Genomic DNA, 72,089 nt, shown 5'->3' on the forward strand with positions numbered 1-72,089 from the left:
TCAAGCGTCAGGGCAAAACCTTGGGACAAAACATGTTTAAAATGGTGCCAGTAAAATGTAGACTATTGTGACCCGAGTGGTACACAGACCACACATTAGTTCATCAGTCCCAGATAAAAGAAAACCATGAGTTGAAATACTGGCCAATGCATACTCAAGTTAGGACAACTTCTTTCTGATCCTTACGAAAACAAGACGGCCAAAATCCAATAGCGGATTTTATCTGGGAAAACTTGTTATCAAGTTGCTTACTCCAAGTCAACTGCCAACAGGCACGGAGCTGAGAACTGAATGCAGGACCATAGTCTATGTATGGAACAGGCACAGCAGTGACAGCGCCATAGCAGACAGACTTAGCTACGGTGTCAGAGAGCTCGTTCCCGTGAATTCCAACGTGACATGGTATCCGGAAGAACTTGATAGAAGTGATGTTAAAGAGAAATGAGTCAGTCAGTTTTGAATATCGGTGAGAACTATCGTAAAGTAATTCCAGGGTCACTAAAGAACTAAGCGAGTCAGTATAAAAAGTACAATTCGAGTACTGCTCAGCTTCTATGTGATCCAGGACAAGAGAAATGGCGTACAGTTCAGCAGTGAACACAGATGTTGTAGAGGGGATTCTTTGCGCAACCATCGTTCCAGAACAAACCATGGCAAAGCTTACAGAGTCATCTGATTTCGAACCATCTGTATAAATGGGAATGAAAGGATGATTCGAAAGATGTTTAACAAATAAAAGATGATACTTCCAGTCGGAGTTATCGGCTTTTCTCGCATGACTTAAAAATAGGTCATAAGTGAGGATGGTAATAAACGATGATGGGATGGGTTGACCAGTGGATAGAGCAATGCCATCCAAGGACAGACCCAATTCATCTAACTGTGCCTGGATACGAAGGCCAAAAGGAACAATGGCAGATCATCTGTTCTGAAAAAACATGGCCCACTGATGAAGAAAAATACAACCCCAGGTAAGGATGCTGTGGTAAGGATTGAAGTTTTGAAGAATACAGTAAAGACAGTTGCAAACGGGAGAGGTATAGAGGAGGTTCATGAGACTCTGTGTACAAACTCTGGATTGGAGAAGTGCAGAGCAGAAACCCCTGATGATGAACATGGTCCAACATCTTCAAGGCCGAGGTCCTGGCAGAGCTACAGACCAGAGATCCATGGTCCAGTTTCGAGCAACTAAGAGCACGATATATCTTTAGCATAGAACATTGATCCACTCCCCAAGTGGTGGAAGAGAGGGCATAGAAGATGTTCAGTGCTCTTGTACATTTGACTCATAGCTGTTTAATGTGTGGTATAAAAGTCAGCTTACAGTCAAAGATAAACCCCATGAACTTTGCCTCAGGGATCACAAGAAGCATAACTTCACCAACAGAGAGTTCAGGATCGGGGTAAATGCCCCATTGGGGCAAAAGTGCATGCAAACGGTTTTAGAGAAAAAAAATGTTAAGACCGTTTGTTGTGATTCACTTCAGTAAATTACTGAGAGCAGTCTGAAACTGCCGCTAAATAAACCTCATATTCGACGATTGACAAGAGATGTGGAAGTCGTTGACATAGAGACTGTTTGCAACAGTAAAAGGAATGGCAGTTATCTTTATATTGAAAAGTGTTACACTCAAGACACAGCCCTTATGGACTCCAAGTTCCTTTAGTAAAGAACGAGAAAGTGTCGAACCCACACAAACTTGAAATCACTCGCCGTAGGGATATAGATTTGGACTATTCCAAGCTGTTCCGTGCAGCGAGCGTCTCTAGTCTGATCGAGTCGCTCGATCCCAGGACTGCCATCAGGGTTCCGCTGTGCAAGGCACGGGAGATGGCTAAGACGAGACACATCTCCAGTCTGGTGTTGGAGAATGGTCGTTCGTCATCTGACATCTCCGACATTCTAGACACGCACCTCGGCTACTATCGCCGTTTATTTTCGGCTTTGCCCGTAGACGAGGGGTTGTGGGACGACATTACTCGGTTTCTGCCCTCCCTCAACTCTTCCTTTCACGAACAGCTGGTGAAACCAGTCTCCTTGGGTGAGTGTTGGTCGACCATTCGGTCCATGCCGTTTGGTAAGTGTCCTGGGCCGGACGGGCTGCCGGTGGAATTTTACAGCCACGTTTGGCATGTTATCGAGCCCTCCTTCGTTTGACTTTTTAACGACTGTCTGGCTGCGGGGTCTCTGCCGCCGGGAACGCTGGATTGGTTAATTACTTATCTGTAAGGATCCCAGCCAGTCTGAAGATCTTTTCTCGTGGCAACGCATTTCTCTCCTGAACGTGGATACAAAGATTATTTCTAAGGTCCTGTGTGCTCGTTTTGAGATCATGCCTTCCTTAGTCCGCTGCACTCAGACTAGTGGCTTGCAGGGCAGAAGTATCCAACAAAATCTGGTGCTTCTCAGGGACCTGTTCCATTACATCATGGATTAGGATATCCCTGCTATCTTTGTGTCCTTCTATAAGAACAAAGCTTTCGATCGAGTTCACCATGGATTTATGTGGTTCATTCTGGAGAAGTGTAGCCTCCCTCCAGTTTTTGTCCGGTATGTGCAAGCATTGTTCACGATCGCTTCGAGCAGGCTCTCTTAGTTAACGGGTACCTGACGTCTTTCTTTCCCATCTTGCAATGGGTTCGTCAGGGCTGCCCGTTGTCCCCAACACTTTACATGTTGGTCAGCGAGTGTCTGCTCTCTCATTTGTACCACTCGGTCTCGGTGCGTGGCCTCCAGATGCCGGGGATTCGTGCGTGACGTATGTCGCGCATGCGGACGATGTGAACCTGTTCCTTGAGAACTTCACATCCTTAGGTTTAGCGCTGGTCATCGTCCATCGTTACTCTCGGGCCAGCGCCCCCCAGCTGAATGTCCCCAAGTCTCGGGCTTTGGCAAATGGGCCTCGTCTGCCGACCCACTGTTTTGTCTAAATTGGACCCTCCCGGATCACCTGCTCCCGTGCTTGGGAGGGGGTGGTTCAGCGTGTTCGTTCGGCGGTGCACGATTACCACCTCTGCGGAGGTGATGCAGAGGAGGGTCCTCCCCTTGGTCTGGTACACTGGAAGCTGTCCTTCCTCTGGATGACTGCACTACACGAGCTATCGATCGCCATGTCTTTGCCTTTCTGTGGGGCGGCAAGCCAGAGGCGGTGTCTCAGCATTCCTTGACGCTGCCGCCTCGCAGGGGTGGTCTGGGCATTCCATGTGTCAGGACCCAGTGTCTTTCCCTTCTTCTGTCTGTTTCCTTTTGCTATCTGTCTTTGAAGGGTCACCCCTGTTGCCACCTCATGAGATTCTTGGTCGGCATGGGGCGCAGGTCCCTTTGGTGTTCCTTTGGGCCTGCAGACACCTGTGTGTTTTGACCCTCCTCCATGGTACGTCGACGCTGCTGCTGCGTTGCGGCGGTGTCGTTCCCTGTCTGCCGATGTACCGACGGACTCCCGTTCTCTCTACCTCCTGCTGGTTCCCGCATGTACCCATAGGATCGAGCAATGCCGCCCTGCTCTTCCGTGGGACGTGGTTTGGAGCCGCGTTGCACTGCACCATGTTGATCGCTACCTCCAGACTTTCAACTGGCGTGTGGTGCACAGCATCCTGCCAGTGAGGGAGCGTATACACCTGTGGAACTCGTGTACGTCATAGTTGTGTCTTGTGTGTCATACCCAGGTGAAGTCTGTCTTCACAGGTTGGTTCTCTGTCCGACGTCGGCAAAGATCTGGAAAAGGGTTGCGGGCCTTTACCGTGCCTAGTCGCTCTAGGCGGAGACCATCCTGTTTCACGTACCGGTCCCTGTTCCCAGCCACCTGGCCTTTTTCTTTCTGCATACACTTACCATCTTTAAGTACATCATTTGGCTTGCTCGAAACAAATTGGTCTTCGAGCAGGCTCCGGTGTCGTACTTTTCGATACTGGGTAAGGCCAGATATCAGCGTCTGGGTTCCGGGACGTTTCACCATCTCTGGTGGTCGGACGTCTCCCTTTTCTTGCGTTGGTGGGGGGTCGGGTGAAGATCTGCTTCTGAGCTGCTCTACTTTTACTCTCGCTTCTTGTGTTATTGTGCATTTTTTGTTTGTTTGTATATATTTCATGTTCTTTTCCATTTCTAAATATTCATGTTTGTATATATTTCATGTTTTTTCCATTTATAGATATTCATGTTTGTATATATTTCATGTTTTTTTGTTTTTTCATTTGTAAATACTCATGTTTGTATATATTTCATTTTTTCCATTTCTAAATATTCATGTTTGTATATATTTCATGTTTTTTCCATTTGTAAATATTCATGTTTGTATATATTTTTGTCTTTTTTCCATTTGTAAATATTCATGTTTGTATAAATTTCATGTTGTTTTTCATATGTGAATTTTCATGTTTGTGTATATTTCATGTTTTTCCATTTGTAAATATTCATGTTTCTATATATTAGGTTGAGAAATAATTCGTGAGCGTTTTTAAATAATTTCATTCAAGCATTACATGCAAGACTAAACAATACTTCAATGCATGAACACATGACACCCAAAACATTTATTATGATACTTTATTTCATGTAATACCTAGGTATATAGTATGCATTGTTTTAAACGAAATTGCAAGAAATTAAATGCGAAAAGCAGATGGTGTCGAAAATTCTCGATTTTGTCCACTTGACATTCCATTTAATGAGCTGAAAATGAAAGCAAAAATTAAAGACATATGAAAATCAAACACACCATCTATTAGAGCAAAAAATTATCTACCAAATGACATGAAATATTTTGCGAAAGCGTTTCATTTATGAATATATTTTTTTAACTTGAAAAAACGCTCACGAATTATTCCTCAATCCAATATTTCATGGTTTTTTTGCATTTGTAAATATTAGTGTTTGTACATATTTTTGTCTTTCTTCCATTTCTAAATATTAATGTTTGTATATATTTTTGTCTTTTTTCCATTTGTAAAGGCCCAGCATGGCCAAGCGTGTTAAGGCGTGCGTAATCTGAGAGTCGCGGGTTCGCATCCCGGTCGCGCCAAACATGCTCGCCCTTTAAGCCGTGAGGGCGTTATAATGTGACGGTCAATCCCACTATTCGTTGGTAAAAGAGTAGCCCAAGAGTTGCCGGTGGGTGGTAATGACTAGCTGCCTTCCCTCTAGTCTTACACTGCTAAATTAAGGATGGCTAGCAAAGATAACCCTCGAGTAGCTTTGTGCGAAATTCCAAAACAAACAAACAAACCATTTGTAAATATTCATGTTTGTATATATTTCATGGTTTTTTCCATTTGTAAATATTCATGCTTGTATATATTTCATGGTTTTTTCCAGTTGTAAATATTCGTGCTTGTATATATTTCATGGTTTTTCATATGTAAATGCCCCCGCTAGTATAGCGGTATGTTTCCGGATTTATAACGCTAAAATCAGGGGTTCGATTCCCCTTGGTGGGCTGAGCAGATAGCCCTTTGTGGCTTTGCTATACGAAAAAAAAAACATACACACATATGTAAATATTCATGTTTGTATATATTTCATGTTTTTCTATTTGTAAATATTCATGTTTGTATATATTTCATAGGTTTTTTCATTTGTAAATATTCATGTTTTTTGCTTGTTTACATTTCACGTCTTGCGTTTTTGTCCTGTTTTCTTTGTTGTAAATAAATTCAAAATGTGAGCAAAAGACCTGTCTGAGGCCTTCAGAAAGAAAATCGTAGCAGCTTATTAGTCTGGTAAGGGATTTAAAAAGATCCCAAAGGATTTTGAAATCAGCCATTCCACTGTCCGGAAAATAGTCAACAAGGGCTTTCAAAACAACTGCCAACATGCCCAGGTCTGATTGGTCAAGCAAGTTCATCTCGAGAGCAGACCGTAAGATGCTGAAAGAGGTCTCCAAACACCCTAACATGTCATCAAGGGACCTACTGTAGGCTCTGGCTACTGTTGATTTGAAAGTGCATGTCTCTACATCAGAAAGAGTCTGCACAAGTTTAACTTGCATGGGAGGTGTACAAGGAGGAAACCATTGCTCTCTAAGAGAAACATCATGTCCAGTCTGAAGTTTGCCAGAGTGAATGTAGACAAAGACCAGGACTTCTGAAATAATGTTATTTAGACAGATGAGTATAAATTTGAATTATTTGGACACCAGAACAGAGGACATGTTTGGCGTAAACCAAATAGAGCATTCCAGGAAAAGAACCACATACCAACTGTGAAGCATGGAGGTGGAAGTATCATGGTTTGGGGCTGCTTTGCTGCAGCAGGACCTGGACAGCTCACAATCATAGAATCCACCATACATTCTACTGTGTATCAGAGGGTGCTTGAGGAATATGTGAGTCGATCTGTAAGAAAATTAAAGCTGAAGCAGAACTGGACCCTGCAACACGACAATGACCCGAAACATACCAGTAAATCCACCAAGAGCTGGCTGAAAACTAAGAAATGGAGAGTCCTGGAATGGCCGAGTCAAAGCCCAGATCTTAATCCCATTGAGATGCTGTATGGTGACTTGAAACGGGCTGTACATGCAAGAAACCCCTCAAACATCTCACAGCTGACAGAATTCTGCATTGAGGAGTGGGGCAAACTTTCTTCAGACTGATGTCAGAGACTGGTAGATGGCTACAAAAGCGTCTCACTGCAGTTATTTCAGCCAAAGGGAGTAACACTAGCTGTCAGGGGGTAGAGTGTCCTATCTTTTTCCTCAGTTAGAATATGCATTTTTGTAAAATTACATTTACAGAAGATCTTGAAAAGTCTTTTCTTCAGTATTAATTGTTCAGTTGTATTCCTATAATATCTCAGTATTGTTAAAATTGAGATTAAATATCTATATATCCAAAAATGTTACAAAAATACACGGGCTTTCATAGGGTGTCCTAACTTTTGACATGACTGTAAATCACCCTTCACTGCCTGCAGACAATTGTGAGATGGTAACTCCCAAGTTAGAATAAGAATAAAATAAACGTAAAAAGATGAAAAATATATATGTATAAAAAAGTAAAATAAAAATAAGGTACTGCCCTTTCGAGTAAGTAAGATAAAAACTTACCTCTTGAAGTTAGCATTTCTGGCCCCTTATGGTAGAGGCACTATTAATTTATTGAACAAGATATCAGCACAAAAAAGACACTAAATATATACAAATATGTACAACAATGAGATTGAACATGGTAGGTCACTAAATTTCAAAAACAAATAAAGGTACAATATATATAAAATATTCAACTATGTGAATGAACATTATAAATTGAAAATACAACAAAAATAGAAACTGACAATACAAAAAGTATATTAAAGAGCTAGATTTGTCATAGACACGGTAAATAAACAAATTTTAAATTTACAAAAGCAAAAAGACAGAATAAATGAATCTTTACGTAATATCATATACAGATATGTACAAATAATTAAATTCAAAAATATACAAAATAACATACAAACGACAAAATATGAAAATATAAAATTACAAATAAAGAAATATAATCACAAAAATAAAACATACAAAGTTTACAAAATACAAAAACAAAAATTAAAAATATTTTTTAATTTTATCTTATTAAAACAAAACAATTGTACAAATGAACATTACAAGTAATATATAATATCTACCGCCTCCCAGTGGCACAGTGGTATGTATACGGGCTTACACACTAAAAACCGGGTTTCGATACCCGTGGTGGGCAGAGCACAGATAGCTCATTGTGTAGATTTGGGCTTAATTCAAAACAGACAAACAAACAATGTGTATCAATAATGAAAGTAAAATAAATACAAATATTACAGGATACAAAGAAAATAAAAATTACAAAAAATATAACTTATAGGACACAAAAATATATAAAATACAAGTAAACAACAATAATACAAAACATGGAAAATCCAAAAAACCAACCTTACCCCGCTATCTTCAATCGTGCACACTGGCTATACGTTTGGGCGCCAACGGTGATGAAATTCCCTCGGACTCGTTAAACGATAAGTTTGTTCCTGGCCTTAGCGAGTATCGTAAAGTGCGTCACTGGGAGCCGCTCAAAAATGAATTACGAAATCATTACGAGTAAGCCAGATGACGTACTTAGTGAAATGTAAAGGCCACGTGACTGGGAACAGGGGCAGGCACGTGATACAATATGGTCCTAGCCGAGGTCGAAGGGACATGGAAAAGGTGAACCACCTTTTTCCGTATTTCGTCGGACAACATGTGTGGGATAGATTCTACCCCAGTATGACACATTGGACAGGACTGTGACACTGATATTTTGGAGATATAAACGTTCTCTCACCAGTAAGATGTTATGAATGATGCGCCAGTCGAAAGCTTGAAAATAACTAGCAACATGGCGCATCACTAACCGACCCCGTCAAGTATCCATTTACTAAGAACCTGCTCGAAGAAGACGTATAGAAAGTGTGTAAATACTGCACAACAACTGGGAGAAAATCCATACCTCTCCAGAACGTACCACAAAAATTTGGAGCGATAGTGACGTCACGAGGAAAAATCTTTAAACTGAGTGGGATCCTTACAGATTAACCTAATTATCCCATCCAACATACCCGGAGGCATAGACCCACGGGTCAGACGGTCGTTAAAAGTCTAACAAAGATGGATCTGATAGCATGCCATACGTGACAATAGAATTCTCCTGGTAGGCCATCCAGTCCCGGACACTTGCCAAGTAACATGGACCGAATAGCTGTCCAACATTCATCCAGTGTAATGGGTTTCAAAAGGTCGTCCGATTGTGACGGATCGAGAGTTGACAAGAACTGCGTGATGTCTCGCCAAATATTCTTGTCCACGAGCGAAGCCGAATATAGTTAGCTATAATAGGTATGGCACGTGTTGAGGATGTCAGTAATGTCTGAAGACACCTGACCATCTTACCAACAGACTGGAGATGTGCTTGTTTTTAGACATATCCCGTTACTTACACAGTGGAAATCCAGCAACATTTCTGGGGTATATTAGCTCCATTAGACTGGAAATGCTCGCTGCTCAAAATAATTTGGCATATTCCAAGTCTATGTCCTTTTTGAGCCAGTCAATGTCCACAAGTGTCCACTGGTCCATTAATCTGCCCCTAAACAAGGCAATTAAGGTGTCTTGCTTACTACGCAGGGCAAGAAGGCGAGTTCGCGAATGCTTCATGCCTGCCTGCTTCAGCAAGGAGGTACAGGCTTCCTTAACACCTATCCACCAGGTTTTATTAATGGCGTCAATGGAACAGAGACCTCGGCTATCAATTCATCCCCCATCTCATTCTCAGAGAGGAGAGAGACATTGCGTCTTCACACTTCAAGACTCTGAAAAACAGGGTAAAATCCTGGAATGCAGTAAAAAAGGCTGGATGTCAGACACGTGAAACGAAACATCACCAACCCGATAGACTTCAGCTCTAGCTAGGTACTGCAAATAGAAATGGTTCAAACGACAAGCACTGATCAGTCCAAGTGGCAACAAAAACAGCCCTGTATAAGTGCAAACCAGTCATCGTGGAAATCGAAGTCCGACAACACTGAATGTGAAGTTTGCACATGCTGATCACCAGAAAGGGATCTCTCCCAGTATTGTCGAGGTGGGGATCCATCACACAGTTGAAGACTCCACCAAGGACAATATCGGCTTGCGCTATCAAGAACCTATCCAAGAAAGAAAAGAACATCTTCAGTTCCCTCCCCTCGACAGACACATAGACATTAACAAGCAGTATTTTACGACCTTGAGTGATGACATCAATGTACACAATCCATCCTTCAGCATAACTATGTGATGCGAGAATACTTCCTGAGAAGTTGGAGTTGAGGAGAACTACCACATCTCGTGCATGTGTCGAACCAAAAGACCAGAAAGCTTTAACAAGAAAACGATTTATAAATGAAAAGTGATCGCTCCTAGAGAAGAAATGAGTTTCCTGAAGAAATATCACTTCAACTCAAAAGCAGTTGAAGAGAGAGAATGCATAGAACTGTTTTTCATGGCTATGCATTCCCTGAATGTTAACTGTAAGGCAGGATAAACCCATTAACGTCTCTGGAGCGGTCGATTTACTTCCGCTGCCGCTTTGGTGTTACGTCAGACAACAAAGGGTCATGGACTCTTCTCAGACTGGTTGGTTCGGTCACGAGATCATCTGAGTGGTCATCCGATAGGGATAACCACTGCATGACCTCAGTATCCCCCAGACTTAAGTTTGTAAGATTGTAGGCGTGCCCCAGTTCAGGCTCCTCCGCCTACTCCGACGAACTCAGCAAACTCGGGAGATGGAGAAGTGATCGAGGTATTGTTGAGGGGCATACCACCTAAAACAAAGGACGGCGAAAGTAGCACCAGAGTAGAGCTCTCCACTCCAACCAATGTTTATCTTTGTCTTATTCTTATTTTAACTTGGGAGAGCAGTCACCTTCCCACAACTGTCACAAGATGTGGAACGTTGTGGGTTTGAGCACCCACATCTCGCTTTCCTAATTTCTAATCTTATGTAAGAATTGCAAATTGGGGGTTAAGTTGGTTTGGTTTGGTTTGAATTTCGCCCAAAGCTACACAAGTGCTACTGTGTTCGCCGTCCATAGTTTAGCAGTGTTAGACTAGAGGAAAGGCAGCTAGTCATCACCACCCACTGACAACTTTTAGGCTACACTTCTACCAATGAATAGTGGGATTGACCGTCGCATTATAATGACCCCATGGGGTACCTGAACCATCTGACCATGCTTGGGCCTATTCGGAATTACTGAACAAGTTACAAATATAACTAGTAATAAAGAGTAATCTTCTTGAGAGAAATTAATACAAAAGATACAGATAACTTCAAAACACTTAATTCGATTAAATTGAATAAAGAATATCGCATGGTAATTTGCATGCGAGAAGTACGTATTAGAAATAGTCAATTCCAGTGTGGTGAAAGTTTTAAATCTTTTGACGTGCGTAAAACATTTTGTGTAGAGGGCAGCACTAAACGATAACAGCTATTTATGTGAAAACAGGGTATGTACCATATTGGATTTAGTGTATCTGATAATTTTAAGTACGTTAAGTTTATGCTGTATATTAAACTGTATCTACAGTTTAATTTTAGCATAATCTCCAAAACTTTGTTTGATTGAAAAGCACCATTTACTATCCCTGAAGACTCATAAAGTTATTTTAATTAAATATTTGTTTTACCTTTTCTAATCTATGTAAATACGATTGTATTGCAGTTTTTGCACGTCCATGTAATTATTTCGCAGGGTGAAAACAGATATACACAAAATTAGTATAGAAATTCATTAGGTCCGTGAATAAGGTATGTACAAATTTTTAGTTTTGCGTTTTCAATAATTTATGGCCTTTTTGCGTTTTTTTTAATTACATAAAAGGGAAACAACTTTATCCCAAAATAACCTTTCATTTATCATGAAGTTACATACATTTTACCCAAGGAAAAAGTACTCCAGATAGCATTTTTAGGATAGTTGTTTTTCTTTCATTTACTATCAAATTTAAATATTACTTGTCAAAACAAAAATTCACGTCACTGAATCGAAAAATAAAATTAAAGAAAAAGTTTAATATATTCAAATTACGCCTTTTTAATTATTTAAATTTACATGTAATTGCACATATAACTTAAGTGGATTAAAATAACCTACTCAAAATTGTGAAACTGAAGTAAACAATAGATATGCTCCTTTTCAAACAAATTTTATATATAATTTTATGTCACTTGCACTCAAAGTAGGGAGCTGTAGGAATGACAACTGAAACCACCATTTTTTTTTTAAGTGTAAAAATAACAACAGAACACACTTTGCATCTTATAATAAATGTAGAACAGTAAAACTTACCATACAAAATTATGTGACCAACATAAAACAAGTCCATTCATTACTTTTATTTCAAACATATATAAAAACAATAAATTAGGTGTTGTATAAAAGATGTTGACAGCTTAAATGTTTTAAAACAGAAGTGCAAGTACATGCCTGAAGACAAATTGCCTGAGCTAAAAGAAACTTCAAAATAGCTTTTACTAATAAAGAAGGAATGTACTTTGTGATAAATTTGTTTAAAGTATTAACTTCTTCAATGTTACCTATACAAAAGTTCTTTGCAAGTTATTTCCCTAGCTTATTATTATTTTAATAGGCCATTGTTTTATTGTTTTGCAAATTTATTATTTTTCTTAGGTTGTGTTTCTGAATCCAGTTTTGGTTGTTCCATATTCTTGTTGATCAAAAGTTATTTCAAACAACTTCATTACTGTGCTGTGTTTAATTTGCATATTAAATTTTAACAGTTCTCCACCTAATTCCTATCTGACATTCTCTTTACTTATGAAGAGCATCTGATTGGAGTGTCACAAAATAAACTAGAAACATTAACTTAGATGTGACAGTTTATTCCTTGTTATCTTTAATTTAAAATTATCTTGAACCTTGTTTTTCAATTCATTTGGCACACAAGGACCAGGTCCATAATGTTTCAGATTAATGTATAAACAGAATTATACTCGCTAGCATGACAGAACTGGAGTTGTAAGAGTTTCCTAATACAACCTTTTATGCTATATTATCAATGTATTTAAATTTTTAGTACAAAATTACTTTTTAAACATTAATAATAAAGTATAAAAACAACAGCAATTTCAAGACTGAATTTCAAATTACTGAATGTAGACAAATACTAAAACTGTTTCAATTTAAGATACTTTGGAAAAATTGTTGTTTGCATTTCATTTTTCTCAAACTCTTGGATGTAGAAATAAACTAGTTTCATTGAGGTTATAATTGTGTGCATGTGGAGGAAATTGAACCAGTTATTTTATATTCTAATAAACTTCAAAAATGCATTTTTAGTAAATCAGTTTATGAAAGTCTACTACCAGGTGAAGAATAACAAATATCTAATTTTGTCTTATTACATGAAGTTTAATTTGTATCCTTAATGTAATTGATGTATTATGGTCCATTACAAGGTGTCTTTTATAAACTGATAAGCAAATATATGTAAATCACTCTTATACATTAGTTATTCATAGTACAAGGTCAGTAATCTATGACCTACATCAAATTGTTTATATACAAATGAGTTTCACATAGGAGATTCCATCAATAGTTAGTCATATTATTATCCAGAAACTGGTTAATACTAAATACATTTTTATCAACTATATGTTTTATTTTTCTGTCAGGGAGGTAGAATATCACTTCTATTAGGTAAGTTTAAATGTATGTTTACAGGTTTGGTACAGTTGACCAATCCAAGATTCAAGTACTAATGTTGATTATAATCACATATTCACAATATATATCTTCAAAGTCTGGCAGGCTTTTAGACAACACTACTAGCCTAGTATATACAGAAATCAGTACACTCATAATATATTTAAATTAGCAATGTCAGCCTAACAAGCCAGAGTTCAGTGTAATATTTGTAGGGAAAAATAAAGTACTCCTGTCTGTATTACAGTTATGTTGCATATCTAAACAAGGAGTTTTAGTATATCTGTATTGTATATTTTATTTTTTAAAAATTAACCTTTAGTAGGCATTGAAGGCTAAAACACACAACGACATGTTGTATGGCTATCTGTGTAAAATTAAGAAAATATGCTTAAACCATCTGTGCATGTAGGTCTAATGATAATTCTATATCTTAAATGAAGAATCTGTATGATCATGACTATACGTGATGAAAAACATACTTGTTTTAAACATGTGATGTTACATGTGTACATCTTAAGCCACTTTGGTTAATCTCTGTTAATATTAACCTTGATACAGTAGTATAAAACATCCATCACACTTTATAGGAAGTTTTTGTGTAACATACTAATGTTTATAAAAATATTCGATATAACAGTTACTTAAATATTTATTACAACATTTATAGTGTACTAAATCAATAACACAAGATCAGTTGCATAAGTTTGTACCCAGAAGGGTGTATAGATATTCTTGTTTTGTGTATATTTTGATCTTTACATTGATAGTTCATAGTTAAATGTCTGTCTGTGACTGAAATTTGCTGAATATTTCAAGAGTGAAGAGTCTGATGTACAGAATAGGTCTGTAAAACAGTAATATTGTTACAAAGTACCAGGAACAAGCAGACTGAACAACTGCACACTTAGATTTCATCTGCAGCACCTCTGAAGTATTTTACAAGTTCAGCCTTGTCAGTGTTCAAAAATAAAGCTTACACGTTCAGTCCTTAAAAACAACCAAGATGTTTAAAAATTTTTTTTACATAATCTTTTGACTAAACAATATAAAACAAAAGCCAGAGTAAATGTACACTTCAATTCACAAACTTTCAAAATTGGAAAAATTACACCTACTACCTCCCCAACACAGAAGTTCTCCAGTCCAACAAGAAACATGATCAACTGAAAGTTTTAAATCTTAAGTGTGGAAAAGGAAGCACATAATCATGTGTTTGATAGTGAAAAACAAGAAGGAAAACCTACATTCTGCTGAATGACAGAACAAAATAATTCTGTCAAGTCTTCAGGCTAACAGAAAACAAGAATTCTGATGGAACTACAAATAAAACTATTATATAATCTGCTTAGTCACAGCAGCTAATCTAAGAATGAATTAAAACATTCTATTTTTCTCTTAATCAAAAACTATTCTTATCTCAAATGTATAAAAATTAATAATTTACTATTACTGCTTCCAACTTCACAAGTTCCTTTTTGTTTCTAATTCCCCAAATGTTACTTTAATTTTACCTAGCCATGATTACTTAACCAATTTAAACTACCTTCTTGAAATGTTAGACTATATTCTAAAGGATACTTTATATAAATTAATTTTGTGTAACTTTATTAGGTAGATAAAACTAATAATAAGAATTAAGTTTGTAATCGCAATTAGAGAAACAAAATAAAGAACCTTCATGAATCTTAATTTAAGTGTTTATTAAGTGTCAAATCCACACCTTAGGAAACCATAAAATGAATCTAATTTAAGTGTTTATTAAGTGTCAAATCCACACCTTAGGAAACCGTAAAATGAATCTAATTTAAGTGTTTATTAAGTATCAAATCCTCACCTTAGGAAACAGTAAAATGAAAACTAGGTGTTAAGAAACCCAAAACCTTAGGAAAAAACTACATATAAATTCTAATGGATAATACAAAGAAACACTTGATTTTCAAATTCTCCATCTGATTTTTTGTTGTTGTTTTATTACTTTAATTATTAACAATATTTAAATAAGATGTGACTTTATTTCCTCTCACCAAAAATTCAGTCTTCTTAACTATAGGGGTTTAAGGTTTATTCAGATAAACCATAACTGTATCTTTAAAGAAAATAAGCAATAACATTAATAAACTAAGATAACATAATGTTTCAGATTCTTTTTTTGTGTATAAATTAGTAGAGTCTGTGATTTGAATTTTTTTTGTATACTTTAAGTTACTTATTTTTATGGCCTGGCATGGCCAGGTGTGTTAAAGCGTTCGACTCGTAATCCGAGCGTTGCGGGTTCGAATCCCGATCGCACCAAACATGCTCGCCCTTTCAGCCGTGGGGGTGTTATTATGTGACGGTCAATCCTACTATTCGTTGATAAAAGAGTAGCCTAAGCGTTGCCTGGTGGTGGGAATTGATGACTAACTGCCTTTCCTCTAGTCTAACCCTACTAAATTAGGGACGGCTAGCACAGGTTACCCTCGAATAGCTTTGTGAGAAACTCAAAAACAAACAATACTTATTTTTACACAACAGACCACAAGAGAAAGGTTATAAGACTACGAATATAGTTTCCTCATAATACAAATAAATAAAGGATATTTTTACATACAAGTCTAAGAAGATATAACTGAAGTATTTTGTTACACGCCATCAACTTAACTTTTTTAAATATTAACAATTAAAATGCCTGGGAAAATACGAAACGTGAGAGTCCAGCCTCCTGGCTACAAAGGTACGATTGCCAATTCTACTATACCACAAATGTTCAAATTACACATTTCTCTTCTAAAAATTTGTATTAAAGCACGAATTTTAAATTATCGGGTGTCATAAGCATTCTCTAGTAACATAGAAAATTTTATTATTGACGAGTAGTTTAAAATTCTTTAGTAAAACAAGGGTTTCAATTAAAGAAGTATTGCCCAAGATCGAAACTGAAACAAACCACCAACAAATCTGTACCAAAACATGTTTAAATTACATACACGTCGACCAAAAATGTATAGTAAAATAAAAAAGTTCAAATTATAAAAGTTTCGTGTAGAAATGTGTATTAAAATGAGAATTTAAATTAAAGATTTGTCGTCAGAAATTTTTAATGAAACAAGGGTTCAAAATTAATGTATTCATGAAAAAATATATTATAAGTCTCTTGTAAAAATTTATATTACAGTGTCGATTTTATTAAAGAGTTGTACGTTAAAAAGACCTCGTCAAAAATATATACACCCATCCCTCGATATGCGGAATAGATGCGATCCATGATAGATAAGTTGTCTGTATAATAAAACCTGTTTTCCCATGTATCATACACACCTGTCGTAAGCACATAAGTCTGGCATGGTCAAATGGTTAGGTCGCTCGACTAGTCCTTTCTGCCGTGGGGTCGATATTTGTGATTCTCAATACCATAATTAGTTAGTAAAATAATAGCCCAAGAGTTGGCGATGGGTGGTGATAACTAGCTGTCTTCCTTCTAGTCTTACCATTTTAAATTAGGGACGGTTAGCGCAGATAGCACTGGTGTAGTTTTGTGCGAAGAAAATAAATAAATAAAACATATTTCATAAAAATTCCATAATTTCATGATAAAATATTAACACCTCCCATACGAAACAGCTGGACTTGTTGATTTGGACTTTTTAAAAAAGAAGAGTCTTTTTAGAAAGGTTTGAAACTATTTTCGAGGTCTTGGTGGCTGGACCAGATCCGAGACTATGTCAGCCCAACATAAGAAGTTATATTGTAAAGAGAAAATAAAACGATGTACCAGTGAAAAATGTTTGAAATATTATAAATGTGTGATGATTAAAGTGTAGTGATTAAGCTACGCAGGGGTCCAGATCACATGAGAGAATAACTTATTGGAAGATATCTTAATCGATATGATTTATCAGTTAATCGTATATCCGTTAATTGATTACTGCATTGACAGCGAAACAAGAAGCAAACTGGTACAATAGTATCGTTATTTTCAAAAAGAGAGATTACAATCACATATAAGAAGCCATTAGATTCAATACTGCCAAAGATTGAAGCAGATGCACGATGCATTGAATCCGCATGGCCACGTGGTTAAAACGCTCGACTCGTAATCTCAGAAATCCCCATCGCACCCAAAAATGTTCGCCCTTTTAGCCGTGGGATCGTTATGAAGGCTCGAACGGTCAGTCCCACTTTTCGTTGGTAAAAGAGTAACCCACGCTTTGTCAATTCTTGGGCTACTCTTTTACCAACGAACAGTGGGATTGACCGTAACTTATAACGCCCCCACGGCTGAAAAGGCGAGCATGTTTGGGGCGACGGAGATGCTAACCTGCGACCCTCGGATTACGAGTCGCACGCCTTAACCCACCTGGCCATGCCGGGCCTTTTATCGAATATCAAAGTCAACGATAAACAAGTTTATTCTGAGTTGATATTGTTGCATAGCGCTTAAGCTGGCTAGTTCGGTTGTTCTCACACCAGTTAGAAGTCCATTTCTTATCGATGATGGTATTTAATGTCCTCGCAAAAATACTTACGTCCGAAGTTATTCACTGGAGTGGAACGATTTGTAATGTTCAAAATCTATAAATGTTCATGGCCCAATTCTGTTGTGTTTTTTTTTTTTTTCGATTATTCGACGTTAATTACAATTATAACTTCATTGGCATATAGCACATTACCTGTAGCTGTTTCGTAATAATACTGCTTCTTTGTCTCGCAGTGCGTCGGTTTTTTTTTATATACCAATCACGAGAGTTTCTAGAATTTTGAACATTGATTTATCGCGTTTCGTAAACAAGTATTGTTAATTCTTGTTTTAAAGAATTCTATACAAATTTGGAGAACAGGCAGGACTTGCGCAAAATACAGTCAATAATATTCATCACATGCAAAAAGAAAAATACACTGAAGCAATCGTTGGCATTAAAATACATGTACAACAGATAATATGTTACACATTTTTACGATGAAGAGTACATATAAGAAGGTTGGTACAATGCTCAATATGGTACCACCATGGTCTAATGTACATAGACTTCATCGCGTCATATTTTCATTAATATTTAATTGTTTTATTTTGTAGTTTTAGAAGTTACTTAGAGATACATTCATCGAAATTACCGGTTTAACAAATTGCACCCCTCTTCTTATTCACTTTCGGCTCAGTAATAAGAGATGTCGGGCTGATTCGTGTGGCAAGTGTTAACATTACTAAAAATAAGACTTAGAAATAATGATAGGTAATAATAATTTTAACATTTACGATTCACTGTGACTTTTGCAGGGAGTTACACGGAGGGAAAGGAAGGAAAAATACATTTACAAACAGTAAACATGGATTACAAATAATAACATCACAAAACCTAATCGCAAGAAGCAAAAATAACAATAACATTTGATAACAAATAAGCTTACAGCTGGATCACAAGTATTCATCATCTAGTAAAATTTAAAACTTATTAGAATGAGATTCAAAATGTCGTAAAAACGATCTTTAAACTTCCGTATAGGAAACTGGTTCCCTAATTATAAATTTCTTCACAACGAATTTCCGTACAATGAATTTCACGATAACGTTTGCTGTTTTCTTTTTGAATTTTCGCGCAAAGCTACTCGAGGGCTATCTGCACTAGCCATCCCTAATTTAGCAGTGTAAGACTGGAGGGAAGACAGCTAGTCATCACAGCCCACCGCCAACTATTGGGCTACTCTGCAAAACTTCAATAAGAACAAAGTTTGAAAAACAAGGACAGCCAAATATTCTATATGAAAAATAAAGATTTTTAATTACAACGGTCTAAACCTCTATAGCAAAACACGAGGTTTAAAGTATTAGGTATTGTTCAAAACTATACAGAAAAACAAAGGTTTAATGAGATGTCTTAAAAATTTATAGAAAAACACGAGTTCTGATTTATTGAGTTTATCCACAAAGCTACGATTGGACAACGATGTTACCAATAAAGCCATGTTAGTAAACAAGTTTCAGAGATATCTAAAACCATAAACTAGAAAGTAAAGTTTGATACAGTAGGTTTTAATTATTACTGTTATTTTATGTTAACAAGAATCATTGCTTAAATCTGTATAATAATATTGAATTAAGTAAGTAGGCAAAATGCATGTATGGTGCTGACACCTACCGTTGAAGTTAGGTATTATTGAGAACGAATTAACTCGTCCGTGGCACTGTGTTACCGATCGGCTTGAACGAGTTATCTCGTCTACGGTACTGAACAGGTTAATAATATATTAAGTTAACAATAAAACACTATCATTTAAATCAGAAAAGAACCTTCGGTTATCACACTAAATTAATAACAAAACACTATCCTATAAACTAGAAAAGAACCTTCGGTAGTTTAGATTTTAATTATTATATTAATATATTAAATTACCAATAAATTACTATTCTATCGACTGAAAAAAGACATTTGGTACAATAGATTTTATTCATATTATTATTATATATCAACTTACCAATAAAACATTTTCCTATGAAGTAGAAAAGAACCTTTCATACAGTAGGTTTTAATCATATTAAGTTAATAAAATACTATCCTGTTAACTAGAAAAGAACCTTTCATACAGTAGGTTTTAATCATATTAAGTTAATAAAATACTATCCTGTTAACTAGAAAAGAACCTTTCCTACAGTAGGTTTTAATCATATTAAGTTAATAAAATACTATCCTGTTAACTAGAAAAGAACCTTTTATACAGTAGGTTTTAATCATATTAAGTTAATAAAATACTATCCTGTTAACTAGAAAAGAACCTTTCATACAGTAGGTTTTAATCATATTAAGTTAATAAAATACTATCCTGTTAACTAGAAAAGAACCTTTCATACAGTAGGTTTTAATCATATTAAGTTAATAAAATACTATCCTGTTAACTAGAAAAGAACCTTTCATACAGTAGGTTTTAATCATATTAAGTTAATAAAATACTATCCTGTTAACTAGAAAAAACCTTTCATACAGTAGGTTTTAATCATATTAAGTTAATAAAATACTATCCTGTTAACTAGAAAAGAACCTTTCATACAGTTGGTTTTAATCATATTTTTATTACATTGTTACGTGTACAAATGTCTATCCCATAAACCAGAAACCCATATAATCATTATATTAAGTTAATAATTAAATACCATCCTATAAGTTACAAAACAATATTTAATACACTATATTTTAACCTACCTATCATTATATTCTAGCCTAGCTGATTTAGATTTTAATTTTGAAATGAATTTTTCTATCCCTATTTGAGTTATTAAAGATATCAATAGCATATTTATATTTTATTAAGGCTTTTATCTTATACCTACCTCTCTACAGTTAAACGAACTTTTAATCCAACATAATAGTAACTAATAAATGAATTGCAAAATTAAAAATTACCCTACTCACAATCAAATGAGCATTTCAATTACCTACCTTGAATCCACGATGCACATTTCTTGTTTATTAAGTGGGAAATTCAAACTGTTTTCAAACATTTTTCTTGGACAAACAGCAGTTTTTGAGCAATAAATCTAGTTTTATAGTTCAATTATGAAACTTTTATCAGGTATTTATAGCAGAATAAAATTATAAAATATTTAATGTGACAATACTTAGCAAAACATTCAACATACTTAACTGTAATTCATAATTCAGTATAATAGTAGATTTTTCTTTGACCAAACAATCTCAAAAATGATTTATACTTTACAGAAAGATTATCGAAATACATAAAAACAAAGGAATAGAAAATATAGCCATCCACGAATTTCATAATTTTATTAAAAAAATAAAATGTTCAATAACCATTTTGAAAACTAATAGTTGTTTAAATACTAGAATAAGTTACATTTGGAACAAAATATTATAAAGATAAGATAAAGTAGAATACAAAGTTTGGTTAGTCGTTATTAAACATTACTCGTTAAATCGTAAATAAATTCAACATATTTTGTGAAGCGTTGAAAGTTCTGACTTTCCATACGAAATTCAAAATGACTAAATAATAAAAAACAAGTAAAAATAGTAAAGACTAAAATGTATTTAACCCGATGAAGGACAGCAGAGTAACTGAATCAGTATTTTGTACTGTTTAACATCTATCAAACGTTGTATATATAACAAAGAAAAGGAAATCCTACATACGAAAAAAAAAAAGTTGGTAGATTTATAGGATAAATCTTGAATATTCCAACAACAACAAAATTCATCAAATAACTAATATATGAAGTTCCTAAATGATTAATGCCTGTAAAGTATCTTACATAGTGATAAAATAACAAGAGCAATACATCATCTCGTGTTTTCAACCAAACCTCCAGACTACAGGAACATAACCAAACGCCATCTGGCATCTTCAAACCGAACCGTTAAACCACAGACATAACGAAACACAATCTTGTATCTTTAACTAAACAATTAAACTTCAGGAAAATTACAACACAACATCTTAAATTTTTAAACAAACCGTAGATTATAAGAACATAATCAGACGCCATCTCATGTCTTCAACCAAAACACAAAACTATAAGAACGTAATTGTACATTATCGTGTTTTAAACAAAACTAATAGACTACATGGGCATGATCGCACACCATTTCTTGTCGCCAAACAAAGCAACAGACAAAAAGAACATAACCAGACGTAATGTCATGTTTTCAATCAAACCACTAGGCTACAGAAACATAATGATGGATCATATCGTGTAGGCTACAGAAACATAATGATGGATCATATCGTGTATGTCACCAAACTATTAGACTTGAGAAACATAACCACACATCATCTAACGTTTTCAACTACACCACGAGACTACAAGAACAAAACTGCATACCAGTTATCTCGTTAAGCAAACCACTAGGCTACATGAACATAACAATACACATTCTTGTGTCTTTAACCAAACAACTAAGCTACAGAAAAACAACAATACAACGGCGTATGCCGGGCTATAGGAATATAACCACAATATGTCTTCTGTCTTTAAGCAAACCTTTATATTATACAATTATAAAGATACACTATCCTAAACTTTAACCAAACCACTATACTACAGGAACACAACCGCACACCATCTTATTTTTAAGCAAACCACAAGACTAAAGAAATATAAACACAATCCATTTATATCTGTCAGAAATCCATTCTAATATAAGAACATGAGAAAACAATCCCGTATTTGTAAGATAGCTATAAGACTACAGGAACATACCCACACACCATCTCACGTAAATAACTAAAACTCAAGAATACACGAACATGATGACACACAATCAAATCATTTTAACCAAACCACTTGACTACAAAATATAAAGATACACCATCTCACGTTTTCAACCACACCACTAGACTATAAAAACGTAACCAAACATCATATAATAGGAACATAACAATATACTATGTCGTGTTTTAAACCGAACCACTAAGAGTTACGAAATCACAACAGGGAGATAAGAACACATCATCTTATTTATTCGAAACCACTAAACTGCAGGAACATAATCACACGCGGTCAACTGTCGTCAATCAATTGACAAGACTACAGGAACATAACCACACGTGGTCTGATGCCTTCAACAAAGCTAAAAGACGACAGAACATAATAATGCAACATTTTCTGTCTTTACGCAAACCAACAGACTACAGAAATATAAACACATACCATCTCATGGCTTCAATCAAACCATCAAAGTACAAGAACGTAACAATATACATTCTCGTCTCTTTAACCGAACCAGTAGACTACAGTAATATAACCACGATCCATCTTATATCTTTAACCAAACTTTATAATAGAGAAACATAGCGAAACACCATCTTATATCTTTAATGAAATCACTAGATTGCATTGACAAAGCCACACACACACACATACCTTCACATCAATATAATCACAGCAATATACTAAGGAACATCACCACACACCATCTCGTGTCTTTAATCAAACCATTAGACTACAGGAACACATAACCACCATCTACCTTACCTATTTCAGGAAACAATTATACTATAAGAACATAATAATACCATCTCTTGTGTTTAACCAAACCACGAGAATACAGGATAATAACCACACACAATCTTATGTTTTAACCAAACCATTATAATACACGAACATAAACTACATCATTTTTATCAAACCACTTGACTACAAAAACATAAACAAACACCACCTTACGTTTTCAACCACAACACTAGACTTCAAGAACATATTTAAACAGTCTCTTGTACATTTAACTAAATCACTAGACTAGAAAAAGGTGAAAATACACAATCATATGTCTTTAAACAAACCATTAGACTAGAGGGACATAACCACACATAATCTAATGTTCTAACCAAACCAAAATACTAAATGTATAAAATAGTCACACCGCATCATATGTTTTAACGCAACAAATAGACTAAAGAAACAAAGTCACATACCATCTCAAGTTTTTAACAGAACTACTCATCATGTAATATCTTCAAACAAACCAGAAGACTACAGAAACAAAACCACACACAGTTTGTCTTTAACCAAATAACTTGACGACAGGAACATAACAACATATTACCACGTGTCCTTAACCAAACCACAAGACTACAGGAACACAACAACATACCATCTCTTATCTTCAACCAAACAACTAGACTACAGAGGCATAATCATAAACAATCATATGTTTATAAAGAAACCAATAGACTACAGGAAGATAACCACATACCATACTTTAATAAAATAACCAAATTACAGGAACATAACCACAACACCATCTCATATTTTCAACCAAACAACTACACTAAAGAAAGAAAGACATACACTATCCCATGTCTATAACCAACTTAAAGACCATCTAATGTATACAAAGAAACCACAAGACTACAGGAACATAACCAAACACCATAGCTTGTCTTTAATCAAACCACTTTACTACAGAAATAAAACCACACATCATCTCATGTACTTAACCAAACCACACACCACATAACGTAATCAAACAAACCATTAGAGTACAGGAATATAACCAAACACAATGATATTTTTATACCAATCCACTAGACTACATACAGATAACACATCATTTGTGTCTTTAACAAAATGACCAATCTACAGGACTATAATCCAACATCATCACATGTTTCTTCAACCAAACAACTAGACAACAGGAAGATTTCCACACATCTTCTTATATATTTGACTAAAGAAATAGCCTCGAGAAAGGTAACAACACCATCACATTCTTTTAACCAAACCACTAGACTGCAGGAGTGTAACCATTTATCATTTCTTATCTTTAACCAAACCATTACTCTACAAGGACATAACCTCACACTTGCTTACAGTTTTACTCAAACAACTACACTAGAGAAACTAAGCCACATACAGTCTCATGTCTTTAACCAAACCATTACTCTACAAGGACATAACCTCACACTTGCTTACAGTTTTACTCAAACAACTACACTAGAGAAACTAAGCCACATACAGTCTCATGTCTTTAACCAAACCATTACTCTACAAGGACATAACCTCACACTTGCTTACAGTTTTACTCAAACAACTACACTAGAGAAATTAAGCCACATACAGTCTCATGTCTTTAACTAAACCACTAGACTGCAAGAACACAGTGAAACACCATCACATGTTTTTAACCAAACCAATAGACTATAAAAACAAAACCACACATCATCTCACCTTCTTAACCAAATCACATGACATCTTATGTTTTCAAACAAACAACTAGAGTAGTTGAATGTCTCCAAATACCATCATATATTTTAAACAAACCACTACACTACAGAAAGCTAACAACACGCCATTTATGTCTTTAAGGAAATCACCAAACAACAGGAACATAACAATATATAATCCCATGTTTTTGACAAAACCAATAGACTGCAGGGACATAACACACCATCTTACGTTTGAAATAAAAAACAACTAGTCTACAGGAACATAACCATACACCACCTTATGTCTTTAAGAAAACCACTAGTCGAGAGGAATATAATTTTACACCATCTCACGTTTCTAACTAAACTATTAGATTACAGGAACATAACAGCACACCTTCGCATGTCTTCAACCAAATCACTGACTACGGGAACATAATCACACATATCTTACATCTTAACCAAATCACTAAAGTAAAGGAACACCATACGTCATCTCATGTCTCTAACTAAACTACTAGTGTACGGGAATATTTTTATTGAGGAAAAAAAAAACCATTAAAATAATTTGCAAATAGCTTGGAGTAATAAAATAAGTAACTAATGATTTTGAACATTTAACATCTCGAAGATCTTATTGATAACTTGTATTTTTTATTATAGTTTATTTTAGAACCCAATACAAATCGTATCGTTATCATGTTTGTTATTCATTCCAAAACATTATTAAATTCAGAATATATTTTCAAAAATCTGTGCTGTTTGGATATTGATTCTTTTATTTTATAGTATTTATTCGTTATCAAAATGTCCCTTGAAAGAGAAATCTGAAATCAAATATTTTTTTATTAAATTGATGCTTTACTTTGTTTTTTGTTATTAACCACAGAGCTATACAAAGAGCTTTTACGCTCTGTCAAACCACGGGTATCGAAGCCATATTTCTAGCAGTCTAAGTCCGCAGATATACTGCTATGCTACTGAGGAAAAACTCCAATAAAGCAGTTAATAAGATCCACCGTTAACAGCCTATCATGTGCCTTAAATTGCTATGAGTTTCAATAACATCTAATTAATTAATTTTTTTGTGCATAAGTAATTAGAACAAAGGAATCTGGCTCCCCAGTGGCACAGCGGTACGTTTGCGGGCTCACAACGCTAGAAACCAGTTTGTGATATCTGTAGTGGGCAGAGCACAGATAGCCTATTGTGCAGCTTTGTGTTTAATCCCAAACAATCAATCAATCAAATGACTCTGACGTTCGCGACGACCAAACATTCCACAATAGAGATGTCTTAACATTTCTAATAAATGTGTGTGTTTGTTTTATAAGAATTTTAGTCATATCCGTGAAAGTCACGCATGTTTAAATACAAACTTTAACCTCTTCGCAAATAAATAAATAAAATTCGGGTCCTGGAAGAAGAGTCATCTGTTGGAACTAGTTTGTCGCTGTGATGTAGGTTTTATATGTAAGCGTAACATACTTGAAATAATCGTTCCCTTACACAAGATCTCAGACTAATAATGAGGGTTTACCAGATTGCATCTTCTTAAGACAGCTCCAACAACTATTCAGTCAACACAATAATCTGACATCTGTTTCTACCACATCCTATTTTTATCACATACATACAAGTGCTTGCTATATAAGGGAAGCCATACCCGAATGAGGCACTGTAACTTGATATCTTCCCCTTCTTCCCTCACTTATTTTCCTGTGCACAAATTATGTGTAAATTTAGTAAAAGCTCTCCGCTACAGACTCAGATGTTAGATATTTTAAACAAGTAATACTTCATCTTTGAAAACAAATGATTGACGACTGAGTTTCACGTGCTATACTATGCAGCTAAAAGCGGAAATTACAACAGAAACAAAACAGGACATGTCTGCTTGACACACCCTTTCATACGTCATGAATATAGACATTCTCTAGGTTCTTTTAATTATCTCTAAGTAGTTTACTATATTTGTTTCCATATAATCTCAGCTTAACAATAATAAGCACTTAAGATTAACTGTTCTTTACATCAAGTGTTCTCAAATTGTCAGTCTAGACACCTCTTAAAAAAATGAAAAGGATTTGGGAAAAATCCAACAAATCCTTTATTTGAATATCTTTTTTTCCCTATATTCTTCAAGTTGTGTCACTGAATATATTAAGGTTATGGTAGTGTTAACTAGTAATAAACAGTATTTATATAAGAGTATTGTTATATACTTGAGATCTGATTTTTTTCCCACAATAATATGCCTGGTATGGCCAGGTGGGTTAAGGCGTTCGACTTGTAATCTGAGGGTCACGGGTTCGAATCCCCGTCGCACCAAACATGCTAGCCCTTTCAGCCGTGGGGGCGTTATAATGTTACGGTCAATCCCTCTATTCATTGGTAAAAGAGTAGTCTCAAAGTTGGCGGTGGGTGGTGATGACTATCTGCCTTCCCTCTAGTCTTGCACTGCTAAATTAGGAACGGCTAGCGCAGATGACCCTTGTGTAGTTTTGCGCAAATTTCAAAAACAAATAAACCTACAATAATACATACTCTACTAACTTTTATTTACCTAGAAATAAGCCCCCCAGTGGTTCAGCGGTATATCTGCGGACTTATAACGCTAAAATTCGGGTTTCGACACCCGTGGTGGGCAGAGCACAGATAGCCCATTATGTAGCTTTGTGCTTAATTCAAAACAACAACCTAGAAATAGTTAATTAGTAATTAACTTCATTATAACAGTAATTAACTTCATTCCTTCATTATAACAGTAACTTGTCAGTATTAACTGTGTGGTTATATCGACAATTAAGTAACTGTATATGTCCCTTCGTTACAACAGCATTAAAGGTTTCTCAGTATTAACTATACTACAGGGTATCCCAAAATACATATACCAAAAAGAAAGTTGAATAACATTTGTATTACACGATGCAACACAAATTTTGTTCCTGGATAGTATATGTTATTTTTTAATTGCTTATGTTGTAAAAGTACAGAAAATGACCATTATTCCCTTCAAACATTGCTTTTGTGACCTGGATAATGAAATTTAGAAATTAACCTATTCTCTACGTAAAAACGGGCAAATTTGCACATGTTCATTCACATAAGGTCTGAATAAAACAACATTAATCAAGATTTACATATATTCATACTCAAGTTATATAAAAATGAACAAAAATGTTTAGAAGTGAGTAGTTTTTCGAGATTTGCGACTGTAATGTAAATCACTTTCCCATATCAGTCCCCATATATAGTCTCCCATCATGTTTTTGTTATACGCTCCTTGGTAGCGGCGTTCAAAGTCCAGTATATTTTGGTGGAAGCGCTCGCCTTGCTCCTCTGAGTATGTTCCCATGTTATCCTTGAACTTATCAAAATGAGCGTAAAGGATATGGACTTTCAGGGACATCCTGCAGCCCATTTTGCCATAGTTCTTCACCAGAGCCTCAACCAGTTCCACATAATTTTCTGCCTTGTGATTGCTCAAGAAGCTCCGAACCACTGCGACAAAGCTGCCCCAAGCTTTTATTTCCCTTCCTACTGAGCTTCTTGGGGAATTCTGTGCACTCAGGATCTTCTTTATTTGTGGTCTAACGAAGACTCCAGCTTTGACCTTTGCCTCAGACAGCTTAGAGAATAAGTATCGAAGGTACTTGAAGGCTGCAGACTCCTTATTATGAGCTGTGACAAATTGTTTCATAAGACTCAGTTTTATGTGCAATGGTGGGAACAACACCTTCTGGATGTCCACCAGTGGCTTACACTTGACATTGTGCCTCCCCACAGAGAACCCGGTCCGTTGTGGTCAGTGGTTCCTGTTCTAGTGCGCTGCAGGGTCCCTGCTGTCTCAAAGGCAAAGGTAACAGGGATACTTGGTAAAGCCTCCTTGGAGACCCATCAAGAATGCCACCATTTTGAAGTCTCCAATAATCTCCCAGCCATACTCATCATACTTCAAGGCTTCTAGCAAAGTCTTGACGCTGTTGTATTCCTCTTTGAGGTGCACCGAGTGAGCCAAGGGAAGAGACGGATACTTATTCCCGTTATGGAACAGCACAGCTTTGAGGCTTATGGATGCATCTGGAGAATGCTTGCAGCTTCTTGATAGGTCTGTGTGTTCACTTAGGCAGCTAGAACTAAATTGAAGTGGTGAGCTCCTATAGAAAAGTTCTAGAAAATTCTAAAAGGTTCTTGAAAATTCTCATAAGTTCTACAACATTCTAGAAAATTCTTGAAAAGTTTTCTAAGTTCGAGAAAATTCTCTATCAGTTACTCAGCACTGAATCTACCTATAATGTTCTGGTAAATAGGTAAATTTGAAAATTTCATTATCCAGCTCGCAAAAGCAAAGTTTGAAAAGAAAAATAGGTATTTTACATTTACTTTAGGAATGAACAATTGGGAAATAACACTTTCTGCCTAGAAACAACAAAAAGTAAAAATTTTGTTTCATAGTGTTATTTGAGATAGCAACAAGATATCTTCCGAAGGCTTGTAAATTTTATTGAAACTAATTAATAAACGTTTAAATTTGTTCCATCATTAGTTATTATCAACCTAATTATGAGAATATGTGTTCCAACATAACTGTAGGGACGGATTAGCCAGCATCATGGATACGAAGTTAGATTCCTTGTTTTATGACAGACTTTTATTTCAAAATGAAGATCAAAAGGGGTGAAATCCGGAAAACGTTTCATGAGTTTCCATTTTATAAGCCTTTATGAAATATTTTGTTCAAATTTTGTTGCTATCTCTAATAATAAAATGTTGTTCAACACTCTTTTTGGTATATTCATTTTGGTACACCCTGTGTTATATAAACAACTAGATAGTATTAACTGTAGTTATATAAAAAAAATATGTTTCAGTTGAACAACTTAGAGCGAGATGATTAAAAAAAATTACACATTTCGTCCGTAACAAAGAAGACTTTATCATATATCTGAAGATATACATATTATTGCTGAATAATTAACAATAAAATTATTTTTTATAATACTGTGATATAAGTAGATAAAACAAAATAAACAGGGGTGTATTATTCTCCAAAACCAACAGAACTGAATGAAACTTAATGCAAAAAAAAAAAAAAAAATGTAAACGTGGAAAACTAAGGAAGGACTCAAAACTTGTGTAAAACAAGCGATCAAATCGTTATTGTATACAATTATTCATGGCTAAACTGCACTGGCTGATTTTCCTGTCACGTAAACTGATTGGATACTGGGGTACAAAACTATCAGGCTTCTAAACTTATTAGAACATAAGAAAATGCATATAAAGCATATTTTTGGGTCAGACAAATGTTCTGGAGCAGTTATCTCAAAATCAAAGAATTCTTAGATCAAACCATAATGTGCGCTGTCCAAAACATAAATGAAGGTCCACTCCACATATTTTCTATGAGACATGTAAGGGATTTACCGTTATACGTTTATTTTAATACCTACGTGTGTTTCAGTTTGATAATGTGACGTGTATTGTTGGATGTATGTTGTTTTCGCCTGTTCTCTAAATTTGTAGAAGATTCTTGAGGGTAAGAATCAACAACATTTGTTTTACGAAAACGCTAGCGTGTTTAAATATTGTTAAACGTTCTAGATCTCGTGTAATTCGTATAAAAGCAGCTAGCTGAGAGACAATAATAGATTAATGTTGGTCAGCTATAGCCAGTTAGGCCTCGGAAGCTATAACTGTGATAATCGCCTATTAATTAGAAAACCACAGAATTGGACCAGGTTTACAGATTTTAAAAATTACAGCCTGCTCAACTTCAGTGAATTATCTTTGAACGTCACTATTTCCACAAGAACATTAACTATTTTCGCTCGAAAAAGTTAGCTTGCAACTGGCATGGGGCCAAACAAAAATAGTGTGAAGGTGTATTAACAAACAATTAATTTGCTTTATGTGAATGTCGACAAAAGATTCACATCCAGGCCAGATATAAGACTCAGTATTGTCTGTAAGCCTGTAAAACTTTTATATAAATCATTAGTAAGAACCGTTATTATAAATGTTGTTTTTTATATTCAAATACATTTGTTTTAAGAAATAAAAATGTGTTTATCAATCTTGTTGGCAAATATCATAAATTGCATACATATTAACATTTATTTAACTTCTAACTTAAAATTAAAATTATCAGATGTTTGAAATCTTAATTGGTATTATGCGTAGCATAATAAATCTGAGACCCGTCCGAGATAAAGTATAATATATAACAGAAAGGGTTTCTTGATCGTGCCAGCTTCTTTAAATTGTTTATTTAAATTGCATGGTTCATTAGTTATTTGCTTGATTAATTAGATTGCTTACTTTCATTGAAAGTTTCCTTACATTGTTTATTTACACTCCACGATTCGTCACATTAATGACTTACATTTCTCGGTTTCTTAAGTTGTTTACTTACATTGTTTTATTCCTTACACTGTTTGCTTAAAATTGCATCATTGATTGTACTGTCTACTTACATGGCATGATTTGTCACATTGCTTAGTTCTTTCCGTTGTTTACTTATATTGCATGTTTATTAGTCACATTGTTTGTTTTTTAAACTTTTTTCCTGAAATTATGCCACCTGCTTAACAAGAAGTGTTTCCACTCGTAGATTTTTTCTTATTATTTTCATTACGATAACATTAACTATAACAAAAGTTTTGTTTGTTTTGGAATTTCGCACAAAGCTACTCGAGGGCTATCTGCACTAGCCATCCCTAATTTAGCAGTGTAAGACTAGAGGGAAGGCAGCTAGTCATCACCACCCACCGCCAACTCTTGGGCTACTCTTTTACCAACGAATAAACCGTCAATAAACGATTGACTGTCACATTATAACGCCCCCACGGCTGGAGGGCGAGCATGTTTAGCGCGACGCGGGCACGAACCCGCGACCCTCGGATTACGAGTCGCACGCCTTACGCGCTCGGCCATGCCAGGCCTATTTAAAAAAAAACAACAGAAAATAAACAGTAATTTTCTCTCATTACTAAACATATCTTCAACAACAGCACGTACACCCAATGTGCTCATTGCTTTTTTTGAAGGCGGATACTGTACAGCTATTTCGGAGAATAACAATATCAACAACTAGTGAGACCAAAGTATCCACAATACAGACCTAATTTCATCCCAAAATACATTAAATTATTGTTCAACTACGTAACGTCAAGTTACAAGAATACCATAACTAGTTAAGAACTACTTTTCTACAACACATACTTGATGTCATCGTAATACATAGTATAGATTAGCAACGTAACTTCACGTTACAACAATGTTAATAACTTGTCAGAACAATGTCCGAACAATACAAACCTAATATTATGCTAAATTATATTAAAGTTTTGTGTAACTACGTATCGTATAATTTGAGACATACTAAATCATTTTATTAATCCAACTATTTCCTGATAAAATTCATCAGGACAGATATATGTGTTCGTTCACAAAAGAAATGTGACGTGAGCCTACCCAGGCAGTCGTGGGTTGTTAAGCCTATTTAGCCTCATTTAAAGTATAGTTATATGTAGGCCCTCTTTAATTAAATAATTGGACTCTATAAAATCGACCGCCCCCATGATTCCAAAGATTGTGAGCAGCCGTTTTGTCACAGTAACGTCGAATAAAGTTGGTTCGTAAATGATTCACTCACTTATATCAGTGGTTTTTCAAATGACATTACAATATAGTATTAACCTTATGGTATAGATGGCGCCTAGTTATGGTGACCTTGAGTAGATAAATAGCTGATTGGCTAAAGTTATTAATTCATCATTTTTTCAAATATACATAATTTACTTATGTATAAAGTCATTGCTTAATATTTGAAAGCCAACAGAGACTGCAATAACAACTTCCATTTGAAAGTGACTTAGCTACACAAATCAGAAATAGTAACGTAAATTATAAAATAATGAAGCTAGTACTACTAATATACTGATTAGAAGTTATACGTACGTATGTATAAGATAAAATCTATAACGAATGAATTACGTGAAGAGCCGACAACATATATAATATTTTTCAATATATTTTTTTTCAACATTATCTCAACATTATATATTTTTTAATGTTCTTGGCAAGAAAAACACAGATCTGAAAAAGTTGTTTTTACACATCTCCGATTCGAAATCTACAATGTTAGGCTTAGTAAACCTATCTCTTAATGCAGTTGAACGCTAATTTTTACACATCTATTCTAAATCTACGATGTTAGGCTAACGAAATCTATCTCGTTGCTACAAAGTAATGTACCTTAAAGTGGCACTTTAGTAACAATAAAAGAAAGTCTTCCCGATAACTAGAACAATGTGAAGGTTATTGCTGAAACGTTTGTCAGTACAAATTCTACAATTCCTCGTCATTCTACAAATGGTGGAAGACAGATAGTATACCTTCTTCCATGAAAGAAAGACACATTTCAATTCGCTATTCACTTCCCCCTTCCCTTTCCCCCCAGCCATTGTAGTTCAGCGGTAAACTTAGGAGCTTATAACGTTATAGTTTTGAGTTCTATCCTTGTAATGGATATAGCAAAAATATCTCACAGTGCAGCTATTCATTATAACAAATCAACCAAACCAGTCTGTATGAGTATTAAAACTTTAATTGAATTAAAGTACACATCAACGTAGGTCATTTCCAGGTTAACAAAGAGAATCTGGAAACCAGCCATCTTGAGAATATAGTTTTACATCAAGTTGGTTTCTCGTCGTCATGAACCAAACTGGTCTTGTTTGTTTGTTTGTTTTTTAAATTCGCGCAAAGTTACACGAGGGCTATCTGTGCTGGCCGTCCTTAATTTAGTAGTGTAAGACTACTAGTCATCATCACCCACAAGTTACAAGCTCTTCTCTTACCAACGAAGAGTGGGATTGATCATTACATTATAACGCTCCCACGGCTGAAAGGGCGAACATGTTTGATGTGACGAGAATTCTAACCCGCGAATTATGAGTCGAGCGCCTTAACCACCTGGCCATGTCGATCAGTCTATTCGATAGGTTGCTTCAGAGGTTTAATAATTCAAAAGAAACATTTTTTTGACATGTATTTGTAATTTAGTGTTGAAATTTTAATTAGATTTTGGGGTTAAATAAGAACTCGTAGCACGTTCGAACATTCAATTCGATATTTCTGTCCTTATATTTCAAATACTTTATTAAAAATGAGAACTGAGTATTCATTGGGTCTTCTCAAAACGACTTTTGACATCTACAAAGTCATCGTCAAATGCGATTGCCCGAAATATTATGATCAGAACACGTCGTGTTTTATCTTATTTTCAATTTTCATTGCATATCGAATTTTAAAATTTCATTTTTATGCTTGTTTAATAATTAGTGGTAGTCACTGATCTGTGAAAACTTCGATATTATTTGACTCAAGTGTTTTAAACATATCGTAATCTTGCATGTCACTTAAAAATAACTTGAACATGTTGCTATGGTTACTTCTTTCGTTTTGCGCATGAGTAGTACCGTTCCTTGAATCACGTGAAAATGTTCGAACGTGTGACGTCAAGGGTGTTTGTGTTCACTTTCCTAGGGTTTACGCTCAAGTAACCAGTGTGAAGCGAAATTTACACCGGAAATATTTGCTATAAAAAAAAGAAAGAAAAGAAGCTGCTCAGTTTAATTCTAACTACAGGAGATGCGTCACTTCCCAGAGCTAAAAAGTTGAATAATCTGCTGTAAAGTTACAAAGATGAAGACATAGTTACTTTATCTTACACTGTTTTATCAGTATTGTAGTATGAGGTAAGGATAACGTACTTCTTGAAGATAGAAATCCAGCGCAGCTCCACTGTGACAAAAAGAAAAGACGTCATAATTAAACAGACAATCCTGCTCAAACTAAACTATTTATTTCTCCGAGTTTTTCAACATTACATGATCATGTTGGATTATCGAAAAATTGAATAAGGTTGATATATGTAGAGGAGCGAACAACAAGAAAGAGGTAATTTATTATTAAAGAAGCCTTACTTATACGACAACTCAATCCCAAAATAAACCAATACAAAGGAACACCTTTATACCTATATCAATAAATATAATCAAACATGTAAGCACGCCCTCTACATTCCTACACTCAGTTACACAACCCCCTTCAAACATGTGGTCAGGTATCGGTCAGTTACCTCTTTCTTTCTTTGTGAACCTGATGATGACCGAAGTAGGTCGAAACGTTGTTCGCTTCTCTACATAAAAAAAATTTCTCAGCCCAAACCAGCCGTTTTTACATATGTATTTTTCTCCACAAGTGGGTTTTCTTGTCATCACTGAAGGTCGATATATATTGCAAAATGTCTTTAGACAAAGAGTCTAGTAGCCATTGGTCATGAGATGAGTCTAACTGTGGTTACAAAATCAAATATACACCCTTGTGCAAATTAATTGAAACAAATGGTCATTTTACAATATTTTTAGCATGGCAGCTGGTGTAGGCTCGCTGGACCCGCTGATTTCCTTTAATAGTCATTTTTTTCACACATTAGCTGTGTTTTGCAGTACGGTCGATCTATTTTTGGGATATATGACGAAATTTTGAGAAATATTATGTCATTCGAAATTGCGTTAGAAGAGCAAGGACACCAGTCAAAAAACAACTTCTTACCAACTCAATGAAGAAAAAACGGTATTAATGGGGTCTGAAATACAAGAACTGGATGCAAGAACAATGGAGGAAGGTGTTATTCAGTGACGAGACTCATTTCTTCGTACAGGGTCAAAGAAGGCTGCATATTCACAGATCTCCAGGTGACAAACCTCAAGAATTTTGCATCAATCAGTTCATAAAACATCCTTTGAAGAAGATGTTTTGGGGCTTTTTCAGCTACTATGGCGTCGGAGGCTTACATGTCATAGAAGGTATGATGCGAGGACCACAGTACATCGAAATTTTGCAGAGAAGAGTCGTTCTAGAATTGAAAAAGAGATTTCCAGATGGATCTGGCATTTTTCAGCAAGATTTGGCTCCGTGCCACACATCGAAACTTGTGGAGAATTTTATGACTACAACGCGAATAAAGGTGCTAGACTGGTCTGGAAACTCTCCGGACTTAAATCCTATTGAAAATATTTGGGCAATTTGTAAAGAAATAATTCGGGGAAAAGACTGTACTACGAAAGATAAGCTAATTGAGGCCATAATTGAGGTGTGGTACCGAGTCCAAAAATTAGTAAAGATTGCAGTCAACTAACTCGTGGACTCGATGCCAAAGCGGATTAATGATCTTCTGAAAAATAAAGGTGGTCATATTATGTATAAATTTGTGAGTAATTTTTGGATTCTCAGAAATAAAACGCAAAAAAATTGAAAAAATCGTAATTTTCCGTCTTGTTTCAATTAATTTGCACAAGGGTGTAAGTGTAAAACGAAAGAAACAGGTGATACGGTAAAGATGTGCACAAATATAATTAATCATGAACAAAATTAAAAAACACACGTTATGATGCGTTAAATAAATAAGTGACATGTCGCATAAGACATATCAACTGGAGAAATTATAAACAATATACACATAAACAGAAGATAAAAGTAAAAATTAACAAAATACATAATCATAATTAGAATATACATACGGTAAATAAAAACAAGTACATGATGAAAAAGAAAGATACAAAATAAAAGGTGAACAAGAAATACGAAACATATTATAGAAATAAGGTGTCCCATAAATAAACAACAATTAGTGTATGCAAGAAAAACAGAAAGTGACTGAGGAAACAAAATACAAAAAAAAAACAACAGAATAAACAAATTGTACAATGAATAAAGTATGAAGTAAAATATAACGATTAGACTCTAAATAAGTATACAGATATACGAAAGTAATGTGGAAACGTGAAATTGATCAAATAAATTGAGAGCTTGGTGCAAACGATCAAAAAACAGGACTGGGTTAAGATTGATCACACAATTTAAAAACAAATTAAGTGGATTAAGCTAACGTTGATACAAGTTTTGATTATAAAAAAGGAAATAAGTTAGATAAGTAAAAGTGATTACGTGTAAAAAGAATATGATATATATAAAAATGATACAATGATATACATGATGAGGCTAAACATAAGCAAAATACGAACAGCTTGATAATGAAAGTGAAAGTAGACAGTTTACTGTTACTTGGTATGTGATGTAATTTAACTTAATAAAAGTTTTAAGAGATCGACGAACATAGTCGTGGCTAACGAAAAAAATACCACATCTCTAAATGTTACGTATTGAACAATTATTTAAGACTTTTAGCACGAAATGACATTATTAGCATTTTGTTTGTTTTCGAATTTCGCGCAAAGCTACACGAGGGCTATCTGCGCTAGCCGTCCGTAATTTAGCAGTGTAACACTAAACGGAAGGCAGCTAGTCATTACCACCCACCACCAACTCTTGGGCTACTTTTTTCTACCGAATAGTGAAATTGACCGTCACATTATAACACCCCCACGGCTGAAAGGGCAATCATGTTTGGTGCGACGGGGATTCGAACCCGCGACCTTCAGATTACTAGTCCAGCGCCTTAACTACCTGGCCATGCCTTTGACATCTTGAAAAATTTACGTCTAGAAGTAGTTCTGAACAATGATATCCACTGAAACTCTGGCGCAGATATTGATTCCTTTACCTTATGCTAAGTTTATTTTACTCGAACGACAATATACGGTGTTCAAACATAATGATTGTTTGTTTGAAGTTAAGCGCAAAACTACACAATTTGCTATCTGTCCTCAACACAAAAGGATATCAGAACCTGGACGTACAGATGTTCCACAGAAAGTTATAAGACTGTATCTTCTTGTATTGTTTATTTGGAGATCAAAATATTATCATTTTCATGTCAGTTAGAATCACAATATAGGGAATTTTAAAAATCTTACAAATACGGTAGAACTTCATATATCATATGGAAGTTGCTAACGGTAGAGGTCTCTAAAAGGTGATCTAACAAGCCCAAATATCCAACGACAGTGCTGCAGTACAACATTTTCATGAAATATTGCGGGGAAAATAAGTTGAACACACTTGGAGCAAATGGGCAAAGAGCAATTACGAACAACTAAATAATTCTCTTTTTCAAATAAACATGAACCGAATACTTTACCAATGATGACCGCCTTCTGTGTTTCGTCATGTATGCTAGAGCACGAGAGGAAAACACGAGCAACAGAAAAAAAAAAATCACTAGAACAGTATCCTGCAATTCCAAATTACTTACCTCAGATTTCGTTTTCGTTAAATATATTCAAGGGAAATAAACCCTAGTTCATAGAACTTTGTAGGTCTCGTGAAGTGGGTATGACGTCACTCCAGGAGAGCATGACAGAAGGACAAGTATAAGCGTCACAGGTTGACTGGTGTTTTATAACACAAAGAAGTTAGGCTATCTGCGCCAGCGTTTAGGTATGTAACCTTAGTGAAAGCTAGACAACTACCGCAAACTTTAGACCTTCACAAGCCTGGTCATTACGTGCAGAAAATGTAGAGTAAAACAATATTTGTATAGATCCTAATAAATATATTTTAATTACGGAAGGGTGAAATAAACATGTTAAACGCGATTTACTTTATGGTTACATATAAAATAGCAGTAAAATAATATAAGCTTATTTATTAGTACCATCCGGTTGCCTAATTGAAACAGAGCAACTAAACACATACTTATTCCAAAAACATTTTGAAATAAAAAAAAAATCCATCATTAACGATTAGCTACAATGACGCTGTTTAATAGTCAGTGAAAACTACTAATTATAATTATGGGGAATTAGAGTGAATTAATTAGATTTATTTACCTTAATGACGTTTAACATATATGTGGGTGTAGAACTATCTTAATTGGTTAATCATTCCAAGTTGTTGACCCTTTAAAGACAATGTTTGTAAGAAAGATGAAAATTTGAATAAAATATAAACATTGTTAAATCGCTGTTTGCCTCCCTGTAGTAGAGCAGTTTGTCTACGGACTTACAACGCTAAAAACCAGGTTTCGATACCTGTTGTGAGCAGACCACAGATTGTCCATTGTGTAGTTTTGTGCTTAAGGTTAAACAAACAAATATCGTTGTTTCAAGTACACCGACAAACCAAAACCTCATTTCACAATAACTTTACACAGTTATTGTACTTTAGTTAAAAACTCTTACCAGTGTTCCATTTTTTAGCAGATGTGTAATTTTACTTTTCTATTTTACAAGTATAAAGCAATATCGAATGGAAGTTATGAACGATATACGTCTCTTTTAATTAAAGGTTTTCCATACTATTTTTGTTCAAACAAGTGAAACACGCTAATATGTTTTGTATTATATTATTATGTTTATCTTCCTGCTCTAATTTTATTTAAAATATTAAGTTTTGTCGATACCTATTTCAACGAAAGTGAAAGCAGATACAACTGAATGCTCAGTTAGCCTTGGGCCCGGCATGGCCAAGCGCATCAAGGTGTTCGACTCGTAATCTGAGGGTCGCAGGTTCGAATCCTGGTCGCACCAAACATGCCCGGCATTGTAATGTGACGGTCAATCCCACTATTCGTTGGTAAAAGAGTAGCCCAAGAGTTGGCGGTGGGCGGTGATGACTAGCTGCCTTCCCTCTAGTCTTACACTGCTGAATTAGGGACGGTTAACGCAGATAGCCCTCGAGTAGCTTTGCGCGAAATTCCAAACACACTCACTTAGCCTTACCCCCGAATATTCAGATTTTCACCTGATAGTGAAGGTAGACACAACTGAATGTTCACCTACTGTCTGGTGAAGACATCTTCCTTCAAGATTAACGAGCTACCATATACTATGGTGTAACGAATTTCTTCCTATAGACTGAATGTGTTAGTTTCTCTTAATTTATGTCACTGCTTAGTTTGCTCATTCACATAAGCCTCGTCAATCTGGAAAACCTTCACGATACTTGGTTCCACAGAATACTTTTCAAAAACACCTGCGCCTCCCAAATTCGACTTCTAAATGGACCATTATATCTTATATTCAAAACCGTTATGATGTGGAAAGAAAACTAAGTTTCACCTCCACTCTCTTCTAAGATCTCGTGATTTCGAAAACAAGCGATTTTAGGTTCTGAGTTTTAAATAAATGTGAGATTTTTAAATCAATGAAGATTTTTCGTAAACTAGACATTTGGATGTCACATGCACCAGACTGAACAACTAACTAAATAGAAACAATATGTAAAATCAGGCAGTCTAAATAAAAAACAGAGGTAATTCATAATAGATCAAGTAAAAAATATAAAAAACTCCTACAGACTTAATCAACAAAGAGAAGTGACATAAAACACAAGCTAAACATAAACAAGGAAATAGACATAACCTGATATGTCATACAAAGTAATTAAAGGAACAGGTAAAGAAACATAAGTTACCTAAAACAACAGTAAACAAAAAGGAAAATAAATCAGTCATAAAACCAGATAGACTAAATAATGAACTAGAGGTAATCCAAAGCACCAGATACACTAAATAAAGATAGACTGACTAACAAAATCAATAATTTAAAACACCAGATAAACTAAATAAACAAATAAATAATCTAAGACACCAGAAAGACTGACTAAACAAAGAGATAATCTAAGATATCCGATACTGTAAATTATGAATTAGAGAAAATATAAGGCACCATATGGGCTAAGTAAAGAAACAAATAATATACAACACCAGATTTATAATAAACAAATAGGCAATCTCCAACAACAGATAGACTGATTAAAGGAATTGACAATCTCAATCACCAGATACAATGACGAAATAGAAAGTAATATAAAACACCAGACAAACTAACTAAAGGAATTGACGATCTAAATCATCAGATACAATGACGAAATAGAAAGTAATATAAAACACCAGATAGACTAACTAAAGGAATTGACGATCTCAATCACCAGATACAATGACGAAATAGAAAGTAATATAAAACAGCAGATAGACTGACTAAAGGAATTGACGATCTCAATCACCAGATACAATGACGAAATAGAAAGTAATATAAAACACCAGACAAACTAACTAAAGGAATTGACGATCTAAATCATCAGATACAATGACGAAATAGAAAGTAATATAAAACACCAGATAGACTAACTAAAGGAATTGACGATCTCAATCACCAGATACAATGACGAAATAGAAAGTAATATAAAACAGCAGATAGACTGACTAAAGGAATTGACGATCTCAATCACCAGATACAATGACGAAATAGAAAGTAATATAAAACAGCAGATAGACTGACTAAAGGAATTGATGATCTCAATCACCAGATACAATGACGAAATAGAAAGTAACATAAAACAGCAGATAGACTGACTAAAGGAATTGACGATCTCAATCACCAGATACAATGACGAAATAGAAAGTAACATAAAACAGCAGATAGACTGACTAAAGGAATTGATGATCTCAATCACCAGATACAATGACGAAATAGAAAGTAATATAAAACAACAGATAGACTGAGTAAAGAAATATATAATATAAACATCAAATACATCAAATAAAGAAACGGAGAATCGTAAACATCAGATATTTGAAATAAAGAAATAGATAATATAAAAAACAAATAAACTAACGATATTGATAATTTAGAACGCCAGATATAGTAAATAAATAAGTTGACTGCAATCTTCAAGTCTTGCTATAAATGTTCCACTGGACTGAATCAATACTTTGACTAGACTGCTCTAGAAAATTCACTTCTGTCATTTGAAACCACTTCAGTGTGACTTTGACCTTTTGTTTTGGGTCATTGTCCCGCTGAAATATGAAATTTTGACCCAGTTTTATACTTCTGGTTGACTCGAGCAGGTTTTCTTCTAGGATTCGCCTGTACTTTCCACTATTCATCTTTTCCTCAATCATGATTGAGGAATACTTTTCAGTCCCTGCTGATGAGAAACATTCCCATAACGTGATGCAACTACCATTATGTCTGACAGCTGATATGGTGTTGAGTGGGTGATGCGCGTGTCGGGCTTGCAGCAGACATAACGTTTTGAATTTAGACCAAAAAGCTTCATTTTTGTCCTGTCTGATTTTAACCACAACACTTTCTGCCACATGTCCGCAGTATCATTGACACGCTTTGTCGCAAACTCCATACAAGGTTTAAGATGATTATCTTTCCTTAATGTATTTTTTTCCTTTCCACTAGCTCAAACAGGCCAGCTTGTTTAGGGACTATAATAACGTCGATCTATAAACATTCATTCCCATCTCAGACATGAAACTTTGCAAAACTTTCAAAGTCAATGTTGGCTTTAGAGTGGCATCCCTGAGTAGTTTCCTGCTTGCCCAGCTGTTTAGTTTGGAAGGGTGGCCTGATCTGGTAAGAGACTGGGTGGTATGAAGCTCATTTCACTTCTTAATGATGAACTTCACTGTACTCAAAGGAATAATCAGCAACTTTGAAACATCCTTGTAATCTGCTCTAATTCTGTGAATTTTTAAACTAATATTTTGCATCTGAGCTGATAGGTTGCCGTAGCAAAGGGACTGAATACTTATGCATTTGAGAATATTCTAAATTTCTTCGAAAATTTAACTTACTTACATAATATCAGCGTTTCTTTAGCTTTTTCAGTGAGGGATAGATTGTGTGGATTTTAAATATAAAAGTCCCATTGGAAAGTTTTATGATTGTGAACTCAGATGGCAACAAAATGTGGAAACTTTGCAGGAGGACGAATACTTTTGCAAGACACTGTAAATCACCCGATAAGTTAACTAATGAAATAGATCACGACGTGATTCGATATGTTGATAACGTGATCAAGGGCTGTGTTTTTGGGTTTAGATAAGCTGATAAAGGGCGTGAGTTTATAGTTAAATCAGAAATATTAGGATTCAGATCTTGTCTTTAGATTATAAATGTTTATATTCCAACTCAAAACAAGTGACTGCTATCTGTGGTTATTTATAATCAGCTTATTTTAAAATTATAAAAACAAATAGTTTAAAAGCATCAGATGTTACACAACGTGGATAAAGGTTTTCATTTTCTTTCATTGCAGGATTTATTTTATTCCTTAAAATAATGTTTAGCATTTAGAATAAAATATTTATTTGAATATGTATATATATATTGTTTTATATAGTATCCACAAAGATGATTTTATGTCAGATTCACGTTGTCACTGAACTATACTTGCTAACATTTTGTCAAATCCTTTACACGTCTAATGCTTGCGAAATAGCGTCGATGCTTCCTTTAACAACATAATCACAGGATTTTTTTTTGTTTTTTTTTACACACACGTGTTGTCAGCGCGACATTCGTCGTTTCGGTTTCACCTACCAAGATAATTAAATGTCTTATTCGTTAGTACTCGACCTTGTCTGTTGTTTGAGGTGACGTGTTGCTTAAACGTAGAAACTGTGCGATGAATCATGATGACCCGTAGCCATGGAAACCGTTACTTCCGTTTCTAATAAATATATTCTAAGCTGACCCACTTGACGAGGCCGTTCCTTGTTGGCCAAGAAGTATCAAATTGTTCAGCACAAAACCATCTATAAACAGCTGAAAAAAACTGTTATGAGTCATCCTAATCCTCTCTCTCCAGACGAGAGCACGCTGTCTATAACTGGATCACTAATATCGGGCTATTGAATAAAAAAATAAGCAATGTACGGTGGCAAAATAGGGATAATATCGCCTGTACTTGTGAACTATGCACATGATAAAAATATCGGTAAGTTGTGTCTTATCAACACCTTTCAGATCGCTAGAGTTCTGTCTTAAAACGCTTTCGTTTTGAGGGTTCCTAGTACAATATTCTCATAATATCATTTTCACGGCCTTAAAATCTTTGTTAGATAATTCCTTCAAACTTCGTTAACGTTCACGACAGTCTTAATACTACCTCTGCAGGCTTAACCGACTTAAGACATTCCGTAAAGTATGTGCATTTTGTGCTTATGATAAAGCTATCTGTCGCCGTCCCAGATTTTGAATTACTGACCAGAGGAATTAATCTAGTTACTGGTATCATCAACGTTGAAGAACTGATGGTCATTCTTATTACACACTAACAGCTTTTTAAAGGCGGGGGTAAGTATTTTACAGATTCTATTTATTTGTTTGTTTGTTTGTTTGTTTTTTATTTCGCGCAAAGCTACACTAGGGTTATCTGCCCTAGCCGTTCCTAATTTAGCAGTGTAAGACTAGAGGGAAGGCAGCTAGTCATCACTGCCCACCGCCAACTCTTGGGCTACTCTTTTACCAACGAATAGTGGGATTGATCGTGCATTATAACGTCCTGGCGACTGAAAGGGCGAGCATGTTTAGTGTGACAGGTATGCGAACCCGCGACCCTCAAATTGCGAGTCGAACGCCTTAACACGCTTGGCCATGCCGGACCCTTTATATTTGAAGTAACTATTCAGTTTAATGGGTTTTTACAACTTCTCTACAAACAATTGACGGCCCGGCATGGCCAGGTGGGTTAAGGTGTTCAATTCGTAATCTAAGGGTCGCGGGTTTGAATTCCGGTCGCACCAAACATGGTCGCCCTTTCAGCTGTGGGGGCGTTATAATGTTACGTTCAATCCCACTATTCGTTGGGAAAAGAGTAGCCCAAGAGATGGCGGTGGGTGGTGATGACTAGCTGCCTTCTCTCTAGTCTTACACTGCTAAATTAGGGACAGCTAGCACAGATAGCTCTCGTGTAGCTTTGCGCAAAATTCAAAAACAAACGAATAAATGGTTGGGCAGACCAGTTTTAAAGTAGTATTTTGTATAGATATAATATATATATATGTGAGAAATACACTTATCATGGGCAGGGAACTGAAACATAAAATATATAATAATTTTAACTACGTTGGTACCTGTAACTGAATAACTGACTGATAAAGAACTTATAACTGAAAGGGTAACTGATTAAGAAATTGTAAGTAAACCGAGCAACTGATGAAGTAACTCATCAAGAAGTTGTAACTAAAGGCGTAACTGATAAAGGCATTGTAACTAAAAGTAGTTGACCAAGAAAAACTTCTTAAAACGGGTAACTAGAAACTAACCGAAGAAAAAACCCTCATTATTAAACACGCTTCTTAAGACGACCAACGGAATATTAGGTGTAAGCTACAGAGTTTTATTCGATTAACTGGTTTTGGAAACTGTTTTAATACTGGACACAAAATACTCCATATGTGTAGCTGGTAAGAAGGACCCTTCCAAAGAGTAGCTCATCTCTCTTCTAAGAAGTGAAGGGTGAACCCCTGGATGAGATACAGATGTTTTTTGTTTACGCGGCTACAAAATGTTAGTCTAAGGTCAGAATCCACGTTTATGTACCAACAAAAGGTAAGGACAAAAACTTGCGTAACAAAGTAGCTATAAAACGTAAACGGTGTCGTTGTAACCCAACTCTCACGCTCAAGTTAAAAAACAAAACTTTTTTTTTTTCTGTAGCTTTACTGGTTTATCACTGAGCTTTGAAAGGAAGAAGAGAATCTCCATTCTCCATCTCACGTGGAGAAGTTAAAACTGGACAAATTCACACGTAAGTCCACAAGGAAATTTCTGAAAAATCAAGCTCTGTGTATGAAATTCTTTTGCACGCTTAGTTGAGAAACGTTTGCCATCTCCAAGGGTAGAGATAATCCCACCCCCCAGGAGATCCTGGTGTTTGTATAGCAGAAGATATTAATAGAACAAGACAGGGCAGAGAGAGAGAGGTTCCAAAAGTAGAATCCCCGGATCTCCATGCGAGCTAGTCCTACCTTATAAGGACAAGGATCAATCTGGTCCAGAGGTAGACAGGCTGTTGCAGCAGCACGAGACCGGTATCTCACCAGCTCAAGCGCAGTGAGAGAAACAAACTGCCGACTCAAGTTTTGCTGAGCTTCGTTCCTTTAGGGATGTTGAATTACAGTTAGGGGTGGGTCCTAGACTCAGATCGGATTTATAACGTCCTGTTGCACGTGCCCACTGACGCACACTTTCACGAGCGACGTCTGCGAGTGCACTGGACAGTGGTAAGAGAAAAACTTGGAACGACGACAAAGCTCTAAGAACCGACTTCTCGTTGATATGGTGACTTGTGAGGTGATTACTAAGCGTACGTCTCGTCTTTAACGTCAACGTGGTCTGACTGATTCGTGTGGCTAAAAGGGAACGTTGTGTAAGACTATCTTGTCCGTTAACCTTTAGTTCAAGACCTTTTTTTTTTTTGAAGTGTTGCTTTCTGTTGTTGACAACAATGTGTGAGTTGATAATCATTCTTACTATTTTTCGTTTAAAAGTAATACAGCCAAGTTTCGGTTGAAGTGTATACAAATTATGATAATTTAAAGTGAGTTGCAATGAAAAACTTCGCTCAGTCCTCGAAACTATCGTACTTTAATAACTTTAGAAAATGTATTCGATAACTTAGAGAAGTAACTACTTAGCAAGTGTGAGAGTTTAGAAACTTGTAAGTTTGTTAACTTAAAGGAAACTAATTCAATTACCACGAAAACCAGAAATCTTATTAGCTTTGGAAAAGATTGTGTCTCAGTTACTGAAAAGTGCTTATTAATTACTATAGAAATTAAAGGTTTAATAGCTTCGGAAGAGTGAGTATTCGGTTCTAAAGAAAGTAAGAGTTTATAGCATAGAGAAAAACAAATTTCTGTATAAAATAGTACCCCCACTGGCACAGTAGTATATCTGGAGAGCTATACCGCTAAAACCGGGTTTCGATACCCTTCATGTAGCTTTGTGCTTAATAATAAACAAACTATATAAAATAGAGGTTTGAAAGCTTTGGAAAAATATATTAAGACTGACAATAACTGGTAAACATCATAATTACAGAATTTAAGAAAACAGAGGCAACTGTTTCTCACATATTATAACTAACAAGATTTCACAAGTAAAATAAAACAGCATCAGCTGAAACTGTGATAGTAATAAGTTGAATATTTGTGAAACGTGTAATTGTTTTCGATTTCCTTAATTATGTGAAAATGTGTTAGTTATTATATAAATTAGGAGTTCATACCTTTGACAAAAAATCACGTATTAGTTGCTATACAAAATAGAGTACTGATGGATTTAAAAAGAACTATTTCTGCTATGCAAGTTGTATCAAACTTTATAAACTTTCCAGTTTACAAAGTAAAACGTTGGAGAATACGCTTGATCAAATTTAGGCTTACATTAAACAGAATCAGAAAGAACGACTTCAAGTCGTTAGCAAAAAACGAAATTCATTTCACTGACTTGATCCATTTCGTTAAATTATTATTATTATTATGCTATCGTTGTTAAAAACTTTTAAAAGACGAATAAATATTTGAGGTAGATAGAAAACAGTCTTCCTTAACTGATTTATGCTAGAAAGCTATTTTAAATCCTTTGTTTACATATAATAGTTTTTCTTTCTATATTTAACTAGTTTGAAGTGAAGTATTTTTATCTAATATACATATATTTCTTTGAAACTAGGCCTAAAAATAATTTAAAGTAGCATTACTAATCTGTTAACATTCAAAGAGTGCTCGCGTAAAATTAACTGTAAGATATTTAATAGACTGCCTTACTCGTGTTTTGCTCTCTAACTGTAGTGTTTGGTTTAGAGTAAAGCCACATTGAGCTGTCTCTTGTGTTCACCGCGAAGAATCGAACACCTTTTAGCATTGTAATTCTGTAGACTGCCTGTAATGATAGCTTTATATTAATTTGTTCTCTACTTTTACAAGAAAGAGATGAAGTAACTAGAAAAGTGATTTAACCCAACGTCTCTATATCTCTTTCTTTGGCGTAAAAAATCAAAATAAATAATTCATTACAATTACGAAAACAAACGGTCTAAAATACAAATCAAATCACAAGTATCGGATTAAAATATGAGGTACGACTACCACATGAGTCCAAGAACGTTTTAATAATTTAATACTAGTTATCTAGGTGGGTTATTTTAAGGTATTAACTGATGAGTGGGTTATGTGTAACTATAATATTATAGATGGATTATGTTCAGCTAGTGTGTAAGTGGATTATGCGTAACTATTCGGCTATAAATTGATTATTTTTAGATACTAAGCTTAAATGTATTATTATTGTAGATATTAAACTGTAGGTGAATTAATATCATAGATATTAAGCTGCAGATGGATTACATTTATAGATATTAAAATGTAGATGTATTATGTTTGAAGCTGCTCAAATATGGACGGATAAGTTACAGTTACTGTATTGCGAATTTATTATTGTAGTTATGATATTCTGGGTGAATCTTGCTTATTTTTAAATTCTGCTCTATCAAATGACAGATTCCTTCTGACTTCTGCACCATCATCAGTGACACGTTGTTTCTTACTTCTGCACAACAGGATTGATATCTTCATTCTGCCTTCTGTTTTAAGATGCTTGTCATCATATTCTAGACCTCACCCGGATACGGTGCTTCTTTACTTCCCATATCTGTAATCCAGTTTTATGGAATGTAAAGAAGTATGGAGTCCTGGGAGGAGAATCCACAATACTGGAGTCACCACTGTGCACGTTCTAATCTGTGTCGTTAGAAGCTGCAATTAAGAAATGAACATTTTAGCAGACCTCAAATTATTTTCAACGATCTCCGATCTGTTTCATTCCAACAGACTTTGTTGAGATATGATCAGTATAGTTGAATGTATTTCCCTTTGTTTCTAGAGTTCCGGTGTTTCCTGTTCATTCAAGGATAATATGGTTCACCCTCTGTCAGAGTTAATGAAACTTATCAACTTACAAAATGGCGGCTCTCATGCCCGTTGTCAAGATGAGTGCTGATGATCCAATAAAGTTTTTGTACGTTATTTCTCACACAGTAGTCGTTGCCATAATAACCACTGTGATCCAATAGAACGTTTCGTTACATTATTGTAAATTTGCACTTGTCAAATTACAATTATTACTCTAGTGCTCGCTCGCGATCTACTGTACAGCTCTCTGTCCCGAGACATCTGTCGGTAAGCCTTCTATTCTTTTATCTCTACCTTTTTACGTTTGCTTCCATACATCTTTGTGTGTCCAATTAAAAAATAAAAACTTCTAAACGTGTATTTTATTGTCTGCATTATTGAATGGTAAAATTGTTTTCAAACAATTACAATAAAACTTTTCTTATATAACCAAGAACATTTCTAGAGTGATCAAACGCTCCAATACGATATTAATGACGTTATAAAAGTAAGCGAGTTTCTGGGGATTTTCTCCTCAACCAATCATTGGTCATCTTTTGCTGAAAACAACTTTTGTCTCTAGTGTTATACATGAAACAGTCAGATCTATTTTATTATAATCCAATTACGAAGTAATAATGAACCATGTTTTGATAGTCAGAGAGAAATAACAAACAACGTATGACGAATTAAGTTTTTTTAAAACAGCCAAATCACAAATAAATATAGAAATATTTAAAGCAGATGATGCTTGACAGTTTAATCAGAGTAATAACTACTCACTATTATTAACTATTATAAGGTAGTTAACCCATATGGTTAACCCACAAGCCCCCAGTAATTGTAATAGTAATAATGTATTAAATAAAACAAAATTGCTAAAGTACTGAGTCAAGTTTGTTACACAAGGGCCTGGCATGGCCTAGCGCGTTAAGGCGTGCGCTTCGTAATCTGATGGTCGCGTGTTCGCGCCCGAGTTGCGCCAAACATGCTCGCCCTCCCAGCCGTGGGGGCGTTATAATGTGACGGTCAATCCCACTATTCGTTGGTAAAAGAGTAGCCCAAGAGTTGGCGGTGGGTGATGATGACTAGCTGCCTTCCCTCTAGTCTTACACTGCTAAATTAGGGACGGCTAGCACAGATAGCCCTCGAGTAGCTTTGTGCGAAATTCCAAAAAAAACAAACAAACAAACAATTGTTACACAAGTGATAATAATTCTTATAAACATTCAAGATATTACTCAAAATATAGAGAATCTGAAACAAGTGAGATAATTGAATTTACTTACTTTGGCGCATGAAGATTTATAGGATTCTTTGAGATAATAAGAACATTTAGAATACGCTACCGTGTAAAACGTGTACCTCTAGGTTGTTTATTATTTTTGATACTGTTCATAGCCTGTGTTAAGAATCTTCAAGCTATTATAAATGTGTGTTAACATTTTTAGAGCATTATACATCTGTATTAATATATTCAGGCTATTACACATCCATGTTAACGTCTTCAGACTATTCTAAACCTGTTTTAACAATTTCAGGGTATTATAGATCTACGTTAACATATTCAGACTATTCTAAATCTTTATCAACTTCTTCAGGTTAATTGAAATATATATTAACACCTACAGGTTATTTTAAATCTGTGTTAACATCTTCATCTTGTTAACATCATAAGACAGTTCTAAGTTTCTTGGATGTTTTTCATCCACGCGACTAGTCGACATATCCGGTTACACTTAAACTTAAGGATTCTAAATTCTAGCCTTTGCTCTAATGTACACGTACGTCCTCTCGGTGGTCCAATGAGTGGGTGCTGTTACTTAAAACAGGAAGTTAGGTGTGGGTTATTAACTTATTCACAGAAAACCACCCACACACCATGATACTAATAACACAGAATTACTTTATTTAACTGTATTTTGACCGCAAGTTGATGTTAAGAGAAAATACCAGGGGGTAGTAGGGCAATTAAAAACACAAACAAAATCATGCGCAAACCTGCTCAAGACTATCTGCGCTACTTCTCCTTAATTTTAAAGTAACACACTAAAGGGAAGCCAAGTAACTAGTCAACACCACTCATTGCCAACTCTTCGTCTATTCTTTACCAACTGATGATGCGATTCGTCGTAACATTACAACACAACCCAGCTAAAAGAGCGAGCATGTCCGGTGATAGGTTTAGATCTTGCAGTCCGTAGATTGCAAGTAAACTGCACTAGTCATTAGGCCATGAACGTTGTGAATCGTGTTAATTGGATCTGGTTGGTTAGTACTATTACAGGCTATGATAGAAAGTACTATGGGGTCCACATACTGCGTCATATTGATTAATGTTACATAGTTTTCCGTGTTACAACACTAAGTGAATAGCTCTTACCAGAAAATAATAATTACTTGTTTCCTGTGTAGGGGATCCCAGTAATGATTAGTGGATTAATTGCAACACTAATGACTTTTTTTTCTTTACATTTAAATGAAATGTTATTATAGACCCTACAACCACCACGTTCATAGATCAATAATCTTATTTATTATCATTTCGGGCGAGTCTCCAATTTATTAGATTACGTATTACTGTTTTGAATAACCGGAAATTTGAATTTAGAATTAATTAATGTTAATATGTATCAAATTTATAATATTTGACAATAAGATTGATACACACAATTTTTAACACAAATATATTTTAATATACAAACAGTGTATTAGTAGTTATTACAAATGATGGTTTACATACAATACTTTATAAACTTATAGACAATACTTAGTCTTATATCTGGTATAGAACTGAATATTTTATTTATGATCTACGTCCACGCCGAGCAAATTAATCCTGAGTTGATATTGTCACACCTCGCTAAAGCTAGCTAGCTTGATTGGCCTCACACGGCTGACTTTGACCGATGGTGACATTTAATGCCCTCGTAGAAATTCTAACGTTGGAGGTAATTTACTGAAGTTGAACGACTGGTAATATTCGAAACCTATAAAAGTTCTTGGTCAAATTCTGCAGTTTTTCCGATTAATAGGCGTTAATCACAAGTATAGCTTCCTAGACCTATTGCACACTGATTGTAACTGATCAACAGCAATAACAACATTCTTCTAGTACTATGCCTCGGTTCTAGAACATTTACCAAAGTTCGAACACGCTAGAGTTTTCATAAAACAACTATTGTTGTTTTACTCTCAAGAACATTCTACAAATTTTGAGAACAGACGAGACTTGCGCAGTACACAATCAACAATATACGTCACATGCAAAAAATAAAACTATAATTAAACAAGTTTAGTATTTTAAAATAAACGTATAACGGTAAATTCATTACATAAGTATTAAATGATTTGGGAAAAACAGAACGGAAAAAAATGAAGTCCATGTCGGTCACCTAAGAGTTCAGAAATTACTTGTTAAATGGGTAAAACCTTCTGGATTGGGTAACAACAAAACTTTCTCAAAACTTATTGTCTTAACTTTCTGAAAGAATGTGTGGTATAAAAATATGCCGAATTTATTGACTTCTTGCTGTTCCAAGTTACCCTGTCAGCCATGTAGTTCGATGACAAAAAAGTCTTTCATAATTTGTGTATGAGTACATTAATGACGTCTCACTGTATGACGTAGAGATAAAAACCACATGTACAATGAAACAGAAGAATCGTCTTCCGCCCCCTCGCGGCCAACACGACCAGTTGTGGGAGATTTGGATTTGAGCCAGATGTAGAATGAAAAGCCACAATGATGAAAATTTCCTGAAGAAACTAAACATAAGAGCGTTGATGACAACAATCACTTACAAAACATCTCGTTCTAACAACCAACTTGCTTCCAATAAAGTAAAATCTTTTAGTAGAACATTAGTTTCCGTTCCTTCTTTTGACGAAGCTTAATTCAAGGAGAAAGTTTTACACAATATTATAAATATATACAATCCAATATAGAAGAGATTATGATATTTTAAAACTAATAAAAGACTAACACTTCAAACTTGATTTTCGGAATAGCGAAGCACTCAATTCTAAACTAACACTTTCAAACTGAAATGTGGAAAACGAAACCCTTAAAAAAAAACATTTTCATTCCAAATAAATTCAACCCTTTAAGACGTCTGCCATAAAGACTATAAAAATGTCGTTCAATTTCCACCATCAGTGTTAAAGCATCTTTTACAATACATAATATCTTATTAATTACCTTTCCTGGAAACTGAATATCCTCTCTAATCTAAAAATCCGGAAAAAAATAATTGACATTATTAAAACATAGAGCACGTTTTATTTCATGAAACATACCATGCATGAAATGTTTAAACAAAAGGAAATATTTCCATATTACGGAAAAAATATCAAAATCATCAACTACATTTGGAATAAAATATTTTTAAAAAACTGGCAATAGTTTTCTATATCATAAAAGAGGCTTTATTATGACTTTTTATACATCTGCAGAATATTACGTTGTGTGAATATGCAAAATAGTTTGATTATGTAACCAGTCCCATGATTTTGTCAATCCTAAAATTTATGTTTCTTTGTTTTTGAATTTTGCGTTCAACTCCTAATCTGAGGGTCGCGGGTTCGAATCCTCGTCATACCAAACATGCTCACCCTTTCAGTCGTGAGGTCGATATAATTTGACAGTCAATCCCACTTTTCGTTGGTAAAAGAGTAGCCCAAGAGTTGGCGGTGGGTGGTGATGACTAGCCGCCTTCCCTCTAGTCTTACACTGCTAAATTAGGGAGGGCTAGCGCAGATAACTCTCGTTTAGCTTTGCGCAAAATTCAAAAACAAAAACAAACAAACCTAACCTAGCAAGTGTGTATTCATTTAAAGCGGGGTCTTTAATTTCAACAATGGCGGGAATGAAAAGGAGTGCACATATCACACAAAACCTATGACCATCACCTGGTGATGAGTGACGAAGGGAAATATAACAGGTTGTTTAAAGTGCAACAGATCTCAGACTGTGCCCAGTTTGGCTTACTCTCTCAACAGATCTCAGACTGTGCCCAGTTTGGCTTACTCTCTCAATATTTGCTGTGATGTAATCAAGAAAGTTTGCTTTCAAAATGGTTATAAAAGTGTAATCTGCGGACATTGAATAACTAGGAATATGTGATATTGTCTCATGAGTTATGCACACCAGATTCTGTACTGACAGTTAAATAAAATATGTAGAAAACCACAACAGATAATTGACGACATCTGTATTATTCTAACAAACTCCAGCTCTTGGAGAAGGTGTGATAATGTGTAGATCATTACTGCGACATCGAATGGATTATTTAATTCCATACTGATGAATTTTCTACCTTAACAGACAAGGACACTTTCACGTTGATAGTTGAAGAACACATGTATTGTCCAGCATTAGTTCATAAAACATGGCGTCATTTGTCTTCCAAACTCTATCGAAATCACAGGCTCTCAGTTCGATTGGATATATTTGGAAGGAACCTAAATCAAAGTGTTCATCACCATAACGCACTCAAACCTGTGAGAAAGTTTGAATGTGAGCAGTTTAACCGAGTTGAGAAATGAACTGAATAAATTAGCGTTAGGTGTTTAAAAAGTTCTGAATATAGTAGTTTTAATGTTGCCTTCCAATCAGAGCAAACGACCTAGTGAGAGGAAAACTAAAAATCAACTTGCTAATGAGTATAGATATTTAAATATATATTTTATACTATCTTATTCATAAATACTACAATGCATATACGTCAGTACATCGATTTGAAGCAAAATATATGCTTTAAAAATAGTAAGAGGATTTATATTCTTTTCAATTATGCAAAATACAACAAGTGACTTTAAAACGTTTTTAAGGTTGAGGGATACTTGTTCTTTGTTAAAGTCAGGTTTATAACAGACTTTTACAATGAAATTCAACCAATCCTCTTCCAAAGGATCTTGTTCAACCAACAACTATGAACCGATAACGGATCACACACCTTGACAAATGGACCGCAAACCATGATCTCCTGACATTCAGTGGAGACTGCACAAAGTTTGAGTCAAACTATGAAGACATCTTTCGGTATGTTGTAAGGGCAACAAAAAGTTTAGACCATACCAGATAAACATTTCCTGGAATCTTCTCTGGGCTACACAAAGTTTGGATCAAACCAGGAAAACATCTCCCAGCGTCTGTAAGGCATATTCAACCAACGTATATCTATCTGAACAACCTGGACTCCGTAAAACTTTCATTCAGTCAATCTGGTAATGATCACAATTATTATTCATTCATTTACATTTATTAATACTTAAAATAGCCCTTCCATCCATCAGTTCAGCAGTAATTATCCGGACTTACGGTGTTATGCTTATAACGTTTAAATTCTGGTTTTGATACATTAGATGATCACGACAACTGAAATTAGCAGTTAGCTGACATTGTGTAGTCTTAAACTTAGCAACAAAGGAACGAATTGTTATTCTTGTTTCATATAAATTTGGGCATACTGATGGTCTTGCATTTCACTTAAATCAAAATTACTCAACAATGCTATTGATATTGTATATTTCATTTCCAGTGCTAACTTTATATAACGAATAATTCTTCAGCCTCAAATTATCGACTTGTTTTTAATACCGTTTGTTACTAACATACTCCACATATTGTAAGGATATTTGGAAATTCTGTGCTACTGTGTAGAGAACAAACTAATAAAAAATGGTGAGTTCACTTTGTTTTACGTAATGTAAACAGCAAACCTCGACACTTTGAAGATTGGGTATCTGTAATATTGGTGAGTGATTTTTTGTGTGTTATTAGAGACTCTGTAATCAAACAAGACCTGGATTCGTAAGTACTTTAGTGCATATACTGTAATTTTAGGGTTAAGAACAATTTTGAATTTCCAGAATGAAAAAGAAAAAACATTTATTCTCTTTGGAATTTCGCACAAAGCTACTCGAGGGGCTATCTGTGCTAGCCGTCCCTAATTTAGCAGTGTAAGACTAGAGGGAAGGCAGCTAGTCATCACCACCCACCGCCAACTCTTGGGCTACTCTTTTGCCAACGAAAAGTGGGATTGACCGTCACATTATAACGCCCTCACGGCTGGGAGGGCGAGCATGTTTGGCGCGACTCGGGCGCGAACCCGCGACCCTCAGATTACGAAGCGCACGCCTTAATTTATTTCTAAGATACACATAATATAATTTATTATTCACCCCTTAGAGAATTATAGCTGAAGATTTTTTATTCATTTCTGGTTATATTGATGTACCAATGAAGTTCAAAATTATTTGTATTCTTGAAAGTTTCCGTTTTTGTACATTTGTATTTTTTGGTTACCTATTAATATATTATAGAAAATAAATAGATAACACTTTACTTACATACTACTAGATGGCAGGATAATCTATATTCAGGGATACTAACTCTGGTGGCCACTACATCCTAACAATTTCGACAGGTAGATTCAACTTTTTCTGTGCAAGGAAAGAATATCAAAATTGGGTGTAACTGGTGGATATAAGTCGAAAAATAAGAAATTAATCTGAATGGTCGACTTAGACCAAGGTTACGTGGGTATAGAGCATTTTATGTGTCATGCGCTAAGAAGAACGGTTTGGAAGTTAAAAGATAAAATAATTTTTCTTCTCCTGAAAATCTGAATTGCAACTGAACCGAATAAAGTTAATGATTATTATAATTCACTTACATTTTCTTGTTCACACGTTAACAGTCGTTATTCAGGAAAAGTGGTCATATAAATAATTCCTAGACCATTATTATGTCTGTCGTATCTCAGACAGCCAGAGAGTCCTGGTATTTGTATGAATGGCCTAGTACGCGTTTGATACGATAGAGATAATGTGGTTCAGGTATTTTAACAAATTATCATTGCTCTCTCTCGCTATCAATCTGGTTATTTATTTTCGATTATTATTAATTGTTATTCAAGGTAAAAGTGACTGAAACGAGAAATATTATACTTGGGACACTGTTTAATGGAATACGACGTAAACGTACATGATACATTTGTAATTCGAAAATTAAAAACAAAAAAACTGATAAAATATGGAGTAACTAAAATATGAATATTGGTGGATATGAAATAAGTAAAACAGTTAAATAAAGATAAGAACTGAAAATTCAAGGTCTTATTTAATATGAATCCAATGGTTAATTAATCAGCATCTTATAAAGCATAGTTAAAACTTTGGGCTCAAATCTCCCTGACTACACCTAGTTTAATTACCGCTCAGTCAAACGCACATATTCGTACTTTCACCCTTCTACAAAATACATGAGATGAATTCAATCTTTCGTTTCAAAAATCCAATGGATTCTACAACTGTTTTATTCGACAAGAAATGTGAGGCGAATGTTTAATATATTCCCAGTATGACATAATACTTGAATAAAAAGTACTAAATACTTCGTTATGGTATTCGATACAATACTTTAAATGTGTGTGTGGTTTTTCTTATAGTAGAGCTGCACTGGGCTATCTGCTGTGTATACCTAGGGGAATCGAACCTCTGATTTTAGCGTTGTAAATCCGAAGACATATCGATGTCTCAACGGGGTACATACTACAAATAAAAACATGTTACTTTAGAACGTTGACAGACTTCTATTGCAACTAAGACTGTCCACGAGTTAATAGCTTTTGTTACTTCTAAAAATCGCTAAGTATGTTTTTTACAATAAACTACATGACTGTCATGGGCCGGTATTTAAAATGCTTAATTTATAATTTGCGAGTCGTAGTTTCGAATAATCTTACCAAACATACTCAGCATTTTATCTAAAACGTAAAAATTAATCCCACTGTTCGTTGATAAAGAGTTATGGGTGGAATATATGTTTTCCATCACTGTTGAAAGAGGAACAGCTAGCACATATAGCTTTGAACAAACTTTAAATAACCAAATATTTTAAATAAGTTTAATTCTGTATAAAACAAATTAAATGATATTTTACAAGTCACTTTAACAATTAAGTGGTTGATAAAAATAAGTGGTTGTTACGAAATATTATTGGGTTCGTTTCTATGTAGATAAACCCAAAGCTACACAATGGGCGATCTGTGTTCTGACCACTACGACTAGGCCTGGCATGGCCTAGCGCGTTAAGACGTGCGCTTTGTAATCTGAGGGTCGCGGGTTCGCGCCCGAGTCGCGGCAAACATACTTGCCCTCCCAGCCGTGGGGGCGTCATAATGTGCCGTCAATCCCACTTTTTGTTGGTAAGAGAGTAGCCCAAGAGTTGGCGGTTGGTGGGGATGACTAGCTGCCTTCCCTCTTGTCTTACACTGCTAAATTAGGGACGGCTAGCACAGATAGCCCTCGAGTAGCTTTGTGCGAAATTCCAAAAACCAAACCAAACCACTACGACTATCGAAACCCAATTTCTAGCCTTGTAAGTCTGCAGACATACCGCTGTGTCCGTGGAGAGATGTTAATAGCATTTTGTTTTGAATTTCGCGCAAAGCTACTCGAGGACTATCTGCGCTAGCCGTCCCTAATTTAGCAGTGTAAGACTAGAGGGAAGGCAGCTAGTCATCACCATCCACCGCCAACTCTTGGGCTACTCTTTTATCCAACGAATAGTGGGATTGACGTAACATTATAACGCCCCAACGGCTGAAAGGGCGAGCATGTTTGGTGCGACCGAGATTCGAACCCGCGAATTACGAGTCAAACGCCTTAACACGCTTGGCCATGCCAGACCAATGTTAATGGGAATAACAAAACTAAGGAAAACTGATAAGGACTATAAATAAAATGACTGTTACAATTTTAATGATCAAAAGAATGATTGTCTGTTTGGTGGACACAGCAGATGGCCCAATGTGGCTTTGCTATAAGAAAAAAACACACACACTACTCCGTGTTTGAATTTCTCTCAAAGGTAACATGATGGTTATATATGCTAGTTTTCTTTATTTTGGAAATAAATAGAATATGGTAAAACAGTTACCCAAAACCATCCGCCTCCAATTCTTTGGATGTTCTTGTCAGATTGAACAGTGGAATATCCCTGTTACTCTTATAATACACGTACAGTCCTAAGCAGGAAGTAAGATTTAATGTTTGGTGGTAACAGGACACAAACCACTAAAACTCAGCTCCATAGTCCGATACGTTGATCACTGGGTCATGCTCGTAATTAGTTTGAACTAGATGGCACACATAATTCAATAAAGTAGCTTTAATTAACTTATTAAACGTAATTATCTCTATGTAAACAACAAAATATGGCACTTTTCTTATATAATATTTATACATGTAAAGAGCATAAAGGATGTTTGTCTAATTATTTACTGAAATGCAAATAATTAGGAAACGGAAAACACGAAGAGAGCTAAAATTTTAATAAACAAAGTTACGTATAAAAAAAATACCACACAAAACTAGTTTCTCTTGATTAGAAGTATATTTACTAAACGTTTCCGGCAGATGGAAGCACTTCAGACACATGCTGAAAGATTTCATGACGTAATAAAAGGTGAGTAAAACACTTGAAGTGTACCTACGCGGTAGCAAGAAAATCTCATTGAAATATATGGGTTAAATATTTGCATCAAAATGTGCATAGGAGATAAATAGTTTCTCTTGATTTCAACTCAAACTAAATATCAAAATGGAAGATAAATACTTCAGTAAATTTCTGTATCATTATTCTTTTGTTGGCAGATTTTTTTTGATTTTTTTTATTGACAGACCTTTATATAGCCTTGTACTTACCTCCAAACAAGCACATAATTTATTTTTAAATTACTTATCAAAAATAATTCAACGTTAAATTCACGTGATGTGAACAAGTTACCTTATTTTCTCCTTTAACGTTCATACAAGCTTCACCATCTGGTACACGGTAAGCCTACATTAAAATATGTTCAAACTTCTCTTAGCTATACAAATATTGATGTAAAATTAAATGAACTTCTACAAAGTAACTCAATGAGCACGATAGCAAAGACATATCCCAAATAATTTTCGTAAACTCACACAGACTGATTTGCCCTGTCATCTTCTTGAAATTTTCTTTTAACTTTATTGTATATTTATTATGCTTTTGAATACACTAGAAAATGTTATCTGTTTCTTAGCACTTACGGCCTGGCATGGCCAAGCGCGTAAGGCGTGCGACTCGTAATCCGAGGGTCGCGGGTTCGAGCCCGCGTCGCGCTAAACATGCTCGCCCTCTCAGCCGTGGGAGTGTATAATGTGACAGTCAATCCCACTATTCGTTGGTAAAAGAGTAGCCCAAGAGTTGGCGGTGGGTGGTGATGACTAGCTAGCTGCCTTCCCTCTAGTCTTACACTGCTAAATTAGGGACGGCTAGCACAGATAGCCCTCGAGTAGCTTTGTGCAAAAAAAAACAACAAACAATTCTTAGCACTTTCTAGGTGACCTAGGTTTGTCTTATTAAACTTTTAGATCAAAGTGTTACCATTAAAGCTCGCAGATATCTCTGTTTAATAAATAAAACACCACAAAAAATAAAGATTATAACAAAATTACAGTTAATAATAACCAGACAATGTTACTTTTACGGTAAAGATGGATCTCATTAAAACATTTGACTTGTACAAAAACAGCCAAGTTTGAAAAATGGGTCAACCATATATATATAATATGTAATATAAAAGTACTAAGTTGCATAAAAACCAAATCCTGTAAAGGTGTGATTTGAACGTCGACTTTAATGGCAACTAGAACATGAACATTTAGGACAAGTTTTCTCCAGTATTTCACGGTTTGTTTGTTTGTTTTAAGCTTAAAACTGTATTATGCACTATCTTCGACATGCCCACTCCTGTATCGAACCTTGAATTTAAAGTTAGATTATATCACACACGATAATGAAACAGAATATCCGCAAACCATTGTGTATGTATGTAGTACATGTGTCGTAAGCAAACATGCAAACTTTCTCTCCTTTGACAGTTTCTCCTTCGTTTCAGATTTTAATTTCAGCAGGAGAACACAGAAATAAATAAAATATTGATTCTCATCACGTAGGTGAACTTTACTTCTCCTCAACCTATCATCCAACGTTGTCCACACTGAATAAAAGAGAAACTGTAGATGAAAAAAAAAAAGGAGTCTATATTGGAAGTAACGCATTAATATGTCAAGGGATGAATCTCCACAGCGACTTGTCAAGTTCAGTAAGACCAGTTATTATACTGAATTATTTAAAACACAAAAAACACTAAAATAAGAAATGAGGGGTTTGCATACTAACTGAAGAAATGTAAAAACGTGACACTAAAAGAAAGAAACAAAAACCACGGAGATTCATATTAACAGACAAAGTACAACAGTACTCTTATTAAAGATCAATTTGCTGTGTAATTTACTAGGTATAGTTAGAAAACATGGGAGATAAAAGAAATGCATCCATGGTGACATACGAGGTCTGTTCAAAATATACGCGGACTGACGTCATAAAACAAAATGTACTTTATTTAGAAGTTACAGGTCTGGGACCCGTTCAAAGTACTCTCCTCCCCAACGCACACACTTATCCCAACGGTGTTTCCACTTGTTGAAACAGTCCTGGTACGCTTCTTTTGTAATGTCCTCCAGCTCCTTCGTCACATTTGCCTTAATCTCAGGAATCGTCTCAAATCTTCTTCCTTTCAAGGGTCTTTTGAGTTTGGGGAACAAGAAAAAATCGCAAGGAGCAAGGTCAGGTGAGTAGGGGGGATGGGGAAGAACAGTGATCGAGTGTTTGGCCAAAAACTCACGAGTTCTGAGGGCTGAATTTCGCAGCAACGCGGTGCATCTTCAATTTTTCGGTCAAAATCTCGTAACTAGATCCAACTGATATCCCACACTCTTCAGCAAGTTCCATGACAGTCAGACGTCGATTTGCCCGCACCAGGGTGTTGATTTTGTCGACGTGTGGGTCGTCAGTTGACGTGGAAGGACGTCTAGGACGCTCATCATCTTCAATGGACTGTCGACCATCCTTTAAACGTTCATGCCACTTGAAACATGCCGTACGCTTCATAGCAACATCACCGTAAGCCGTGTTAAGCATAGCAAAAGTTTCAGTCGCAGATTTTCCAAGTTTAACACAAAATTTCACAGCAAGTCGTTGCTCCTTCAGGTCATTCATTCTGAAATCCGCCAAACGAAAAAATCGCACTTAACTTAAAACCGCGTAGCTAATACACAAATGAAGATATTTGCAATCGGAAAATGGCATCGTAATCAGCTGATCTGTGCAAACCTAGCGACACCAAGCGGATTCCCCTGGAACCAACTGGAGCCACGCAATTCAAACAGTCCGCGTATTTTTTGAACAGCCCTCGTACAGTATGACCATGGTTATATGAGATGACAAGACTGTTGATTAATCGTCTGAATATCATTAGAAGAACGCGACGGATGAGAAATTTCCATGGTAACTACAGGACAGTATGAACATGTTTATAAGAGATAACCAGTTAGCTAAGTAATTGAATTGTTACCATTAGAAGAATGTGAGGTGGATGAGACGTTTCCATGGTAATATCAGTACAGTACGAGCATAGTTATAAGATATAACTGTTATGAGAACTATAGCAGTTGAAAAATCGCATATAAAATCGTGTAAGAAGGGCGATATGTTTCCATGGTAACTAAGACAGTACTATATGGCCATTGTCCTCAGAGAACGAGCTATCACAGCATCTGGTGAAACGTATATGGAACAAGGCGAGGAGTATAGGTGTATTTATTCACTAGGAGAGTTTAAAGGCAATACAAACCCTAGCAGTATGTCCAAACCCCTGCTTGAAATGTTGTTAAATCCCCCTCTAAACACATAACCTCAAAAAACTTGGTCTTTAATGAAGACTTTAGTCACTAGTTGGTAAACAGCATCTTGTTCATCTAATTGTTATTGCGATATACTTCCGTACAAGTGCACTGTTTATGAATGAACATAAATCTCAACTGAAGATAACGCTTTCAATCAGTATGTAAGTATAATACAATCTTGGGTTGTCCTTGGTGGGAAAAAACTAATAAACTTGCTTGATTTAGACTCAATCATACAACAACATTTTGTAAGATATATTAAGGTCTTCTAATAGCTGGAAGTTTAATGGTTTTACTTTAATATACAATTCAACAGATACATTAAGTACAGAAATAACTTCCTTCCTCTCAATATGCTGAGAAAAATTGTTCACGCACACTGTTTGTAATTGCCAAACTAAAGATTCATTTGTTTGTTTGTTTGTTTGGGAATTTCGCACAAAGCTACTCGAGGGCTATCTGCGCTAGCCGTCCCTAATTTAGCAGTGTAAGACTAGAGGGAAGGCAGCTAGTCATCACCACCCACCGCCAACGCTTGGGCTACTCTTTTACCAACGAATAGTGGGATTGACCGTAACATTATACACCCCCACGGCTGGGAGGGCGAGCATGTTTAGCGCGACGCGGGCGCGAACCCGCGACCCTCGGATTACGAGTCGCACGCCTTACGCGCTAGGCCATGCCGGGCCAAAGATTCATTTGTAGGAGCCTTAACTTGTGTCCTCGCTTGTTTCACTGTTACATAGGCCTCACACGGCACGCGTTCGACTCGCAATCTACAGGTTCGAATTCCGTAATCGAACGTATTCACTCTTTCAATTGTGAGAGCGTTATAAGGTTTCGGCTAATTTCACTATTTGTTGGTAAAGATTAGACCAAGAGATCGTGTTGGGTGGTATTGAATATTTGTTTTTCTTCCAGTCGAAAATTTTTAAATTAAGGACGGCTTGTGCAAATGGTTCTCGAGTAGTTTAACGCAAAATTCAACAAGCAAACAAACAAGGTCATTAAAAAAGGCAATCGAGCGATATGTAAAGTATGCCTTGAATGTTTCTTTCCATGGTTGTATTCGTCATGAAAACGTATTTCATTGCAGAACTGTATGTATTGTACTGAACACGTTTTATTGGTATAGTTTGTTTGTTTTTCTCTACACTCTTCCGTTCGTATGACATATATATATATATTATATAATGCTGTCTGCGACCCACAGAACATTTGCAGTAGTTGTCATTCGTTTTCAGGGACGGCATTTAAACTACATTTTGTTGCAGGAATTATGTGTTAGATCGATAAATCCTGGTCTATTTCAAAAACACATAAAAAATACGCGATCAGACAAATAAAATCTCACTTAGGCTTAGCTTTCTTCTTAATAAAATCACGCATCCGTATTTCTGTTTAATAAACTACACCTAAAGTAAACAATAAAGTAGTGGTAGTCATAATAGTGTACAGAGTGTGAAACAATTATGTGAGTTCAGTGTTGGTAAAGTTTTACAAGTTGAACTAAGAAACTCGCGAACAAATAAATATTAAAACCATACTAACGAAAAAGTAACTAAAAGGTGTTTATAGCAGTATGAAAAGAACCAAAACTAAATTATTGTAAAGTAAATTGAAAATGTTACTTATTGTAATTTATACGTAATACACATTTAACAATATACTTTACATGCATTAAACTGAAACAAACAAACAGTAAAATAAATATGTAATATTAAATCCGTTACACCTCTTTCCTTAGAGAATTAATAAGTGGCGTGAGTCAATTTTTAACTAAGGTATTATATATGTACATATACATTGCGAACAAAACATACATATAATACTGTCAAATAATTATAGAACTTCAATAATTATGACAATATATAACACAACCAATATAAATAACGTTATGATAATAAATTTACATAGCATGTGAAAGTGCTTAAACACAGTCATTAATTACACTACTTAGGTGTTATTCGAAAGTTGGGTTAGGCTTCAAAGGAGTAACACGAGTTTTATTATTGATTTACCAACGATTTGATAAATTACAGCTGAATTCTCTGAAGGTGGCACATTTGTTGGACTCTGTTTTCTCATAACCATTTTTGATAAAGTAACCATTTGGAACTCTCACCAGTTCATCACTTGGGAGTTCATATTTAAATAGTGAAGAGATCTGTGAATCCTTTTCTTGGTCAGCGATTAGTTTACTTCTAGGAAACAGAACTTCACCGGGTGAACCAGATCTCTCACAACCTTCATTGCCACTCACTGATGAATTGCCAGTAGGACAATTATTCATAAAATCCTAACCGAAACCAAAATATGTGTGAGTCAAATCTATAATATCGTCCTATATCGTTTATTTTTGGTTTAATTTCTTAGCCTGAACTCCAGTCACAGCGCACGTGGTAAACACATCTGGTTTGTCCTCAACAGCAACAACATCATCCTTAAATGAAACAGTAATCGAATCGCTAACCTTCTTGGGTTTGCCAACAACTTTACTCCCAGCCAAATTGTTTCCCAACAATAATGATACACCCTTACTCCAACCACAACTGATCCCTAAACTGGATCTGATGTTAAACAATAATGATACACCCTTACTCTAACCAACTGATCCCTAAACTAGATCTGATGTTAAACAATAATGATACACCCTTACTCCAACCACAACTGATCCCTAAACTAGATCTGATGTTAAACAATAATGATACACCCTTACTCCAACCACAACTGATCCCTAAACTAGATCTGATGTTAAACAATAATGATACACCCTTACTCCAACCACAACTGATCCCTAAACTAGATCTGATGTTAAACAATAATGATACACCCTTACTCCAACCACAACTGATCCCTAAACTAGATCTGATGTTAAACAATAATGATACACCCTTACTCCAACCACAACTGATCCCTAAACTAGATCTGATGTTAAACAATAATGATACACCCTTACTCCAACCACAACTGATCCCTAAACTAGATCTGATGTTAAACAATAATGATATACCCTTACTCCAACCATAACTGTTCCCTAAACTAGATCTGATGTTAAACAAATGTTGTGAAGAGGAACATTAACAAAGCCACCCTCAATATCCTGAACAATAACAGACTCACCAGTGACAGAACCCGAATTTAAGGGCAGAATACCTTCTAACAACAATGACTGAGTCGCCCCAGTGTCACGTGAAATACACATGTGTATGGGATTAGCACTGTCATTTGTATACAGAACCAACAAGCACAAAAGGTCTAAATTCCTTCCTAACTACAGCAATCTTTATATCAGTGACCAAATAAACAACATAATGTGATCTGGTAAAACTATGTCTCTATATGGACACGAATGCATTGGATATTGCCTCCTTTCCTTTTTTTATTCTTCAAACTCCAATAACCAGAGATATCATGATTAGGTTTATTTTAAAAATGGAAGACATGCTTTGATTGTTTTTATGACGTTTTATCCCGTCTGTAATAAGATTTCGAACGAGAGAAGTTGGATTTTGATGAAGAATATTGAACATTATTGAAGAGAACAGATACAGATTTTTGCTGAGATGACAGGAATTTCTTTTTCATAATAAATGGTTTTTTGTGTTAAAATGTAATAATCGGAAAGAGAAGTTGCTTCCTGTAATGTTTCAACTTTCTTTTCATCCAAACAGATAGCTCGATGTGGCGTTGCTATAAGAAAACACATCTTTTTATCCAAGTAAGTTCTGAGGTCTTCACTTGTACAGCGTTTAGATTCCTCAGTTAGACATAACTGTCTTAGTTTGTCGAAACTGTTATCAATATACATAGAATTACACCATCGATCAAAATAAACCTCTTTTTGTGGACGAATTCCATAAGAGTGTGGTTATCCTGCTTGTGATAGCCCCGAAACTTTTGGCAATAAATCTTAGGCACTAACTCGTATTCTTTTGAGTATAGCTACTTTAACCTTATCATGATTTGTGTAATCTTCCAGAAGGATAATGGCATAAGTTTCTTGTACTCAAACACTGAAAATATATACTGTGTAATAATAATGACCATTTTTTTCGGTGGGTCATTCTATGGTTTGGGTAGCTTTCTCAAAATGTTTGAAATATTTATCAACTTCATTTTTATTAAATGGTGGAATTTTAACATATCAATTGAGTACAAAGTTGCCATTTTACCCTGGTCGATCAGACTAGAGTCAAATTTTCATTTCTTTCAGCCTAATTTCTTCTCGGCTTTGATAGGTACTTGTTCGGCTACGAGACGTTTAGTTTCTCTTTCAGCTTCGATATGGGATTACCCTTTCTCAGCTTCGATGAGGGCTTGTTCGGCCTCGAAACGCTTATTTTCTCTTTCAGCTTCAATACGAACTTGTGCAAGATCTATTTCTTTAAGTTGTAACTGGATTTCTAACTTAGCTTTAACACACAATTCTGATTGGCTAAGAGGATACACTAAAGTATTCCCATAATGCTTCCTCACACAAGAAATCATCATCGACTAGCACCTCAACAAAGCACATTTTTGAGCTTATTTTGTCTCATTGGTTTTTTTAACTTCTAATTCTAAAACTTTGGCAATTTCGAGCAATATACTTTTGTTGTAACTTTCTGGTTGTTTAAGGGAAGATAATTTAAGAAAACCTTGATAATCAGACATGTTCAAATCTTGTTACACAGATAAATATAAACTGAGTTATGATTTGAATATTAATTAAGAACGATCAAATCTTGTTACACAGATAAATATAAACTGAGTTATGATTTGAATATTAATTAAGAACGATCAAATCTTGTTACACAGATAAATATATACTGAGTTATGATTTGAATATTAATTAAGAACGAACTTTGTCTCTGATTTAGATCCTGGACGAGATCTCAATTTATTATGTTATTATTTCGGATGAGTCTTTGATTAATAATGTTACGTACATTACATATTATTATTTCAAATAACCGGAAATTTGAACTTAGAAATTAATTAAATATTAATATGTATTAAATGTATATGTGCCAACAAGATTGACATACACAATTTTCTTTCTTAACGCAAATATTTTTAAAGTACAAATAATAATAAAATTTATAATAACGGTTATTACAACTGATATTTATACATATGTGTGTGTGTGTGTTTTCTTATAGCAAAGCCACATCGGGCTATCTACTGAGTCCACCGAGGGCAATCGAGCCCTTTTATTTTAGCGTTGCAAATCCTTAGACTTACCAATGTACCAGCGGGGTTGCAATTTATATATAAATCTTACAAAAAGGCAAAAAATACTTTTATGTTGATACACAGATACACTTCACTTGATGGGAATGCTGACAAACTCTATTTTTCACAAGTGAGTTTTTCCCGACAACAATATATAATGTTCTCATAGAAATATTAACGTTCGAAGTTAATTTACTAAAGTTTCTAATGTGCGAAATCTATAAACGTTCCTAGTCAAAAATCTGTAGTTTTCCGATTAATAAACGTTTATCACAATTGTAGCTTTCCAGGTTTATAGTATACTGACTGTAGCAGATCAACAATTCCAGATTTATAGTATACTGACTGTAGCAGATCAACAATTCCAGGTTTATAGTATACTGACTGTAGCAGATCAACAATTCCAGGTTTATAGTATACTGACTGTAGCAGATCAACAATTCCAGGTTTATAGTATACTGACTGTAGCAGATCAACAACATGTTATATTAATCTGTTTCTCGGAGCATCAACTTATAATCTTTATGCGAAGTTCAGTTAGTAACAATTTTTGTACCTATGTTCTTGATTATTACACTCGAGAATCTTTTACAGATTTAGAGAACAAGCGATATTTGCACAATACACATTTAACAATATACGTTTGACATAAAATAAACATATAATAATTAATACATTACAAAAGTTGTAATAAAGGCAAAATTAGTTGGACATGTAGAAACTCATAAATGTGTATTCACAAAATGGTAAGCATATGGGGTTTGAATAAATTGCGCAAGCGCAGTTTAGAGTGAGATATATCAAGAAAGACTAAAGCAATTACATTTAGTGCAATGTTCATTTTTCTTGGAAATTACACGCAGTTTAAGTGCTGTTTGTGTGAAGTACTTTGCAAATAACTAATAAAATAATAATAATAAAGTTGAAATTGAAATCAGCTGTCGCGTTGTGACAACAACATTGTGCTACTGTGTAACATACTAAATGTTTGACTAAAAAACAAAACGTAAGATTGATTCTGAATAGAAAAGAAAAAAAAAACTATATTCAATCCGGACTCATCCGACATAGGCCTTTCTAACAATATGAAATTTGCATCGTTTGTTCGAAAAGTTTAAAATTTACAAGAAAAGTTCCAAACAGACATGCAGACAAATGTTAGCGTATTATTATACATAGATGAATGTATGCTGAAGAGGAAATCTAGCTGTTCACTCGTAGGGAGTTCCTCGCCAGCCCTGTTCACCAATTGTCCTTTCACAATTTGCAACTGTGTCTAAGACAGGGTCTTATGTCTCAAGAGTGTCATTGTTGTGTATCTTAAAAGTGGCCTTACTGCTGCAGAGGTAGCACGCTATTTTGTGATAGCCAGCTGTACGTCCTTAGTGTACAAATGTGTTTTTAAGCACCAGATCAATCAAGATGCTTCTCTTATTATACTATTGCCTGATAACAAATGTAATTATTTTATTACTGTTCGATTTGGCTCAGTAGTCTTTGACCTGCTAACGAATTGTATCATTGGAAAGAGCAGTTCATTACTATTTCGACACGAAACATATGTGTAAACTTTTAAATCTAAAACATAAATATGTGCTAAAATAAAATACGTAATTCGTACCAACAGTAATACTGACTAGACTAGAGTAAACAAAAAATACATAAATATAATAAAATATACAATATAAAATTATATATTCAAACATCTAAGCACGCACTCCACATTCCGACACTCAGTTACACAACCCCTTCCAAACATGTGGTCAGCTTTCGGTCAGTTACCTCTTTCTTTCTTTATGAACCTGACGATGACCGAAGAAGGTCAAAACGTTGTTCGCTCCTCTAAGTAAAAAAAAATAAAAAATTCTCAACCCAAACGAGCCATTTTTACATGTATATATTTTATTTGTAATTCAAAAAATTCTCCAAGTTAATGTAAACGATATATAAAAGTAAATATATAATTCTTAATTCAACAGATTATTCAGACGAAAGTAAACGATAAAAATAAACCTTCAATTCTCAATTCAATATCTTATGTTGGTTAAAATATTTAAATCACTATTAATTCAAGAGTTTGTCCTTGTCATTTTCTCTTGTTAATGCAGTACATATAGTCAACGTGTATAACGGTTTCGCCTTTTTTACAGTCTGATCGCAAAGAAATCAGTTGAAACTATTTCCAGTGATTTAAGCGATATGTCTTCGTATGGAATAGTGTTGTTGTTGCTGTTTTGAATTAAGCAAAAAGCTGCACAATGAGCTCTCTGTGCTCTGACCACCACGGGTATTGAAACCCGGGTTTTAGCGTTGTAACTCCGCAGACATACCGCTAAGCCATTGGGAAGTATTGAATAGTGTGAACAATTCTTTAATTCTCAACCCATTTTAGGTAGGCGACGATTAAATTGATATACTGTGAAAGTAACTTATACATGAGATTTGTGCAGTTTTCCATACGGGGATCTTTCTAGATAATTTTGATTATTTCTGTGGACTGTTGTTACTGAATTAAGTTAACTACAATAAATACTATTTATAATAAATCAAGATATTGATAAATATAAAAACTAACTATCGAACTTAAAACCTATTAAGTACACATTATCAATATTTATATTCCAAATAGTCATAATGTTTTATTTTAAATTCATCTGTATATAAGATTACCAATATTAATTATCTACTTGTTAAATGTTCATATATATATGTGTGTGTGTGTGTATTCTATCTGCGTGCTGTCTACCGCGGAAAGTACCAGCATGGCCAGTGGTTCAGGCACTGACTCGTAATTCGAGAGTCACGGGTTAGAATACCCATCACACCAAACATGCTCACCCTTTCAGCCGTGGGGGCGTTATAATGTCACGGTCAATCCCACTATTCGTTGGTTTTAAAAAAAATAGCAGCCCAAGAGTTGACAGTGGGTGGTGATGACTATTTGCCTTCCCTCTAATCAAAACAAACCAATCCATCGAGGAAATCGAAGTGTGAGTTTTAGTATTGCAGGTGTGGAAACTTGCTGCTGACCCACCAGGCGACTAATATTTTGTGATTGGTGCAAATAACATTTTCTGAACATTTCGTTTTTCACTTTAGGAATTTGTAACTTTCCAAACTCTTGCTTCATACAGCCCCACCTAACTCAGAGGTAAATCGGTTACAACATTAAACATCATTTTACACTTAACAAGAAACAATCTGGTTTCAGACAGCGATATTATTTTTTGACAATTAATATTTTTACTAAATTTATTTAATGTTTTATAAATACATAAAGTAAAAATTTAGCATTTATTTCTCTGAGAAGCCGGGATGTCATGTGCCACTATTCGGTGTGAGAAGAGTAGCCCATAATTTGGCGGCAGGTACTGTTGATTATCTGCCTTCTCTTTAACCTGCCACTTAAAAGTTAGAAACATTTAATGCAGTTATCCCTTTGTTTAGCTTTACACGAAAACTGTTAAATAGGCGTTTGAGAGATAATACAGTTTTTACTGTTGTTTTCTTTCTGATGTTTTGATGTATATTGTTTGTAGCGCCATCTGTGTTATATTATTCTTTCTTGCATTTCGATAAGGTTAGACTAATCAGAATGTTTTGTTAAACTTTATGAGTTTTTTTTGTTTGTTTTTTATTTCGCGCAAAGCTACACGAGGGCTAGCCGTCCCTAATTTAGCAGTGTAAGACTTAAGAGAAGGAAGCTAGTCATCACCACCCCCACTAACACTTGGGCTACTCTTTTACCAACGACTAGTGGGATTGACCGTAACACTATAACGCTCCCATGGCTTAAAGGTGCGAGCATGTTTGGTGCAACCGAGATTCGAACCCGCGACCCTAAGATCACGAGTCGACCGCCTTAACCCACCTGGCCAACTTTATGAGACGAAGTATTTACTCTAATTCAAAAGTAATATTTACTAAAAATGAAAAAGTAAATAAAACATGATAAAATATTATTTTTTTTAATTTTCAACAAAATTAGATTTTGTTGCAAAATTTAGATTTATGTATATAAACTTGAATTTTTGTTTCCTATGCTACGCTACGCTCGTGGTAAAACACTGACTAGTCTCTTATGCAGTTTCTTGGCCTTCAAGCCGCAACGTTCTTTAAGTCCGAAAGTCGTCAGCGCGGAGCAGGAAAAAACAATCGCACGTGATAGTGAGAGTGGCAACTACCTAGTAGTGAAATAACGTGGTTAGATTGAGTTGCAGTAGCAAAAATGTATGAGAATCATCAGCAATATCCGTGGAGACTAGATGCAGGCAGCTAGCAAGGCTACAAAATTCCACGTGAAATGATGAGGAAAGAAACTGGAGGGAAAATATAGAGGAAACGCTAACTCTTGTAGGCCGCAATTTCGAGTAGAGCTTTATGTATTAGCACTCGTTTTTTTTCCGCAACCTCAGGAGACCCCAAGTTTGAATCTACTTCGACTTAGAATATTGTATTCTACTTGAAGGGACGTAAATAAAAAAAACATCTAAATAATGAAATAATATTAAGAAGCATATGTACCTTTAATATATTATAAAAATAATGCAGCGAACAAAAGGAATTTCCTAT

At 35.2% G+C, this 72,089-nt stretch overlaps 1 long non-coding RNA gene across 1 annotated transcript; it reads left to right on the forward strand.

Annotated features, from left to right (window-relative positions):
- The first annotated feature begins 43,231 nt into the window (after positions 1-43,231).
- LOC143235458 (uncharacterized) lies at positions 43,232-55,220 on the forward strand. Its single transcript, XR_013019200.1, has 3 exons — positions 43,232-43,914; positions 45,280-46,073; positions 48,126-55,220. It is a non-coding gene; the product is annotated as an uncharacterized LOC143235458 (long non-coding RNA).
- Positions 55,221-72,089: the final 16,869 nt, after the last annotated feature.

Source organism: Tachypleus tridentatus, chromosome 12, assembly GCF_004210375.1.
Source record: "Tachypleus tridentatus isolate NWPU-2018 chromosome 12, ASM421037v1, whole genome shotgun sequence".
Lineage (NCBI taxonomy): Eukaryota > Metazoa > Arthropoda > Merostomata > Xiphosura > Limulidae > Tachypleus > Tachypleus tridentatus.